The 61216-nt window shown below is 36.2% G+C and overlaps 1 protein-coding gene across 1 annotated transcript; it reads right to left on the reverse strand.

Annotated features, from left to right (window-relative positions):
• Positions 1-31529: 31529 nt before the first annotated feature.
• LOC150081065 (uncharacterized) lies at positions 31530-58875 on the reverse strand. Its single transcript, XM_090380904.1, has 2 exons — positions 58461-58875; positions 31530-32731 (listed from the first exon to the last, which is right to left on the reverse strand). The coding sequence occupies exons 1-2, from the start codon at positions 58873-58875 to the stop codon at positions 31530-31532; spliced, it is 1617 nt and encodes a 538-aa protein (XP_090237030.1).
• Between the last annotated feature and the right edge of the window lie 2341 nt (positions 58876-61216).

Genomic DNA, 61216 nt, shown 5'->3' on the forward strand with positions numbered 1-61216 from the left:
TTTTCATGTAATGTTCTGGTGGTGGTGGGTAGTCTAAATAAATTTAGGGAAGGTTTGAACAAATTACTGGAATGAATTGGCTAACGATTTTTATATATATATATATATATATTCTCCCCATCTGATATATATATATATATAATTACTACTGTAGGAGTATAATTGGTACTATATGGGTATTCAAAGAGTATTAAAACATTGACATAAAAGTGAGTGAGCCATAAGGCCAAAAGAACTTATAAAGACTAATATAGCCTGTGTTGGTTTACATTGGTATATCCTATAAATAAACATATAATTGGCAATAAAATAAAAATATAAAATAGAATAAAATAATGATATAGATAATTATTGATAATTGGATACACTGAATGGCACTTTTTCAAGGGCTAACACCATTCAATATATCTCACCAATAATTAGCAAGACTATCTGTTTCTGATTGTTATCTGCCTGTTGAAACTAGGTCCAAATTATAAACAAAGGCAATCTATGCTAAACTTTAAATTTAACAGCAAATAGGCAAGATAACAGCTAGCCCGACAGATAGCTTTGAAACAGATAATATAGAAAAAGAGTGCCAACCATAATTTTCACTTCAGTTGTGGTGTTTATTTTTTTTATACATGTGCAAAAGAAAGCTTATGCTAATATAAGGAGAAAGGAGGTAAGGATAAGTATAGTAATAGTACCTCAATTTCCCTCGATACGATATACTTAACCTTACCTCCTTTCTCCTTATGTTAGCATAAGCTTTCTTTTGCACATGTATAAATCCTTATCGATAGTGGCATCAGGAAGAGGGATAAACAGCCTAAGATTGAGGCAGTCTGGAGGGTGTATCCGTACGTAAATTTCAGCCCACTCATGAACTCCAATAATCTGCTTTTAATAATGAGCAAAAACTAATCAATACATCATTATCGAATTCAGCTGCCACTACCGATAACACACACCATCTGTTTACCGAAAATGCAGTAGCGGAAAACAAGTTTGCCCAGTATAAGTTTACCGAAGTTTCCCGTGGTTCTCTTGTTGGCTTTCGTTACCTTAGCTCATACTTAGATTCCAGGAAAGCTTTTGATACTGTTGAACATAAAAGACTGCTGTACAAATTGGAGCAATGTGGCATAAGGCCAAATTACTGCTATGGATAAACGGATGGTTGAGTGGGAGAAGCCAGAGAGTGGTAATCAATGGACATTGCTCTTTATGGACTGTTATCAGTGGAGTCCCCCAGGATTTGGTGTTGGGCCCATTGTTGTTTTCTATATTTATCAGTAATATTGATGAAGGCATACCAAGCTTAATGTCTAAGTTTGCAGATGATGCAAAGGTTGGCAGAGTGGTTAATGATGGTATGCTACTGCAACAGGATTTAGAAAGTTAGGAAGATGAGCTGAGAAATGGCAATTGAAGTTTAACATTGATAAATGCAAAGCATTGCATATGGGTAGCAGTAACCCCAGAGTAACGTACCAACTGTATGGTACACTTGGGTAGTGGAAAATGAAAAAGACCTTGAGGTAATTGTGCAGTTGGATATGAAGTTCTCTGAGCAAGGATGCCAGGATAGCTCATGGAGTTTTGTCAATGATATACAGGAATTTTGCTAGCAGGGATAAGGAGGATTATTCTACTGTATAAGGAAATGGTCAGGCCACATAGTACTGCATACAGGTCTGGACACCTAATTTTAGGAATGATGTGGAGCTGCTGGAATGAGTACAGAGGAAGGCAATGAGACTGGTGAAGGGAACAAAGAGGTACTCTTACCAAGAAAGGTTTCAGTTCTGCAAATTGCAATGTCTGGAGAAAAGGCACCTGCAAGGTGATCTGATGAGGTGTTTAAGGCTTTGAATGGATTGAGCAAGCTCAATGCTAATGGGATTCTTCCTCTTGCTCAGACCACACATTAGGGGACACAAATTCAAATTGGAGGAGGACAGTTGCAGAATAGATGTGCAGTAGTTTGCCTTTAGCCAGTGGGTGGTTGATTGCTGGAACAAACTTCTGTTTTTTTGGAAGTTGATAGCTTAAATGAATTCAAGGAATAACTAGACAAAATATTGGAGGGAATGAATAGCTGAAATGGGAGGTGTGTGTGTGTGTATGTGTTTTTTTTTTTTTTTTGCTGATGCTGTATACGCTTGATTTCTTGCATCATTTTCCACTGCTAATGTTTACTGTTCTGCATGAAGGTTGTGGCTCTGATTGGAAGATACAGGGATAGCTAAGTGGCAGGAGAGAGAGTGACTAATTAGAAACTATTTTATGAAAGTCACAAACACAAAAGATGTTAGAAACTATAGTACTAAGTACCATGCATATGTTGTACATTGAGATGACAGAAGATACTTATCATCATTAGACTTGAACTTTTTGAAAACTAATTTTTAGGAAATATATGTGAAGGAAGGTTGTTCTAAAAAACAAAGAGATAAATGAGGAAGAAAAAGAAACGTGGTTCTGTGAGTTTGGAGTTGGACAGTGAATTGGATACTGACTGGTTGCAGCACATATTCAGACTGGTTTGGAAGATGCCGAGAGAGAGAGAGAGAGATTAGAAGTCAGGGTAATCCCTAATAGAGATATGGGATCTTATCTAAGAAAATCTGAGTGTCATCAAGGATAAGCATTGGAGGAGTAGATTCTTTTTTGCAAGATATAAGACAGGACTAAGTTTTAGAACGATTAAAGTTAACTAAGTATTCTTTGCCCCACTGAAAAATTACCTAGAGATCGGCATTTAAGGACTTAGTGAAGGCTATTCAAGAAGCTGAAGCTCTTTTGTGCAGGACAACATTTCTCAAATTGGAAGGCAAAATGCGGTGTACTATCATCAGCAAAACTATGGATAGGATTTCCAGTCATTGGAAGAAGGCTATTAATATGCACGAAGAAAAGAGTAGGAGAAAAGACTGAACCTTGAGGAACATCAGCATTAATGGAGAAGTTAGAAGACAAAAGAACCATCTACCAATCACTAGCAGTGAGAGAAAAAACTGGATACATCATGGGGACTAAACCCTCTCATCTTTTCAGGTGGTAGATGACTTTCATCAACCGGTGAAATACCACCACTTTGCTTATTGGAGGCTTGAAGTGGTGAAACCCATGTTTAGTCTCTAGAGCAAAGATTCCGGCATCCCCCTCCCCCCCATACTTCTCCTTCAACCCATGCATGGTACTAAGTACTATAGGTTTTGATACCTTTCGTGTTTGGGGTTTTCATAAAGAAAAAAAAAAATCTACAGCTCGTATTGTAAAAATAAGTTATACAGGTTGAATCTGATACTTTTTGAGACTTCCTAATCAAAATCTTTGTGCTGTAGCCAGAGGCACATTAATAACATTTCAGGCCTTATAAGAGGCCTGAAATGTTATTAATGAATTTTTTTCTAAAAAAAAATATCTGTATACATGTCCCTAAAAAAGGGAACACAGAAAATATTTCAAATAATAATACTAAATGCACTAATCTGAAGCTATTTTCTATTTGAAAAATAACAAAATATTATTTATATATATATATATATTGTGTTCTAAGGTAACTGCTTACGTGCTATTAATTACAAAAGATATATAAATAATGCAAAAGAACCTAGGCTGGAAGCTGTCACAGTATAATACTTTGTTTGTTATCTAAATAACTCTTCCACACAGCCAAACAAACTTTCTTTTCCTTTGAGCTCAACTTTTCTCAAGATGAAAGTTACCTTCCTATAACTTTAATGTCCACAACTTTGGCTGGCTTCTGATTTCAAACTGTACTGACCCAGCTGGTAGAGAAGCTGAGGCTTCTGCCATCACTAATGCCTCTATATATTTCAGTTAATGCTAAATGCCTCTATATATATATTTCAGATCCAAACTTGCTGATTATGTCTTCTCTCATGGCCATTTTTAGTTCCATTATAATAGTTCCAAACATATGATTACTATTCCTTCATCACTGGGAACCTTTATTCCTTATTTGACCCCAAAAAGCTTTCATTCATTAAATTGGCTCGCTATATCTGCTTCTAGGCCAATTTGTCTTATATGGCAAATGGAATTTACTATAGCATCAGTATTAGAAAAATGATGCAAAAAAAGACAAACTTTTATCCACTAAATGAGGCTTCCAGACCCGTATGCAATACTAAAGATGCCACCTAACCAATGCCTACACACAGGAATGATTACTTCAGCTAGCAAACTTCCTGTACATCATTGACAGAACCACATGAGCTGTCCTAGCAACCTGTCTGCACTGCTAAGAAAACTTCAGGTTTGTACAATTACCAGGCATGTTTCTTTCACCACTACCTTTAGTGCAGTACCACCCAACCGGCATGTTATTGTGGGATTAGTGATTCCCACATACAGTACTTTGAAATTTTTAATGTTAAACCTCAACTGCCACTTCTCAGCCCATCTGACTAATTATTCTAGGTTTTGTTGCATCACCATACCTTGATTTCTGTCATTAACTACCCTGCCAACTTACATATATCTGCAAACTTTAACATTAAATATTGATATTGTTAATAAATACCAAAAACAATTAAGAACCCAGCATTGAATCCGGAGAGATTCCATTAATAACTACTCTCTGCCTTTTGCCACTCAACCAATCCCTTTATCCATAGTAGTAACTTGCCCTAATGTTAAACTTCCATATCCATTTTGCACCTGTATAAAATTTTTAACCCATCTGCCTAGTTTCTTAGCCTTTTTTTTTACAGTCACCTCTCTTCTAATTTTGCTTTGCCGCTGCACCTCTCTTATTCTAATTTAAAAAACTATAAATAGTGAGAAAATCCAACTTTGAAGAGGCCTTGATGTTAAATTTAAAGCCACATTCTGCACATTACAACTTGAAAATAAACAGCTGAAGCCAAAACAAAAATAATATTGTATTTTTTGAGGCCTAACTCCTCTATGGAGGCAAGTATCATACCCTAATTACCAATTTACCATCTTGACAACCTTAGCATCAGATAACTCAGACTTTTAATACCTACATCAGTATCATTAATAAATATTAAAAACAGTATGAGACCCCACTCCCAACATTTACCAACCTACTTTGAAACTAATAAATATGTACATGGCAGAAATAATTCAGCACCCCATCCAGAATTTTGTAATTATTTGACACTTGAGCGTGCAAGGCCTTCATAAATTCCAATCTGTATTTTTTGTTGTTAATCAAGGTGTCGAAGTCAGCATCTAATCTATTCAGAGATGGCAACATCTGTTTCAGAAGGAACCTGTCAGCTAATGCAAGCCTGTTTATTGTGAGCAGCTAATGTGGATGTCACTTTAAGGCATGGCTGGGGATCCTCCAGATATTGGGGGATGGTATCTGGCAAGTGAGCAGTTTGGCAGTGAAAACAATCCTCTTCTCCACGATCAAGGACTTCATTCTTCTGATCCCAAGCACTTATACCATGGAGGTAGTTGGGGGGGGGGGGGGAAGATACAACTTGGCATCAGCTCATTTCAAAAACCAGCATTCAGCAGTGTACAGGCATAGACCATGCAGATGAGAAACCGCTTGAGAATGCCAGGATCTCAAACAGGCAGCAATTGCTGCTTTGAAATCCACATGGGATTTTAGCACTGATTTGATCAATCTGGCTGTTAAATGATACGTGATGGTCAAATAAAACTCACAGATGAGTGTGGAGAGAATGTTAGGTACAACAACCCCTCTAAGCAAAACATTCAGTGACGTCAACACAACACAGGACTCAAGGAGTTCATTGCCTGGGCTGGATTCATTTGAAGGTTGAATCCTGCCAAATACAATTCAAGGTCTCTGAGTTATGACTATCTTATTTGAAAGTGTACTATGTCGTCACCTAATTTGACTTATGTCAGTGGTGTCAGGTTGTCTTATATTGCTTCCAGGGATGGCCTTCCAGCAGGCCATCCCTGCAAGCAATATAAGCAACACTAATAGGAGTAAAAAGGACACCGGATAAGGAGCCTCCCTGCAGCATTCCAGCAATGATGTTGCAAGAAAGGTTTAGTTAGATACTAATAAAATAAAAGGAACTGAATGCAGAAAGTAATTTTAATATTATATACTTGGATCTTAGAAAAGCTTTTGATACTGTTGCACATGGAAGACTACTGTACAAATTGAGCAGTATGGCATTAAGGGCAAGTTATTGCTATGGATAGAGGGATGGTTGAGTGGGAGAAGACAGAGTGGTTATCAATGGACACTATTCTTTATGGACTAATGTTATTGGTGGAGTCCCCAATGCTTTGGTATTGGCCACATTGTTGTTTTCTATATTTATTAATGATATTGATGAAGGTATATAAGGCTTAATGTCTATTAGTTTAACAGTTTGCAGATGATACAAAAGTTGTCATGGTTATTAATGACAGTAATCAAGATACACTATCACAACAAGATCTAGAAAAATTAGGCAGCATATGTGCTGAGAAATTACAGTTGAAGTTTAACGTTGACAAATGCAAGATACTGCATATGATAACAGTAATCCCAGTGTAGTGGAAAATGAAAAAGATCTGGGAGTAATTGTGCAGTCAGATATGAAGTTGTCTGAGAAGTATAAACAGGCTGCCAAGACAGCTCATGGGGTTTTTTCAATAATATACAGAAAATTTGCTAGTAGGGATAAGGAAATGATTCTCCCATTGTACAAGGCTGCAATTTGAGTACTGGATACAGTTCTGGGGGCCTCATTTTAGTAAGGATGTGGATCTGCTGGAGTAGAAGGGCAACCAGATTGGTAAAGGGAACATATGGGTGGTCTTACCAAGTACCAAGAAAGGCTTCAATTCTACAAATTACAGCATCTGGAGACTAGGCATCTTCGAGGTGATCTGAATGAGGTCTTTAAAAGTTTGAATGGATTGAGCAAGCTCAGTGCTAATGGCATTCTTCCTCTTGCACAGACTACACACATAAGGGTGCATAAATTCAAACTGAGGAAGGATGGTTGCAGGATAAATGTGCAAAAGTTTGCCTTCAGCCAGTGAGTGGCTGATTGTTGGAAGAGACTTCCACCTGTTTTTGTAGAAGTGGGTAGTTTGAATAAATTCAAGGAAAAACTAGACAAATTATTGGAGGAAATGGATAAGTGATGTGGAAAATGTTTTTGGTTTTTTTTTTTGTTTTTTTATTTGCCATTACTAAGGCTAATAAGGGAACAATATAATCATAGCTCCACACACATTACTGATGCTGCACAAACATTATAATTTTGCATTTTATTGAAGGTTTATTTTCAAAGATTTGATGTTAACTGTACAGGTGTACCCTTTTTGGGTGCTTTATATACTTGTCTTGCATTATTTGTGCTAAGTGCAGTAAATACAAATAAATCCATTCCAAAAAATTGTATGAATTTTTCACGACCTATACAATGGTAATGATGATCAATTTGTTGCTACGTAACTAAAATAATGAAGTTTGCTGACTCTCAAAGGAAACTGATTATATGATAGCATGTTATTATTTAAACATAATGAAAGTAGAATTGAAAATTTGCAATGATTTAAAGTCAGTAAAAAGAGATGTTTTTTCTTTGCAGAAAAATTTAAAAAATTAAACAGTTATATTAATGATTTCAAGGCAAGAAAGTGATATTCGGTGATAGCAAAAATTTTATTTTAGTATTCGCTGACAAGGCTTATTCAAAACATCTTGCAAAAAAGAATTTTTATATTTATTATACATCATAAAAGATCATCTTACAGTTGAGGCAAGAGACAGGTTTGCAGATCACCTTTATGCTCTTAGAGATAATGTGATGACTTGTTTACCCAGCGTAATTGATTTGAAAGTGGATGCATGGGCATTGACTCCATTTAGCACAAATGTGTGCAATGTGGATGTTGAATACCAATAGAAGAGTTTTGTGATGAGGAATGTAAAGCCAATTCAACCAAGGTTGAAATGCAACTTTCGTATAACAAGTGCCCTCTCTGTATCCACATTTGTAGAAGAAGATATTGTTGCTCTTGTTAGCTTTACCTCATGTCTGGAAGACAAGGAATTCGGTGCATTCAACAATCTCCTGTCCAGAATGCCTCTTTATCAACTTTCAAGTTTATAAAGAAGCAGGCACTCTGCCTACTTACCCTATTTTGTGATTTTAACTCATTTTATTCTTTATATATATATATATATATATATATTTTTATCACATTTAGTATACAGTAATCCTTCGATTAGTGCACTTAATGCATCTCGCAACAGTGGCGCGCTAATCGAACTTAATAACCTATGGAAAATAAAGTGGCTTAAGTGGCTCCATGACTTTTTTTATTTATTCTCAAAAATATACAGTACTTTATTTTTTTCAGCAAATTATAATTACAAGGCACAATAAAAATTAAACAAAATTAAAAGTTAAACAAAGGAAAATATTCTACTTTTTAAAAAAAAAATTAGTAAGTGTAGTAATTGTGTATTCTCCTTCCTCTTATCGTGCATCTATCGATAAGGAATTAAAGCCTCTTCCACTTTTCAGAAAATTTGACTGTTGCATTCTACATCAGAGTCAGCATCTATACATTGTTGCTTAAAATCTTCAATAGTGCAAAAAATCTCATCAAACTCCTTTCGAGTGACGTCTTTCTTGTGGGTAGGAGTTGCATCACCTTGACAATCATCAGCAGCTTTGTACACACGTTGGGTATCTAAATTTAGAAGATCACTATTGCTCAGTTCTTCGGAATGAATTTAATTAATTCTTGAACATTTTGGTTGTCTAACTCATTACAACCAAGGTCCTTTCTGATGTGAGTTATTTCTTCAACAACGTCTTCCATTTCTTTTGGAAAGTCTTTAAATTCATTTGCACAATGAGGAAGATGCTTCCACACAACTCTCATATTGCTTGATGTAAGTTCAAGCCATGACTGATGAATGTTTTCAATGGAATCTTTGATGCTATACTTTTTCTAGAATTCTATCAATGAAACTGCATTCTTTCCAGATGTTGCTTGAATTGCCTGTTTAAAAGTCCTTCTCAGGTAGTAAGCTTTAAAAGTGGCAAAAGGCCCTTGATCCATCGGTTGCAGCAAGGAAGTTGTATTAGTAAAACTATCACTTTGATATTTTCACACAAGGAATCAAAAGCAATGGGATGACCAGAAGCACTGTCCAAAATTAATAAAGCTTTAAAATCGAGATTATTTTTTCTGCAATAATTTTCAATTGTTGGGAAAAAAAATAACCTGTGAACCATTCTTCGAATAAGAGTTTTTATACATTCTTTCTTCTTAGATCGCCAAATTACAGGGAGCGATCCTTGATTTAAGCCTTTAAGAGCCCTAAGATTCTGTGTGCAATAAATGAGCATGGGCTTAAATTTTAAATCTCCCTCAGCATTATCCCCTAATAAAAGTGTAAGTCTATCGTTTGCAACTTTATAATGAGGTTGTGATTTTTCTGTTTTAACCAAGAAAGTCTTAGAAGGCATTCACTTCCAGAACAATCTGGTTTCATCAACATTAAATATTTGTTGATCATTGTTTGTTGTGGAGGAAGTAGGTTATAACCTACTTCCTCCACAATTTCCTCCAAAGTGTCTGGATATTTTTGAGCTGCCTCTTTACCTGTGATTTGAACATTATGCAAGCTGGTTCTTTTATAAACCTCTCAAACTATCCAGAACTCACACCGAATTCTTCATTGTCCCCTTTTTCATCTTCTGCATCCTTTTCTTTCAAAAACTAGAAGAGACTTGATGCTTTTGATTTAATAATATTGGTACTCAGTTGGATTCGTGTTTGGTTACAATCTTCAATCCAATTGGACAATAGTCACTCCATTTCAATCATTGTAAGGCTTCTATTTTGAGTTGTTTGCATACATTTGGAACTTAGCAAAACTTTACCCTTTTTCATTGTACTCATCTGCTTTGCCCAAAATTGCTCATATTGTTGACTCACGCATCCCATGGTCCTGTCTTATTTTTACTGCACTATTGCCGCGTTCATGCTTTTTTTATTATTTCTACTTTTTATTCTAAGGAAATAACTTTTTGACTCTTCTTTATATGATCACTTTTCACTTCACTATTTCTTTTGCTCATAGCTGAGGGTAAATTATGTTTTAGATAAACTTTAAGAAAAAACAAAACAAAAAAAAAAAAAAAAAAATGTACATGTACTGTTAGCAGTTGATACAGTTGTCTGACGTCTGCTAAATTAATTTAGCAGACAACTATACATACATAAGAAAACTCATGGTTTACAAAGAAAATATTTTCTTTCAGTTTTCTTTCAGATTGAAATTCATTTTAAATGTTGTCATAACTTTACTGATTTTAAAAACTCTGTCTCCACACTGCTGTTCATCATTGTCACAGAAGGGGAGCATGCTTGTTTGTTTGTTTAGGGATTTATTAAGTGCATCGGCAACTATGGCCACAGTGTGCAAGTGGAGCATGCGGAGCAGTAATAGAAATCGATCTTGTAGAAATAATTTTTCGAAAAACGGTTATGATCACAGGAGAAATTAAAGCAGTGACTAAATAAATGCTCGAAAAATATGGACTCGCATTATAGCTACCACATTAATCGAATTTTTGTACCGCACTAACTGATTTTTGGTATCAAAAAAATTTAGCGCATCAATCGAGGTTTTGTTATTTTTTTTTTTTTTTTTATGAGCATTAGCAACTAAGGCCATACTGCTCCGGGATATGCAGTGGTCATTCCCTGACCTTTCCGCATCCTCCGTATTTGGTGGTGACAGGCTCGAACCCCGGTCTAATCAAGAAGCGTATGCTGTGCACTGCTGCTCCTTCCCACCTGGCTACGGAGGCGCCCATCAATCGAGGGATTACTGTATTGTTTTATTTGTTCTTAATTGCTTTTAACTTATTTCAACTTATATTTTCACTTCTCTGCATATTTATTTCAATAAAATTTAGTCAGATGTGCAAGTAATTTTTACTTATAGTAAAGGTGGGCAGTGAATCAAAAAAAAAAAAAAAAAAAAAACAGTTGACACCACAGCTCTAGAGGATCATTGGTAGTAATATCATTTATATCAAGATGCCACACATGTGGTTCATACGTTTCCTTCTGGCGTTACCATAAGCAATGTTTACATGACAGCCAATATATTACCACTTAGTTTGATAATCAGTTATACAGTTTTGGTGGCAATGTATAGATTCAGTTATGTAAAATATATAACAATGACCATGTACTAAACCCTGCCAGTACTGTAATATAAATATATCAGGAATTTAAATTCAATTAATTATAAAATACAAGATAATGATCACTAAAATTTTACGAGGTGTGCACACACTTCGTGCTCTATTCAGTATATTTTTTAAACAAAGAAAATTTGAAATATAAAAAAACTTTGCACCTTGTAATATTTTATCTTTATTTGGGATTTTTAAATATTTATGGCAGCCGCAAGACAATACTGGCTTACCCAAGCTGAAATTGATGAACTCTGGAATTCAGATCTAGAAATTGATGACACTGAATCAAGTGATAGTGAAACAGACATAAAGGATATAGGTATGTCTGAAGAAAGTGATGATGAGTTGGCATATAATGATCAATCAGGAAAAAGACTGAAACTTGAAAAGGAAACCATAGCTGCTGATTTCAAATGGAAAGTAGGTAATTTCAAACCAATTATTTTTGATTTTGACAGTAGTCTTACTGGAATTATAACTGATGGTTTATCAAGTCAATCTAGAGAGATTGAAATTTTTAAAAGAATACTGGACAAAGAAATTGTTAGTTTTATAGCTGCAGAAACCAATCGGTATTTTCAACATTGTTCAAATGAGGATAACATTAGGGAGAAATCGAAACTGCACAAATGGTATGATACTACAGTTGAAGAATTGTATACATTTTTTGCATTAATAATGTTAACAGGCAATGTTGTCAAAAACAGACTGAAGGATTACTGGTCAGCAGATCCAGTGATCATAACACTGTTTTTTGGAAAATTATTTCCACAAGATCGATTTCTATTACTGCTCCGTATGCTCCACTTCTGTGACAATGATCATCAACAGTGTGGAGACAGAGTTTTTAAAATCAGTAAAGTTATGACAACATTTAAAATGAATTTCAAAAAACTGCTGAATCCATTTCAAAACCTGTGCATTGATGAGAGCATCATGATGTGGAAAGGAAGGGTGAAACTCAGGCAATATATTCCTTCAAGGAGCCATCGTATTGGAGTTAAATTATTTATGTTATGTGATTGTCAGACTGGATATATTCTTGATTTTATTATATATACAGGTTCTACCACAGAAATTCAACATTACAAAGGTTTGGGACTGTCAGGTTCTATCGTTATGACTCTTATGGAATCATACTTAGGAAAAGGGCATATCCTTTTTACCAGTGACTGGTATACTAGTCCAAACCTTTCCAAAACACTACATGATAAAACCACAGGCATTTGTGGGACTGTGAAGCCAAATAGCAAACATATGCCAAAATTCAAAAAGAACATGAAACTAGGTGATAAAAAAAGCCAATGCACTAAGGAAATTTTAGCTGTGAAATGGCAGGACAGGACAGAGGTTCACATGTTGTCAACAATTCATGAAGATGAAATGGCTGAAACAGATAAATTAGATCGTCACACTGGTAAAAAACAGAAGAAACCAGAATGTGTGATTGATTACAAAAAAAATATGGGCTTGGTAGACAAATCTGACTTGCAGATATCCCTCATACAAAGCAAAAGGAAGACCTTAAAATGGTATAAGAAATTTTTTTTTTATCTATTAGATATGTCGGCATACAATTCTTATATAATTTATAAACAATTAGGAGAGGGGAAAAAACTACAGTTGTCAGATTTTCGTTTGACACTCATAAAACAAATTATAGAGGAATTTGGGCAGGAGAGAAAACAGTCAAAAGGAGGGAGACGTTCTTCTGACAGTGACAATCCCTGTAGATTGACAGCAAGACATTTTCCAAAACCTATACCTGCCACAGAAAGGAAAAAGAATGCACAAAAAATTTGCCATGTATGCAAGACAACTTCCAGACGTAAAAAAGTGAGAAAAGACTCACGCTATGAATGTACTGAATGTGGAGTTGGTTTATGCCTTTTTCCATGCTTTGAAGAGTACCATACTTTGAAATATTATTAAATTTCATACACATAAAACCCAAAGAAAATTAATAATTTTCTGTGTCCAAAAGCAGTCCATATGTTGAATAATGCAGCTTCAATGACAACATAAAATGATGGAGACAGTAATGAACCCTAATGAAAATTTGAAGCCAAGGTCAAAGTGGCAACCACCATATTCAATACAGAGAAGCTACACAAAAATATGAAAAATAGCCTAATGTATAAAGCAGGGGCGTATTCAGGGATGGGTAGAGGGAGCATGTGTTCCCCTTAACCAAAATTTTGAAATTAAAGAAGCAGAATGCAGGAGGCATTCTAAAAAAACTCAAAAGCCTGGTCACCGTGCCCCCCCTTGCAATGATACCTAGATACACCACTGGTATAAGAGTCATCCAGAATGAAACTCTGTGATATGACAGAAAAAAATGGCTAGCAAAGTAGTGTACTGAACAAAGGAGTTGCAGTGGTGTGGTAAGAAAATATTTTCCCATTCTTCAAGTCATATACCTTCAGGGAAATACAAGGTACAGTTCAAAAAATCAAGTCAGAAATAAGTTATTTGAGTTTGCTAGCCCATTTGTCAATCTTTGTTCAAGGTCCTATATACAGAACCTTAAACACAGATTGACAAATTCATTAAGGGTAACCTTAATATAAGTATTTTATATTAAGTGTTTATCTGAATGTCTTACAGCTTAGTTTTTCTATAAGCTATAAGACAGGTAGAAAAGTGTATGCTACAAACAATATTTATAGTTTTAAAACCCTAAGATTCACAATCTGATGGTTATATAAAGGTAATGTGAACAGATTTGTGATCTTTTAATTTAATAAATTATCATTTTAATAAAACCATATTTATGGCTTTATTAAAATGATAATTGGGCGATATGGAGTTGGAAAAATTTTTAACAATAAGTTTATTGTATAAAGCTTTTACATTGTAAATACCAAAGTAATTTACTTATGCAGAGAAGCAATGCTAAGATATGAGAAAACAAAAATTGAGTCCACTACTTTTGTTATAAACTGGCTGGTGTGCTGATTTTATATCCAAGCAAGTACTGATTGGAGGAATGTCTTTGAGTTCCCTTGTATACGAAGTACTGAAATTTTGTATGAAATTGGAACAGTTGAGAACCAGCAGTGGCCATTAAATGGAAAAGATGCAAGTCCTTTAGAAAGTATTTTTCTAATGAATACGGGTATAGATTAGCTATAATGTAGTTAAGCAAGGCTGCCTACCCATAGAAATATCTTTGATTTGTAGATATAGCAATGTTCTATTAAAAAAACAGTTGTGGAAAATACACAAGCTGATAATAATAGTATTTCAGTAGGTTAAGTTACAGTTTATAACCTGTTTGGGTTTTATTGGCACATTAGGAACTAAGGCTGTAATGTGGCAAAAACAGGTCACAGATAATATAACAGTTAACAGATTTCAGTGACCTAACAAATTAGATCATAATACTAATGGACACAAAGGTCTCCATAGCCCAGTGGTCTGGAGCAGGAATAAAGTAACACACGCTTTTTGAGTAGACTGGGGTTCAAACCCTTGATTGCTAAATACAGTCAATCTGCCAACCTGCACTGGACCAGCATGGCAAATTATGGTCCATTTCCTTCAACATGAATTGTTGAGGAGGCTTCCATCCTGCAGTGGGTTGATAATGGCTGCAGTTTTTTTTTTACTAGTGGACACACTTCAAAAAGCAAAGGTTTGTACTATACATATGATATACTGTTATGAAAAAGCATATCGATAACAGGTATATTATTAACAATTCTGCAGTTAATAATTGTAACAATTCTTAAAAATACTAGATAACGTCGCTGTTATCTAGTGTTTTTAAGACTTTAAAAAGCTTTTTCCTGGGATTTTGGCATTGCTGTCTCTACATGATGTTACAAATCTCAATCCTGTCAGGGACTAGTGCAATTTAGGAATTAAATATATAAAGGATATTTTTATTTATTATTATTATTATTCATTTAAAATATTTTAGCAGTATTGTTGTGTTTATAATGATACTGAAGATGTTAACATACATTTAAATGTAGCACTAGACTGTAGTTAATTTTTTGGTGTTTTAAAATAGAAGGCTGTACAAATTAATGCATAGTTGTTATATAATTAAAGTTTTCTTAACAATTTTTTAAGTTGATTTCTGATAAGCCAAAAGTTAAGATATTTGTGATTACCATAAGTTACCATAATTAGAATGCAAATGTGGCTATTTGCTAATAATAGCAGTGAACAGAGAATTGATCCACATTTAATAAGCCTCTATAGGGGTACTGTATACATAATAAAATATTCCTTATCAAAATAAGAATAAAAGAATACTAAAAAACATTGACGTACAGAGTTTTTATTGTTTACATAACTTTCAAATTCTACAAAATTCAAAACACGGGACGCACACAATATTGGGAAACTCGCCCTGTTCAAAGGGTTAATGTTAACAGCTCTAGCTGGTCTCCCATTTCAAATTGTATTAAACTAGTTGCTAAGAAAGTTCAGTTATTCCTACACAATCCATACCACTCACCTAACAAGGAGTTATTAACAAGTGAGTGATTACGGGGATTAGAACGGGTTTGGGTTAGGATTTTAAAAAGTAGTAATTAAATTTTTGTTATATCTTGTCATTTATTTTCTGTAATATTTTGTAAATTTAATCCTCATCTTTAAGTTTGAATGGTAGCTTAATATCTATAATACTTTAACTTGAATTAGTTATTTTCTTCTAATATTTTAATATAGCATTAGTTGAGACATATGATGCAAGAAAGCAAGCTTATACAGCATCAGCCAAAAAAAAAAAAAAAAACCTTCCCATTTCACCCATCCAGTCACTCCAAATGTGTCTAGTTCAGCCTTAAATTTATTTAAACTATCAACTTCCACAACAACAGATGGAAGTCTGTTCCAGCAATCAACTACCTGCTGGCTGAAGTCAAACTTCCGCACATCTATTCTACAACTGTCTTTCCTCAATTTGAATCTATGCTTCCCCCCCCCCAGGTTCTTAATCTCAGCAAGCAGAAGTGTCCCATTAGCACGGAGCCTGCTCAAACCATTCAAGGCGTTATACACCTCGATCAGATCACCTTGCATGTGCCTAGTCTCCAGATGCTGCAACTTGAACTTAAGCCTTTCTTGGTAAGCACACCCCTTTGTTCCTCTCACCAATCTTGTTTTCCTTCTCTGTACTCATTCTAGCAACTCTACCCTTCCTAAAATAAGGTCTCCAGACCTGTACACAGTACTCAAGGTGTGGCCTAACCATTGCCTTATACAAAGGGATAACACCTCCTTGTCTCTGCTAGCAAAATTCCTATATATATCATTGACAAAACTCCATTACCTGCTCTGGCAGCCCGTCTGCACTGCTCAGAGAACTTCATATCTGACTGCACAATTACCCCCAGGTCTTTTTCATTCTCCATCTCCCTGAGTGTAGTACCACACAGTTGATACGTTGCGCTTGGGTTACTGCTACCCATGTGCAGTACTTTGCATTTGTCAATGTTAAACTTCAGCTGCCACTTTTCAGCCCATCTGTCTAACTTTTATAGATCCTGTTGCAGTAGCATACTATCTTTACCTGCCAACTTTTGTATCATCTGCCAACTTACAGAAATTAATGCTGTATTTACAATAATCACTTAAATCATTTACTTAATTACATAAAAATTATATAAATTACTATATTAATTAATATTGTTATATTAAGTTTAATTCTTAACTTAATAATGTTTGATAAAAGGACAAGTCCATAACTGCAGTGGTTTTGTCACTTGGTGTAATTTGGAGAGGTCTGGGCTTGAGTCCTACCTTAGAACAGAATAATTTCTAAACAACTCTTCAATTAGAATTGTAGTTAGTCACTCTCAGGGACTAAGGCCTCCCCTGAGTTAATCGAGGTTTATCGGTGTGCACAACCTGCAATATTTTATGCATTTCACATTTTATGCAAAAAATAAGTAATAATAAACAGAAATTCATTAAATTTTTAAATATTCCAAATTTAACAGTGAAACCATAGTTTTACTACTTTGCTTGCAAAAAAACACAGAGAAAAACTGTTATCACAAGAAGGCAAAGGGATCAAAACAATTCAAAAAGATGGAGTCTGTCGTAAATCCAGATTTGGCAATACCAAAGAAGAAAGGAACAAATCCAATCAAACCCTTAAGTACTGGGTCCAGAAAAGTCTTGATAGCCCACTTGATGTTGCTGAGCTGATGAATTGAATAGGTACTTGGGGGAAATGGTGCAAAGGAAGCTGAGCAGTGCAAAACTAACAATATTGAAATTACAAGAAATTGTTAATTAAAAAAACTTTCAATCCCACAAGGTTGATGGCATATACTCAGTAATTCTGAGAGTGCATCCAACCATTAATATGAATCACAAGGAAGTTATTAGATTCAGAGTAAATTCCTTTGGATTGGGGAAGTACCAATATACTGGCAATCCATAACAATAGTTCTGAGAGAAACGTTTACAACTACAGACTGGTCAGTTTGACTTCAGTAGTAAAGAAAATCACTGAGGCAATAAATGAGGACGTGGGTTTAAAATAAGTATATTTAATGGCAGCCATTAAATGAACTTAACTTCATGAATTAAACTTGATTGTACGACCATTATGACCTTTTGCAACTTTTTTGTGATAACTTTCTATTCTTTATAAATGATATGGGGTTAGCAAAAGTTTGTGATCTGTGGCTTTTCGCCTTAAGTATGTGTGAAATGTTGCAGCATAAAATCATGACATAACATGTCATACATATGCAGCTGTGCATGCAGCTTTCAAATGCCTGTATAAAATGGATCTGGATCACAAACATTCATCACAAAGAACATATGTTTGTTGCATTAGCATTAGTAGAGGCATATGATACAAGAAAGCAAGCTTATGCAGCATCAGCCAAAAAAAAAAAAAAAACCCTTCCACTTCACCCCTCCGTTTGTTCGAAATACCTGTCCAGCTGATCCTTAAATTTATTTAGGCTATCAAAACTTCCACAACAAGGGATGGAAGTCTGTTCCACCAACCAACTACCCGCTGACTAAAGGCAAATTTCCGCACATCTATCCTACATCTGTCTTTCCTCAATTTGAATTTATGCCCTCTCAAGTGATTATTCTGAGCAAGATGCAGTATTCCATCAGCATTGAGCATGCTCAAACCATTCAAGGCTTTGTACACCTCTATCAGATCACCTCGCCAGTGCCTAGTCTCCAGACACTGTAATTTGCAAAACTTAAGCCTTTCTTCGTAAGAGCAAACCTTCGTTCTGTTCACTAACCTTGTTGCCCTTCTCTGTACTCGTTCCAGCAGCTCTACATCCTTCTTGAAATGAGGCCTCCAGACCTGTATACAGTACTCAAGGTGGGGCCTGACCATTGCCTTATACAAGGGAATAATCACCTCCCTATCCCTGCTAGAAAAATTCCTGTATATCATTGATAAGACACCATGAGCTTCTCTTGCAGCCCGTCTGCACTACTCAGAGAACTTCATATCTGCCTGCACAATAACCCCCAGGTCCTTTTCATTCTCTACCACTGTCAATGTAGTACCACAGAGTTGATACGTTGCTCTGGGGTTGCTGTTTCCCATATGTAGTACTTTACATTTGTCAATGTTAAACTTCATTTGCCACCTCTCAAGCCCATCTGCTCAACCTTTCCAGATCCTGTTGCAGCAGCGTAGCATCAGTAGCATCCTTAACAGCCCTGCCAACCTTTGTATCGTCTGCAAACTTGGACATTAAGCTTGATATACCATCATAAAATCTGCAATTCAGAACCACTTTATATTCAGATCCCTAAACCTGGTTGCCCTCTACTAGCAAAGTTGAGGGTGACTCTACTGTTCAATCTGATAATGCTTTGAAGGATCAGTTAGGGCAAACATACTACCTAGAAACACATCAAGATGTCAAACTACAACTGGAGGACTTTAAAGTAACTTAATATGAAAAAAACAGGCAAAGAAACAACTACTTAATAAGCTAGATGAAAATAATCATTACAGATGTCCACAAAAGAGCTTTTTTAATAAGTTGGTGAACAGCATTATAACAATTAATGGTCTTAATTAACATTATTTTTTATTTTTCTTTTGGAAACACCAAACACAGTATTAAAGCTTACAGTACTTAGCCATGAACAGGCTGAATGCTCAGAAAACAGAAGCTACTTGTTGACATTATACTTGAATTTCTGTAGATTTCAGTTTTCAGGAAATATATATGAAAGAAGATTGTTCCAGAAAACAAAGTATAAAGGATTGTATGACCATTGGTGCTATGAGACAGAGTGGAGAGACTTCTTAAACTGACTGCTCACTTTTGAATGAAATCATGCAATTTGAGAGGAATTCTATGGGCACTACCCCAGTGTGAACAATAATTCCAGAGTAAGACAGATCTGAAGTTTGTACTGAGTGAGAAGTTGTTTAAAAGAAAAGCAATGCCTAGACCAAACACCTGGTTTTTTTTGATGCACAAGAAGAAATATTTGCGATGTCATTATGCCATGAGAGAGAGATTAGAAGTCGGGACAATACATAATAGAGATATGTGATCTTGCCTTGAAATCTCAGTGTCATGAAAGATGAAAATAACAGCAGAAGATATTTTTTGCAAGAAATAAGACTGGACAGAGTTTTAGAAGTATAGAAGTTAACTACGTTTTCTTCGCAACACTAGTGAATTATCTGATCAGCATCTGAGGAATTGGTAGTGCATATTCAGAAATTTGAGGCTATTTTTCTCAAAATGGAATGTGGAATGAATAGTGTACTCTCATCAGAAAACTTATGGATAGAATTTCTAGTCAGTAAAAGGTCATAGTGACAGTGTTTTTGTCTGGCAGCATCAGAGGTTCCCCCTAAACTGCACAGTGAAAGGTCAATGATATAGAAGAGGAAAAGAATGGGAGAATAAACTGAGCTTTGGGGAATACTAGCATTAGTGGAGAAGTTAAAAGACAAAGTGCCACCTACCATCACCCACAGTGAGTGGCCAAAAGGAACACTGCCAACCCAGTTGCAAAAAAAAAAAAAAATGGTTGGCAGACCATAAGATGGGTGCTTATTTAGAAGCCCTTTATGCCAAACACATCATATCACGTCTGTAAATTTTTAATGTAGGGCAGCACCCAAATGAAAGTCCACATATGCCTTATAACTCTACGTTGAGAACAGTACTTGTAATGCCAGTCAGTGTGTTTGTGAAGTAAGCATAGATTCTGATTAAAGAGGCCTGTGCACTCTGGATTCATTATTAACATCGAATTACTGTTGCACAGAGCAAAATGGATACAGAATAAATTATGACAAGTTTAATAATAGGAAAAATACATACATATATTAGATTAGATACTAATCTAATATGTATCTAATTTGATCTAATCTAATCTAATATGAATCTATATTAAATTAGATTAGATTAGATACTAATATATGTAGTATTTTTCCTATTATTAAACTAGTCATAATTTATTCTGTATCTGTTTCGCTCTGTGCAACAGTAATTCGATATTAATAAGCATAGGTTCTATTGAGATATTGTTTGACTGGCCACTTTACAACCACCGACAGGCAAGCAATTTTTCTTAACAGCCACCAAAATTGTCTTCCTTATATTCCTTTTCTTATCATTTTTTAACAACTAGGACAATAAAATAGCAACAAAAATTAAATAAATAACAAAAAATTAAATTAAACTCAAAAAAGAAAACTGCTGCTTCCTGATCCTTGACATTGCCACAAGGGGCAAGCCATACGTCAATATGTCACTTACTGATTGTAGAACAATCAAAATAACATAAAAACAAAATTGCTACATACCACTAGGGTTTAGCAAGCAGCAGTAGTGGTTGTATTGCCAAGGAGACCCCCCCCCTCAAAAATAAAAAACAAAACAGAAGGCAAGAGAGCCATAGATCACATGATGCCAATCAAGTAAGAATGAATCCAAGAATGGTTAAAACTATCACTAGTTGTAGATTTGAATTTGAAGGCTCTACATAGATTAGTTCACTGGATTCTATCTCTTTTGTAAGGGTTCAAAAGTATAATTTTAGCTAAGTATCCACTTATGTTGTGATTGACGTTGCTCAGATTATGCACCTAAAATTCATATAGGGAGAAAGACAGTTGTAGAATAGATGTGTGGAAATTTGCCTTTAGTCAGCAGGTGGTTGATTGCTAGAACAAGCTTCCAATGGATGGGCTTTTCGTAACCAAGATGCCAGTAATTCCATTGGGGTACACAAATAACATACTTACTCAAGCTGATGATGAACTTAATTATGTAAAGCAGCAATACTCTTATAAGATCTGGATTCTTCATCAAATCCATCACAGTGACATCAGATCCTATTTCCAATGATTTTCCTTTTTCTAGAAAAGGAAAATCACTAGAAATCTAAGGGTGAGCAGAATAAGGTTGTGGGTCAAACTTCCATTAAAAATTAGATTTATTAGCAGATAAACAAGTCTTCTAGCAGAAATATGAGAAAAGATAAAATAATTAATAATACTAAATTCCTTGCAGTAATTTAAATGGTAATGAATTGATAGCATACCATGACAACAGGAATGAACCTACATCTAAGGTTACTAAAACTAGAATTGGTTTCCAAGGCTTGCAGAGGGCTAACCAATAGAGAGAGAGAGAGAGAGAGAGAGAGAGAGAGGGAGGGAGGGAGGGAGGGAGGGAGGGAGAGAGAGAGAGAGAGAGAGAGAGAGAGAGAGAGAGAGAGAGATTTGTACATTCTGTGAAATCAAGCAACATCAAAACAGTAACTAATTATAAGCAGATTATTTTAACTAGGATTTTATCATAGAGATCTAAGTTATTCTGAATCAGCATAGCCTTGTCTGTATTGTTAACCATCCTTTCTTTAAATCATCAGTTAACTTTGGTGGCTTTTCTCTGAATACCCTGATTGATATCACTATGGAAAACCAGAAACAAGAAGACCCCAATGCTAACCCAAGAGACTCCACTGACTACATCAATTCACTGTGAAAAATACCCATTACAGAGAAATGTCACTACAATGTGTTCTCATGCAGGCAAACAATATATATTCATTATAATGAAATTTTGTTTAGTGTAATGGGATGAAAAAAAAAATTCGGAAAAATAAGTTACATATTACAAAATAATTATAATGAAACTTACTTTCATCCCATTATTCAGTTTTATATTTTTATTCAATGCAGTTTTATATTTTTAAATTAAAAATTTGATCATTTGAAAAAATTTTGTTTTATTGAAATAAAACTTTTATTTTATTGAAAATAAAGTGTTATTTTCAACAAAACAAAACTTTTATTAATTTTAACTGGAAATAAAATAAAAGAAAGTTAAGTTTCTTCTATATTTAAACTTTCTAAACCATGATACACACAACTATCAGATGATATGCAAAACTACAAAAAAAAAAAAAAAATTTCAATGCTGGCATATCATCTACTAGCACATTCCACTAAAGATTAACCCTACATAAACAATTGAAAATTACTCAACTAAGACTTGTGGATGGCAGATAAATTAAAAGCCAGTAATTAATCTAAACCAGATAATTAACTGTTCAATTAGGAAATTATTACAGCATTACCAGATGCTAAACAGCAAAGATCAAAAAGTGTACACCATATTGTTTAAAGATTTTGTTTTTACAAATGTTTTTATAATGATTACCACTTTTTTTTTTTTTTTTGTAGAATTATGAATTTTTATTGCACTAAGCTGATAGTTTCATTACAAAGATATTCACTGAAATGAAACATTTTTGGTTAAGGTAAAGAAAGCTAAAACGAGAACGACGAAAAACGTCAGATAACTTATGCGGAAAATTAGTTTTCAGACACCGGACTCTCTAGCACTGCTCGCTCGGTAAACAGACAGTAGGTGTTATCGATCTGGAGCCGAAATCGAGAAGGATATATTAATTGACAGGTAGGTGTCGCAAACGATGAAATGATTGGTGGTGGGCGTGACGGACGACAAGCTACTGTGTAGTCATTGGTTGGCATTATTGTGTATTTATGAGGAAAGAACGGTGCATAATAGTTTTGTGATGAACAATAAACAGGTAATAGCAGTGATGAATCTTTTAAAGATGGAAGAAATTTGTAAGGAAAATAAAACATTGGTTCATTTTTTGATGAAAACTAAATAAAAGTTTTGTTCCGTTCATTTTTATGTTCTTCATTATGTTTTTACTCTATTTTATTGATTTAAGTTTGGTTACGAAAAAAGGAAAAGGTTTCTTTATTTTTCATTATATTTCGTAACCTGACCTTTTTCACCATTAGGGCATATTATCGAACAAGAAAATAAAAATACAGTCATAAAAAAAATTTTTATGAATGTATTTCTAAATATGACTGATTCTAAAGAAGGATAAGTTACCCCCTCCGCTTCGGGAGGGGTTCAAGCTCCCATGGGATTCAAGTGGAGGTAACCTGATCTTTTTTCACCATTATGGAAAGCATTCATTAGGACATATGTGATTAGGGAAAGTTACCGTTAGTGCTTCCGAGTGCTACTAAACCAGTGTTATCGTGTGTTGTATTCGCACACCAATCAGCACATCGTTTGCCACGCCTACCTGTCAATCAATATATTGTTCTCGACTTTGCTCCAGACCGATAACACCCACTGTCTGTTTCCCGATACGGCACTCTAGTGCCGTATCGGGAAACTAATTTTCCGCTTAAGTTATCAGACTTTTCTCGTCGTTCTCGTGTTGGCTTTCCTTACCTTCGCCACATTTTTATATAAACATACATAATAAATTGGCAGGGGATGTAAACCAATTATACCGAATATTTCATTACTCTGGCATTCACTGTACTGACATTTTACTGTGATTACCATCCTCTGTCTCCTTTCACTTAGCCTGCCCCCGGGTTTATACAGTAGTATCTCATGAGAAGCCGAATCAAAAGCTTTACTAAAATCTAGATGAACAATATCAACACCGTTTCTAGCATCTAAATGCTTTATGACTTTATCATAATCTTAAATTAGATTTGCCAGATTAGTACTGCTAAATAATTGTTAGATAAGAGTAACATAAACATTTTCAAATTACAAAATTTATCCTTTTATCAGTACAGTCGGTCCTCGTATAACACGTGTTTGCATTACACGAATTCGATCATACACGATTTATAAATAGGGGAACGTTATCTTATATAACACGAACCGAATTCGCTTATACACGATTCGCCTTTGTGTTTACAAGAAATGGCAGTCTAACGCGGAATCACCCCAACTGAGCGCAACACGATAGGAATGAAGAAGATTCTGAAAATGTATTTATATGTTTTATATCAGTGAAGGGGAAACACATTTCACCATAATAACGTAAAAACCAACACAATTCCAGCTATCGATATAATCGCAAATGCAATTAGATGCAGTTTACTACCAGTTTATAACAGGTTCCACTAGCAGAAACGCAACTGCAAATTGTTTTTATTGTTTTATGGTAGTAACCTCCAAAAATGTGCTTTAGTAAAATGCAAGGTGTTAATTAATAGTGTATCTCGGCCTTTAGGGTGTTATTTATTCAGTTGCTACACGCGCGCAGCTTTGTTTATGTGTATCAAGCGTGCCTCCTCGTTTTGTAATTGTGCTTTATTCCCTAAAAATAGTAAAATACTTAAAAGGTGTGAAAAGGAAGCGTCCTGGCTAAGACACTGCAGATTCAGAGAGAAAAAAAAAAAGCAATATCGATAAACAGAGGCGGACTGGATCAAAAATTCTTACCCGGGAAAATTTATAGTGGCCTCATACTACGGTTTATGGCCAAATCACACCGGCCTCCGGCCCACCGTGGTTTCCCCCGTAAGGCTTATGGCCAGTCCGCTTCTGTCGATAGAGAAAAAATATGAAATTGTGAAACGCTTTGAGCGAAATGAAAGACCATGTGATATTGCACGTGCTACAGACCTAAATTCGGCAACGCCGAGAATTACAAAGAACACGGAGAAAATAAAAACAACTTTCATAGCGGGAACAACTCAAAGTGTAATTAAAATCCATTAGATTAAGACACACAGAATTGGAAGAGATGGAACGGCTGTCATCTCTTTGGATAGAAAATCAGACAAAAAGCAAGTTTGCTTACGATAGAAGCAAAAGCATTAGCAATATTTTATTACGATTTACGTATTATAATTTATACAGTACTTACATATTATAAAATACGTAAGTATTTTATTACGACTATTTTATTTAATATAATAATTTTTTTACGAATAAAATACGTATTTTATTCGTAAAAAATACTAAAAATACTTTATTATAATATAATATTTTTATTACGTATTTTAATCGTTATAAAATACTTACGTATTTTATAACGATTAAAATTACCCGATTATTTATTGTGTTTGGTAATGTTTTGGTTCCAAATGTGTGTTCAATCTTGGGTGGTCGGCACCTAACCCTACTTTTCCCATAGGGCCTGTTGTTTATATTGCACGATTTTGCATTGCACGAGGATTTCTAGGAACGCAACTATCGTGCTATACGAGGACAGACTGTACTTACACTACCAAAGTTATTCTGGTTATAATATATTTGTCTGGTGTTTATGTACAGCTTCTTTGTTCATAAATAAAAATCTAATCATGTGAAATGTAGTATACTGGGACCTGTAGTACATAAAATCAAACTGAGAGAGAGAGAGAGAGTGTGTGCGTGCGTGCGCGCTGAAATGGGCGATTTTTTGTGTTTTCCAGAATACAGGCAAGCCCCGTATAACACGGTACTTTTACAACACAGTTTTCTAACACGATTGATAAATTGCAGCATTCCTCGCACAACACACTTCTTATATAATACGGTTTCGCTCTAACACGGTTTGAGAATTACAGGAAATCTCGCATAACACGATATTGCCTATAATAACATATTGCCTTCATGATATTTTTCTAAAGCACATTTCTGGAGGTCACTACAATAAAAACAATTTGCAATTTCTGGTTTATTGGTCTTTTCTATAATTATAAACGAAGAGAAACTCGATCTTCTTGCATTTGCTATAGTACCAATAGCTGGAATTTTGTGGGTTTTCACATTATTATGGCGAAATGTGTTCCCTTCCATGAAATATTCAATCAAATAAGAAACATAAATAAATTTTCAGAAACTCATTACTCCGTATCACACTTGTGTGTATTGTGTTTGTTGCAACTTGTGCGTGCCGTGTTCTTTGTTATTAATTACTTATCATTTTTATTGTTTTAAATTTTACAACCAAAAAAAGTCAGTGAACAGAAATATCAATTAGTTAGTATGTACATATTACTATGTACGTAAGCGTAAATTTATTTTTATTTTGCTAACTGTAAAATTTTCTTCTGAATTTCATGTATCATATAACTTTATTAATTGGTAAGGTAATAAAGTTAAATTTGTGCTTTATATCTTTAAAGCAGGGATCCACCTTTTGTTTGGAGATCCCTGGGTTAGGTTCTGTGCTATTGAACTTGTGCTTGTTTGAGACCATAAAAAATTGTGATTTCGAAGCATGCAGTTTGTGACTTTTAAAGAGAGCAGAATGTACCGAAATCTAGATGCTGCAGAAGAGGTTGTGCTTAGCAGCGATCAAGAGGAAGAAAATTAAATGAATGGACATTATCTGACATATAAGCATCACAGTTTGTAAGGTAAGACATTTGTTCAGTTATTACTATTTAAATTACTACCATTATAAAAATAAAGTTAAAATATTAAATTATTACTACTATAAAAATTAAGTTTCTGATATTTTTAAAAAAAAAATGGTGTATTTTGTTAGCTTTTAGAATGTAACCCCCCCCCCTTTTTGTACTGGTTTTTAGTCCCGTATAACATGGTTTTGCATTACATGAGATTTTGTAGGAACCAAACTACCGTGTTATACGAGGGTTACCGGTACATATCAAATTGTGATATATACATGCGAAAGAGAAAGTGAAGTGAAAGAGACAGAAGACACAAATTAACAAAGATAACATACATTAACATTTCTATTATAAAGATCTATCCAGAGGTAGTAGTAGTGGCACGTGATGCAAGAAAGCAAGTGTATGAACTTATGCAGCATCAGCCAAAAAAAAAAAAAAAAAAAAAAACCCACACCATTCCCTCCAAATGCCTGTCCAGTTCCTCCTTAAATTTATTTAACCTATCAACTTCCACAACGACAGATGGAAGTTTGTTCCAGCAATTAACCACCCGCTGGCTAAAGGCAAATTTCCGCACATCTATTCTACATCTGTCCTTTCTTAATTTGAACTTATGTCCCCGTAGGTTGGTAATCTGAACAAATGGAAGGATCCCATCAGAATTCAGCGTGCTCAACCCATTCAAGGCCTTATAGACCTCAATCAGATCACCGCGCAGGTGCCTAGTCTCCAGCCACTGCAATTTGCAGAACTTAAGCCTCTCTTGGTAAGAGGATCCCTTCATTCCCCTCACCAATCATGTTGCTCTTCTCTGTACACGCTCAAGCAAATCTACATCCTTCCTAAAATGAGGCCTCCAGACCTCATTTTAGGTCTGGAGGCCTAAGGTAATGAACTATCTTTTTCTATAATTTCAAGATGTGAAATGATGACCAAACTTTGTAACCCATTGGATTTTAACCCTTTCAGTAGTGAGTTTGCAAGATACGATTGGGTATCAGCTTTCTGATAACAGCACACTCTGCAGAGTAAATTACCTTGTGGAATATTTTGCAGTTTTGTAAAAATGAAAACTTTGCACATAAATGCTTTTAAATATTAATTTGTTCTTATTTTGATTTGTCTGTCCAACATTAGTGAAATTAGTGCCAAAAAAATCATAAACAGGATGAAAAATTAGTAAAAAAAAAAAAAACCTTAAAAATTCGTGATTACATTTTTTCTTCCCTTTTACATGATCTCCTCTATATCCGTTTATATATCATTTGCTTTAATTTCAACCACTTCTTGATATCAATTTCATCTTTTGCCAGCCCAAATCAGATAACTGAAGTTAACAGGTCCAGTCTTCCTCCACTGATTTTTAAAAGTTAATTCTTCACTACCACCTTTTATTAATTGTGTGTACTATTTTACTTGGCAACACATATAAGAAACAGTGTCGAGTACTAGAAGACTCCAAGAGAATTTGTACACATAAATAAACATAATTTTTGAAATTACCTTGAAAGCACAAATATCAATGAATAAATATTTATGAAAAACATAAACATACATACATACATAATCCTTAAAGGGTTAAAGTAATACCTTAACTGATAGAAAGAAACCACAATCTTTAATACATCCCCAAACAGAAAATCACATCTAATCATCTCATTTCAAAATTGAAACCAGTTTGATTAATAACCTGTTTTTAACTTAGTTCTACATTTCCCAAACCATTAACAGCAAATTGTTTCATCTTTAAATTAATTATGTGGTTGTTTGTTTGTTATTTGGTTTTTAGGAGCATTAGCAACTAAGGCCATATTGTCCGGGATATGCGGTGGTCGTTCCCTGACCTTTCCGCATCCTCCGTATTTGGTGGTGACGGGCTCGAACCCCGGTCTAATCAAGAAGTGTGTGCTGCGCACTGCTGCTCCTTCCCACCTGGCTATGGAGGCGCCACTTAATTATGTGGTAACTGTACTTTCTTAGCATACGTGAGAAGCATGTTTACATACTGCTTATAATATACTGATTGTTTTTTTTTGCTAAAATGCACATTTATTTTATTTTAATTTAACCAACATATATACTCTAAACAAAACTCTAACTGAAGCTAAACTTACCTCTAAACTTACTGCTTGGTTTAATGCCAAAAAAATTGAGAAATTAAAAGCTAAGAACTTAAAACACCCATGAAGTTGATTGGAAAAATAAGCCAGTTATAAAATTAAGCAGGTGCTCAAAGACATGTCTGTGTAGTCTTTCATGTTATAATAGGTTATACATAATAATCAACAGATATAACATTTATCAGAATATTAAATCAAGAAAACTGAGAAGCTGTTTATACTGGAAGTATGTCATCATCTATATTCAGAACAGAAACCACTCCTGGTATGCAAGTGTACTATCATAACACAACATTTAATTATTTTAAAGTTAATTTAAAAACATGTTACAGACCAAGTTCTCAACTCACTGCCACAATGCAAAACATAACCCACAAATTAATAGAGCAGATGTTGTTTTGGTCACAAATTTGTATTTAAAGCTAAGGATTTTTGAATCACTTGTTATTTCTTGATAGAGAAATATTCTGAAACAAACCTTTTAAACATCTGATTACCAACCAAATTTTCAAGCATATGGAATTTTAACCAAGTCTCTTCCAGCCCATGGGTAATATCTATACTAGGAAATTACCCTGAATATTTAAATGAATGTCTCCATTTATTTAGCCATAGTTAGCATGAGGATGGGAATAGGAAAGCTGTCTATTCAAGCTCGCTCGCTCTCTCCTCCCCCTCTCTCTCAAACACTGTATTTGAACAAGTATGTTTCAAGACAGTTAAAATTGGGAAAAATTACTGAGCTCTAAAACATATTCTCAGAAAAGCATATCCTTCTCTGTCATCGTGTGCCAAAAAGATTGTCTGTTCTTCAGTTTTTATGTGAAGTAAAAATTAAACTACTGAAATTAATCACTCTTCTACCACAGAAAATTAATAATGCTAAAACAATTATGCTTTCAAGTAACTACTAGTATATGAAAAAAAAATGTATATATATAGTCTGTCCCCAACATACGTAAGAGATATGTTCCAGGACTTCTTACGTAAGTCGAGTTTTACGTAATTCGGGAATAACTAATAAAACGTTGCTACTATATCCCTGATATGACAAAATTACAGAAACCACATAATATCCTCAGAAGAATGAAGAAAAAAATAGTTATATACACTAACAACTAAAAACTTTATCTGGGGATAGCAGTGAAGTAGTATCGCTTCCACTTATTCTCTTAGGCAGCACCATGATAACAGTCAAAATGAAATTTTCTGTCAAGAACTTCACAGAGTTAAGTTACAAGAGATGCTGTCACACCTTATGACACACAAATGAAGCACACACTACACGATGATGGTTTGATGCAAAGTCTGAAAATGATTGGACAATGTGAATTTCAACTTTACAATAACCTGACGTGTAACAAATATCACATCACATACAAAATGGAAACAAAAGCTCCCACTTCACTCTCTAACAAAACAGAACTGACTCTACAATCCAGAAAGAAAGGAAGGAAGGAAAGGATGTAGAGATGAAGGGCTAGAGTGTAATTGTCTGAAGAAATAGCCGATGGAACACAGTGCACATGGCTTGAACATTGTGGGGTTTCTCTGAAGTGCTTCGATGTAGTTCACCTGTCTCAAACACGTTGTCAAATATTTCTTTAGAATTTTTAAAGCAGAAAGTGAAATGTTAACTTTATACTTATTGTTCCTTCATTCGACTTCCCTCTTAAAAATTATACAGAAAGTATCTTTACGATTTTACCAAAAAAATCTACCTAAGTCTGAAGTTACATAACTCGGGGCTTATTGTAAGTCGGGGACTAACTGTGTGTGTGTGTGTGTGTGTGTGTGTGTGTGTGTGTGTGTGTGTGTGTGTGTGTGTGTGTGTGTGTGTGTGTGTGTGTGTGTTATTTTTTTTAATATGAAAGGTAATATTAATTTCCCATGATAGATGAATGATTTATTTGACTAATTTAAATTTCAGCTAATTATACCATGTAGGTTCCTTTTTCCTTCTTTTTTTCTAATTTGACGTGATGTGAAGTAACTTCCAGTTAAAGTTATTAAAGTGCAAAAAAATCAAATGCAGGATCTGATTTACTAACATGCCATTTGGACTGGGCACATAGGCTCACTAATTCAAAAACAAGGATAAACTGGAATAATGCAGAAATCTGACAGAATCCACTAATCAATATCAAAATAAAAATGTTGTGTTTACATGTTTTTATTGTGTTTGGCTTTTATAATCACATTTTGCATTTTTTCAAACTTTTGAAGAAGAAATCGCAGTGAATGCATTTTTTAAATTCTGCTCAAGTCCAAATCAAAAATTTTGAATTAATCCTCACTGTCTTTCTTTCTTCTTCTTTAACATGACACCTCACACACCCATCATTTACCCTACTACCTACTTAAGTCCAGTGCAATAATGCATGTGAATATCTAACAGCCACCTTCCATTCAATATTATGTGATACAAGTGGGAAAGAAGAGTCCATTTTCCTTCATAAATATACACCATACATATAACAAAGTAACCCACTGACTATTAAAGTTTAAAAAAAAAAAAAAAAAAAAACACTGTGATAAGATGAGAAATTTTAAATATATGTTTTAGTGTGATCCTGATTTTCCATCAGCTAACAAGTTACTTGATATTTCTTCAGACACACTGGAAAATTCAACTATTTTTGAATTATCATCAGTACAATTAAAGTTTTGAAAAACTGAAATGGATGAGGATGAATTTACAGCATTGCTGAGGTCATTTGCAACGATGTGAAAGGATGTATGCTGGAGAAGATAATATTCTTCTCTGAATTTACTACCACATGTTTTACACTCATAGGGATATGTCTTTTTGTGAAGTTCTACATGTTCTTTAAAAGACCTACGATATTTGTATCGAAGTCCACACACCTCACACACATAAGGCGTGTCCTCAGAATGGACCATCTGGTGAGTTTTCAGATGTCGATGACTTCGAAATGAAGCACCACATGTTGAACAAAGAAATGGAGTCTCGCCAGTATGTATTCGCTCATGTTCAGTGAGAGATTTCACACGTGCAAATTTTGCCCCACACACTGTGCACTCATAAGGTTTTTCATTTGTATGGGTTCTCTTATGTGTATTGAGATCATGTTGCTGGGTATATCCATTTCCACAAGTGTTACAAACATATGGTCTTTCATTTGTATGGATTCGTAAATGTCTAGCAAGATGGGGTTGCTGCCTAAACTTTTTCCCACACATCTTGCATTCATAAGGTCTTTCATCTGAGTGGATTCTGTAATGTGCTTTAAGACTGTACGAATATTTAAAAGTATTCCCACACACTGCACAACCATAAGGTCGATCATCTGAATGGATCCGCTGATGGGCACTAAGCTGTTGAGTTTGAGTAAATCTTTTACCACATGTTGTACACAGGTATGGTCTTTCTTTTGTATGGATTCTTGTATGGACTCTAAGATCATGTGCAGTGACAAAGATTTTATCACATACTGAACACTTGAAGAAACGTTCCTCTAAATGAGCTTTCTGGTGCGATCTCAAATAGCTTTCACGTTTAAATTTTCTTCCACAGGTCTCACAAGAAAATTTCAATTCATCAAAATGAGTTTTCATATGCTCAGCTAAAGTTGATGGCAATTCAAAAACTTTCCCACAATTGAAACAGTTATATTTTAATGATTCACTATTGTTAGATACATTACTAAGATCTGGCTTCTCACTTACTGCACTCGAATTTTGCATAGATAGATTTTCAACTGAAAATTCTTCATGTCGCTCAAAAGCATTATGTTCTCCTGCTAAAAGAAAACAGAGACAAGTTAAAATTAGGTAACATTTCAATATGACGGATACAAGCAGTATACAAAAATATTTCACTCTTACATTTTTCAAAAATATTCAAAAATTATCCCAAAGGGAATGTTATAAGCATATTATATGCAAAATTAAAATGACATTAACATTTAAACATACCTTTAATGCAAAAATGATTCGTTGTCACCTTTTCAGACTATAGCAGTATTTAATTCAAATAAAATATACATTTTTAAATAGGCCTAATGACTCTAATGAGTACAATGAACAATTATACAGAGAAATAGTGGGCCAGTAAATCAGTGTCTTATAATGGGGGATTTTAACTTCTCAAACTGGAACTTGTGGGTTGGTCACTTGCACACTAGCAAGGCTTTTATGGATTTATTGAATGTTGTTTTCTACAGTAGCAGCATGTTAGAGAGGCAACAAGAGGAAGTAACACTCTTGATCTGATTATCAGCAGTGACTATTCATGCATTAAGAATTTTCAGATAAAGGAAGCACTAGGAGGCAGTGATCACAGTGTACTGATGTGGAATTTACTTCAAGATGTACCTACCACCAGGAGTAAAGGGAAGGGTTTTTGCTTTTGTAAAGGTGACTATAGTGGTCTCAGAGATTTTTTAGGTTCTATACAATGGGACCAACTAATGATGTTACCAACAGCAAATTCTAAATGGGAAGCATTCAAGGAAGTAATTTTGGAAGTTACTAGGCTTTTTGTTCCAACTAAGAAATACTGCTCTAGGTTTAGGCCTAAATGGATGTCAGAAGCACTAATGAGACTCGTGGCAGAGAAGTAAAATGCATGGAATGCACATAAATTTTCAGGTGACACAGAAGCCTATGGTAGATACAAACTAGTCTGTAATAAAATCACAAAGGAGGTTAGGCAAGTGAAGACAGATTATGAAAATTCTTTGGCAAAGGATGCAACAAAAAACAGCAAAGACTTCTTTACTTATATAAACTCTAAAAGAAAGAGGGTGAATCAGATTGGTCCACTTGATATCAATGGTTTGACTGTAGATGATCATTCTCAGATAGCTGCTGAACTAAATGAGTATTTTGCATCTACATTCACACATGAGGAGTTATTCAAGGAGGAAAGGGCTAGATGTTTATCAAACTCTAAGAGAAAGTTAAATGACTTTTAATATCTGAGAGCAAAGTGGAGAAGAAATTGTTGAAGTTGTTGTTGTTGGAGGTTTTATGGTGCAACGGCAGCTAAAGGCCATTATGCGCCAAACAATGGTAGGAATTCTTGAAGTTAACATAAGAAAGGCACCTGGGGTAGATGAGATCTATCCAGTTATATTACAGGAGGTGGCAAAAGAAGTAAGCAAACAATTAGCCATAATTACAAGAGCATCCTTGGACTCGCCTGATCTGATTGAGGTGTATGCTGATGGGATTCTTCCTCTTGCTCAAATTACAAACCTGAGGGGGCATAGATTCAAACTGAGGAAAGAGTTGTAGAATAGATGTGCAGAAGTTTGCCTTTAGCCAGCGGGTAGTTAATTGCTGGAACAAACTTCCATCTGTTGTTGTTGTGGAAGTTGATAGCTTAAATAAATTCAAGGCAGAAATAGACAAACATTTGGAACGAATGGATCAGTGAAATGGGAAGTTTTTTTGTGGCTGGTGCTGTATAAACTTGCTTTCTTGCATCACGTGCCTCTACTAATGCTAATATTGTTCTGCACCAGCTTTGATGTTCTGAAAGGTGGATGCATAGAAGGCAGAAGCAGATTGTAGCAAATGATTCTGCAAGTGCATTAGAAACTTCTGCAGCTGTAGATAAGTCTTTCCCTTTCCAATGAAGTATTAGAGGGGGCAGATAAGCAAATTCATTCAGTGCCTATATTCTTTTCCAGATGAGGCGCATGTCAGTGTCTTTTGTGTTGAGGCAAAAAGCAATCCATGAGTCTCGTTTCGCTTTCCGTCTAATTTGCCTTGCTTTTGCTTTAAGCCTTTTATAAGCAATGAAGTTACTAGTGGTGTGAATCTTACGGAAATTATCCCAAGCTCGGTTTTTTCCCTGTTTGGCAATGAAGAAATCTGTATTCCACCAGTGATTTCGGTGATTGCTATATGTCTTGGATTTTGGAATGTCACCACAGTCAGAATCTGATTGGTGATGTAAGTATTTACATCATCAATAGGTTCTTTTTGAACAAAGTCTACCTAGAAGTATTTGAGCAGAACAGCCATTCCAGTTCACCTTTTTAAACTTCCAAGTGGATCATTGAACAGGATTTGGAGTTATTCCTGTTTGTAAGGAGCAAATAATCGGAAAGTGATCACTGTTAAAAGGATCGGTTAATACATACCATGTCAAGATTGGAAAGATGGATGGTGAGCAAATTGACAAGTCAATTTCAGAAGTAGATCCTGTAGACAGATGGATGTAGGTAGGAGATCCAGAGTTCAGGAAATTCAGATCATTATTATTCATAAATTCCTCAATCAACTTGCCTCATCTGTCCATTGTAGCTCGTCCCAACAATGGATGGTGTCCAATAAAGTCACCAAAAAGACAAATTGGAGTTGGGAGTTGTGTAATGAGGTAGTCAAGTTCTGAATGTCAAGTCAAGTGGTAGAGATGGTGTAATATAAATGGAAACAATGGTAACTGAAATACCAACTGCAATCCAAGCTGCCACAGCTTCTAGGGTGGCTCTTAATTGGATCGGCCTGGATGGTATGTTAGAATTTACAAGAATAGCTACTCCTCCACAAGCAGGAGACTCTGGAGTCCTATCTTGTCTATACATCACATAATTTGAGAATTTCGGTGAAACTTGGGATAACCAGAATGTTTCCTGTATGCATATACCTATGGGATTGAATTGAGAAAATTAACTCCCTTAAGTCATCAGAATGGCTGCTTAGTCCATTGTATGATGTTAGGCATTATTTTGGTTTGGTTGAGCACGATTCATCTGATTTTTGTATGCAAGGGTATTTTTTCCAATCTTTTTTTGGGAATAAAGGGGCGTCCGGTTTCCATAGTGTCATTGGCATGGAATTCTAGGATAGGTTCTTCATAATCTGGGTATATATCCACTCCCACAGTGTTGGTGGGTGATTCAGTTTCTTACAGTCTTTAGTAGGTTTCAATTTTTCTGTGTCATTCGAGACTGTCAGAGTATCAGTTGGGATACTAATTGGGGTGTTGGTGGCATTGCTGGTTTTAGTTTTAGAATTATCTTTTCCAGAGGTGGATAAAGTTGCTTTAACCCAATTAGCCAGCGAGACATTGGGTGGTATTGACACATCTGTTTGAACTGCAGTTGTATGAAAACTTCGGGTGCGAGAGGCATAAGATGGTCTAGGCATGGTCAACATTATTTGTCTGCATGCCTCAGAATATGACTTTATGTTCTACTTTGTATTTTTGGATTTACCTACCTGTCTTGAACATTTCAGATAATTTAAAAAAGGCAGGGTGACTGCCTATGCAGTTAGGGCAAATGGGAACTGCGGCTGTGTATGATCTTTTGATCCACAAAATAGAACAGATGGCCATATTTCTGACATTTAAAACAGTCAAGATTCAGGATTTGGGGCAAATTCGGCAGTTTCAATATCCAGCTTTTACTGAGGACGGCAAATCAGGAGTACTAAAAGTTAAAATGATGGAATGAGCTGGAATGAGATTTCCATCTTTTTTTATCATTATTCTTTTAACACTGATTACCTTTTGATTGCCCAGTTCTTGAACTAATTCCTCCTCAGAATTGTAATTAAGTTCCATTCTGTGATGACGCCTTTTCATGAATTTAAGGTATTGTGGGGGAGTAGCAGATAATGGCAACCAACCAAATGTCATTGTCTTTAATAGCCACTCCGAATGTTTGGAGGTGGCTGTTTCAATCAGGAGATCCTGGATTATAGTCACTTCACCATTTTTGGTGATCCAGCAATAGATTCCAGATGTCTTTGAATCATAAATGGCAATGACATGCCCACAGGCTGGTGGAACAGAAAGTTATCACCAGAAAATTAGGAATATCTGGACACTGTGCTTCTGTTCGAAGCCTTTTAGGATGACTATTGTTGTTATCATGACAGAATTCTTGTCTTCAGCTTGAAGGCTCTAAAGGTGGAAAATTGTTAGAATCCATGATAGCACCTTTTGGCTTTAAGGGTGGAAAATTGTTAGAATCCATGATAGCACCTTTTGGCCCTGGGGATTTATCTATACTGCTCAAGTTACGGGTCCTGCTATGGGGAGGCAGAAGCAGTGCCATGATGAAGTAGTACTAGTGGCATGTGAAGTGGTACTAGTGGCTAGTAGCATCAGCCAAAAAAAAAAAAAATTACAAAACAATTCTCTCTAAATGTTTGTCCAGTTCCTCCTTAAATTTATTTAACCTATCAACTCCCACAACGACAGATGGAAGTTTGTGTTTCAGCAATTAACCACCCGCTGATTAAAGGCAAATTTCCGCACATCTGTTCTACATCCGTCTTTCCTCGATTTAAATTTATGCCCCCCTAAGGTTCATAATCTGAACAAGTGGAAGAATCCCATCAGAATTCAGCGTGCTCAAACCATTCAAGGCTTTTTACACATCAATCAGATCAACTCACAGGTGCCTAGTCTCCAGCCGCTACAATTTGCAGAAGTTAAGCCTCTCTTGGTCAAAGGATCCCTTCATTCCCCTCACCAATCTTGTTGCCCTTCTCAGTACATGCTCAAGCAAATCTACATCCTTCCTAAAATGAGGCCTCCAGACCTGTATGCAGTACTCAAGGCGTGGCCTGACCTGACCATTGCCTTATATAGAGGGACAATCACCTCCTTTTCCCTGCTAGCAAAATTCCTGTATATCATTGACAAAACCCCATGACCTGCTCTGGCAGCCTGTCTGCATTGCTCAAAAAACTTCATATCTCACTGCACAATTACTCCCAGGTCTTTTTCATTTTCTACCACCTAAAGTGTAGTACCACACAGTTGGTACGTTTCTCTGGGTTTACTTCTACCCATATGCAGTACTTTGTGTTTGTCAATGTTAAACTTCAGTTGCCACTTCTCAGCCCATCTGCCCAAATTTTCTAGATCCTGTTGCAGTAGCACACTGCCATTACTGTCATTAACAACCCTGCCAACCTTTGTATCATCTGCAAACTTTGACACTAAGCCTGATATACCTTCATCAATATCATTGATAGATATACAAAACAACAGTGGACCCAACACCGAACCATGTGGGACTCCACTAATAACATTAGTCAAGGAAGAGCAGCAGCAATTGATTACCACCCCGTCTTCTCCCACCCAACCATCCTTTTATCCATTGTAGCAACTTACCCTTAATACCATTGTGCTCCAATTTGTACAGTAGTCTTCCATGCGCAACAGTGTCAAAAGCTTTCCTGAAATCCAAGTATATGATATCAAAATTATTTTTTGCATCCAGTTCCTTTGTAAATAGGGGTAGAATTTTTTTCAGCCTGGTCTGTACTTGTTAACAGGAGAGACTGCTTCTACAGGGATGGAATACACTTAAATAGAAAGGGTGGAAGAATATTTGCTGATGCTATCGAGGCAGTGTTAGGTGGGTCGGAAAACTGCTAGATTGGGGGATACAAGGACTAATAGATTAATAGTAGCCACTGGCAGAGTTGAAAGTGATTCTTGCACTGCTTCTATTGGAATGAGCAGCAGCTTGGAAAATAAGATGCAGGATATTTCAGAGACTGCTGGGAGTCATTGGGGTACAAGTAAACATATGGGTTGTGTTAGGGTAGCTAAAAAAAGAATAGGTGCATGTATGCTTGCGTGTACACCAATGCTAGGAGTTTGGTAAATAAATTTGATGAATTTGAGGTATTGCTCAAAGCATCAAAGGCGGATATTGTTGGGATATCAGAAACGTGGTGTCACACAGATATAAGTAATGCAGAACTGGAATTTGGGGAGTACAACATCTACAGAAAGGATAGACAGGATAGGAAGGGAGGAGGGGTTATGCTATTAGTTAAGAAACACATAAAATCCAAGGAAGCGAAGCCAGTCGACATCGCTGGACAATGCAGTGTCGAGTCAGTTTGGTGTGACATAAGCATTGGGAGATCAAAATTGAGAGTAGGAGTGTGCTATAGGCCTAATGACTCTGATGAGTACAGTAATACCCTGAAGTTACGCGATAGGTGGGTCCGACGAAAATCGCTTAAGTCGAACTCGTGTAAGTCGGGGTACAACTTTGCATATAAATACATATAAATTTTGTTTAATTGGGACCAAGGACTAACAAAAACACTAGTTTAGAAGAAAAATATTAATAAAATTGCAGTTCTTTATACATATTAATACAAAATATGTATTAAAAAAATAAATGACTTACGTAAAAAAGTTATTTTGATGTCGATGGCTTCATAAAATCTAACAAATTCGTCTGATGACACAGCACCTTCTTTTTTTCACGCATAATTTCTTCGTAGCAAGCTAATAATTTTTTTATTCCTTGCTTTGTAGCTATAACGCGTTCTTCGTTGGAGTCTGTTTTCTAAAATTTTTAAGCCCGTTTCAACTGAGCTGAGACCTTCTGTCAAGTTTGCAATTGTCACGTGCTTTTCGCCGTTGCCTCATTTAGGCCTTTATCACGTGCAATATCACATGGTCTTTCATTTCGCACAAAGCGTTTCACAATTTCATATTTTTTTCTCTATTGACAGAGGCGGACTGGCCATAAGCCTTACCGGGGAAACCCCGGTGGGTCGGTGTGATTTTGGCCATAACATAGTGTGAGGCCACTAAATTTTCCGTGGTAAGAATTTTTGACCCAGTCCGCCTCTGTTTTTTTTTTTTTTTTATGAGAACCCCAAACACGAAAGGTATCAAAACCTATAGTACTTAGTACCATGCATGGGTTGAAGGAGAAGTATGGGGAGAGGGGGATGCCGGAAACTTTGCTCTAGAGACTAAACATGGGTTTCGCCACTTCAAGCCTCCAATAAGCAAAGTGGTGTTTCACCGGTTGATGAAAGTCACTACCACCTGATTTATCGATATTGCTTTTCTTTTTCTCTCTGAATCTGCAGTGTCTTCACCAGTATGCTTCCTTTTCACACCTTTTAAGTATTTTACTCATTTTTAGGGAATAAAGCACAATTACAAAACGAGGAGGCACGCTTGATATGCATAAACAAAGCTGCGCCCATGTAGCAACTGAAAAAACAACACCATAAAGGCAGAGCTACACTATTAACACCTCACATTTCTAGGGGTTGCTACTATAAAACAATAAAAATCCAGTTGCGTTTCTGCTAGTGGAATCTATTATAAACTGGTAGTAAACTCGATCTAACTGCATACCAATAGCTGGAATTGTGTTGGTTTTTACGTTATTATGGTGAAATGTGTTTCCCCTTCACTGATATAAAAAACATAAATATATTTTCAGAATCTTTTCTTCATTCCTATCGTGTTGCGTTCGGTTGGGGTGATTCTGCATTCGACTGCCATTTCTTGTTAACACAAAGGCAAATCGTGCATAAGCAAATTCGGTTCGTGTTATATTATAAGATATCGTTACCATATTTATAAATAGTGTATGATCGAATTCGTGTAGTGTAAACACGTGTTATACGAGGACTGAGTGTATATGGCTCGACCGACGCGATCCATTTCTCTCGTGAAAACGATGTAATTTCCGACAAAAGTTGAGCACGAATTCGAACGCACACATATAAATATGACAGGTGGAATACAAATTCTTGTATATGTGTGCAGTTCATGTGCAGCAAAGTTGAATTTTGTTCATCTTTCGCTCTCCCTCTCCGCCATCGCACCGTATATCGATAACATATGAAAAACGACCTTGAAGATAGTGGGCGGCAGTGTTGCCAAACGAAAAAATCAAGAACCGCGTAACTCCGAGTTCCCGTAAGTCGGGGTATTATTGTATAATAAGAAACTGTACAGGGAAATAGAGTGGGCCAGTAAATTAGAGAGTCTTATAATGGGGGATTTTAATTTCCCAGATATTGACTGGAATTTGTGGGTTGGTCACTCACACACTAGCAAGGCTTTTGTGGATTTATTGGATGATTGTTTTCTAAATCAGCATGTTCGGGAAGCAAATAGAGGGAGCAATACTCTTGATTTGATTATCAGTAGTGATTCTTCATGCATTAAGAATCTGCAGATACAGGAACCACTATGTGGCAGTGATCACAGTGTGCTGAAGTGGGATTTACTCAAGGAAGTAACTACCATCAGGGGTAAAGAGAAGGGTTATTGCTTTCGTAAAGGCGACTACGATGGTCTGAGACAGTATTTAAATTCTATACAGTGGGTCAACTGATGATGTTATCAACAGTAAATTCAAAATGGGAAGCATTCAAAGAACTTATCTTGGAAGCTACGAGGCTTTACATACCAACTAAGAAATATTGTTCAAGGTTCAGGCCTAAATGGATGCCAGATGAACTAATGAGACATATGGCAGAGAATAAAAATGCATGGGATACATATAAATTAACATGTGACACAGAAGCCTCTGATAGATATAAGTTGATCTGTAACCAAGTTACAAAGGAGGTTAGGCAGGCGAAGGCAGATTACAAGAAATCTTTGGCAAGGGATGCAAAGAAAAACAGCAAGGAGTTCTTTACTTATGTAAACTCTAGAAGGAAGGGAATGAATCAGATTGGTCCACTTGATATCGATGGTTCAACTGTTCATGATCCTGCTCAGGTAGCTAACAAACTAAATGAATATTTTGCATCTACATTGACACATGAGGAGTTATTCAGGAAGGGAAATGCCATAGATGAAGTAAACACTGGCAGTGAGCTAGATGATCTTGTAATAATTGAGAGTAAAGTGGAGGAGAAATTGTTGAAGATAAATACAAGAAAGGCACCTGGGGTGGATGGGATCTATCCAGTTATATTAAAGGAGGCAGCAAAGGAAGTAAGCAAACCCTTAGCCATAATTATGAGAGCTTCCTTGGACACAGAGGAGGTACCCATGGACTGGAGATGTGCAAATGTGACCCAATTCAGAAAGGAGGATCAAAGGACAACACAAATAATTATGGACTTGTGAGTTTAACTTCTGTTCCAGGAAAATTAATGGAAGCACTGGTTAAAGAAGCACTGCAGGATCATCTTGACAAGAATTCAGTTACAGCTCAGACACAGCATGGTTTTGTTAAGGGAAGGTCTTGCCTGACCAATTTGATTGGATACTATGATGTAGTCACAAACGAATTGGATGCAGGGAATAACTTTGATATTATATATTTGGATCTTAGAAACGCTTTTGATACTGTTGAACATGGAAGACAGCTGCACAAATTGGAGCAGTGTGGCACTGGTGGCAAATTGTTGCTATGGATAAAGGGATGGTTGAGTGGCAGAAGACAGAGAGTGATAATTAATGGACACTGCTCATCGTGGACTAATGTTATTAGTGGAGTCCCTCAGGGTTCAGTGTTGGGTCCATTGTTGTTTTCTGTATTTATAAATAATATTGATGATGGTATATCAAGCTTAATGTCCGAGTTTGCACACGATACAAAGGTTGGCAGGGTTGTTAAGGACGCTACTGAAGCTATGCTGCTGCAACAGGATCTCGAAAAGTTGAGCAGATGGGCTGAGAGGTGGCAAATGAAGTTTAACATTGACAAATGAAAAGTACTACATAAGGGTAACAGCAACCCCAGAGCAACGTATCAACTCTGTATCAACTCTGTAACAACACTTACAGTGGCAGAGAATGAAAAGGACCTGGGGGTAATTGCGCAGGCAGATATGAAGTTCTCTGACCAGTGCAGATGGGCTGCAAGAGTAGCTCATGGTGTCTTATCAATGATATACAGGAATTTTTCTAGCAGGGATAGGGAGGTGATTATTCCTTTGTATAAGGCAATGGTCAGGCCACACCTTTGAGTACTGTATACAGGTCTTAAGGCCTCATTTCAAGAAGAATGTAGAGCTGCTGGAACGAGTACAGAGAAGGGCAACAAGGTTAGTGAACAGAACGAAGGGTTGCTCTTACGAAGAAAGGCTTAAGTTTTGCGAATTACAGTGTCTGGAGACTAGGCACTGGTCAGGTGATCTGATAGAGGTGTATAAAGCCTTGAATGGTTTGAGCATGCGCAATGCTGATGCGAGTCTTCCTCTTGCTCAGAATAATCACCTGAGAGAGCATAAATTCAAATTGAGGAAAGACAGATGTAGAATAGATGTGCGGAAATTTGCCTTTAGCCAGCGGGTAGTTGGTTGTGGAACAGACTTCCATCCCTTGTTGTGGAAGTTGATAGTCTAAATAAATTTAAGGCTCAGCTGGACAGGTATTTCGAACAAACGGAGGGGTGAAGTGGAAGGGTTGTTTTTTTTGACTGATGCTGCATAAGCTTGCTTTCTTTTTTTTTTTTTTTTTTTTTTTTATGAGACCCCCCAAACACGAGAGGTATTAGAACCTATAGTACTTAGTACCGTGCTTGGGTTGGAGTATGAGAAGACGAAAGAAGATATTTGTTGACATTGGACTTGAACTTCTGTAGATTGTAATATTCAGGAAGTACGTATAAAGGAAGGTTGTTCCAGAAAACGGCAGTAGAATGAATAAACGAGAAAGATGAAAAGTTGGTTCTGTGGGTTTGAAGTTGGACAGTAAATGGATGTTGGCTGGTGGTGGCACGTGTTTGGACTGTTTTGAAAGAGAGAGTGGGAATTATAGAAGCCAATTCAGAAGAACAGTGCCCATGGAAGTATCTGTAGAAGAGGCATTCAGCAGAAACAGTACGTCTATGAGAAAGCGAGTAGAGAGACTCTGTTAGAGATGAATCATTAATTAACCTAACTGCCCTCTTCTGAATGGAATCTAGAAGCCTGAGAGAAGTTTTGGGGGCACCACCCCAGATGTGGGAACAATATTCCATGGCAGGGCGGATTTGCGATTTGCAGAGAGTGAACAGCTGTTTGGAAAAAAAGTAACGCTGAGAGCGAAAGAGAAAACCAAGTTTTTTAGATGCAGAGGAAGCAATATTTGTAATGTGCTTGTGCCAAAAGAGATAAGAAGTCAGGGTAATCCCCATAAGAGATATATCATTTTGCCTAGAAATCGTAGTGTCACTAAAGATAAGCATAGGCGCAGAAGAATCCTTTTTGTGAGATATAAGACAAGACTGAGTTTTAGAAGGGTTGAAATCAACTAAGTTGTCTTTGCCCCACTGGAGAATTACCTGAAGATCGGCAATTAAGGAATTGGTAGCAGATTTTCGAGAAGTTCAAGCTGATTGAGCAGGACAAGGTTTCTCAAAATGGAAAGTGGAATGCAATGTGCTATCATCGGCAAAACTATGGATAGGATTTCCAGTCAATGGAAGATGGTCATTAATATACAAGAGGAAAAGAGTGAGGGAAAGAACTGAACCTTGGGGGACACCGGCATTAGTGGAGAAGTTAGAAGACAGAGAGCCATCTACTACCACACCATCAGTAAGCGATCAGAGAGAAAACTGGATAACCAATTACTAAAAACAGTTGGCAAACCATAAGATGGAAGCTTGTTTAGAAGACCTTTATGCCAAACACGATCAAAAGCCGTTGAGATGTCAAGGGCAACTACTTGTGTTTCACCAAACCTTTCCATTGAATTAGTCCATAAATGTGTAACATAAGCCAGAATATCACCAGTGGATCGACGGAATCCATACTGGCAATCGTTGATCAGACAGAAGGTTTCTAGGTAGTTTAAGAGTTGGCGGTTAATTGATTTCTCCATTACTTTAGAAAGAGTAGAAGTAATTGCAATGGGGCGATAATTGGATGGGAGGGATTTGTCACCCTTTTTAGGGACTGGCTGGATATGAGCAAATTTAAAAGCAGAAGGAAAAACACCTTTGGAATAAGAGAGTGAAAAAAGGCAGCAAAGAATAGGAGTAAGTTCAGGAGCACAGGTTTTGAGAACAAGTGGAGAAATACCATTAGGACCTGGAGCTTTCTTAGCATCAAGATTCATCAAAATCCTTCTGATATCCTTTTGACGGAAGACCACAGGAGGCATTGAATGAAGCGTGTTGCGAATGGTGGGGGGTGTTTTACCAAGATCATCAATACATGAGCTGGAAGAAAAATGGGATGCTAGCAGGTCAGCTTTATCCTTGGCTGAAGTGACAATAGAACCATCTGGTTTGGACAGAGGTGGGAGCAGAGATGGGCAAAAGTTGCGGCCAATAGTTTTAGCAAGAGACCAGAATGCTCGGCTACCATTAGGGCAAGAAGCAAGTTTTCTACTCTTAGCCTGTTCAAACTCTAGTTTGGACTGATTAATAACCGGTTTACAATTGTTGCGAGCTTTGGTGTAGGCAGAAAATGAAACTGAAGAATTAGAAACAAGCCAATTACGATATGCAACATTCTTCTCTTAAACAGCCTTAGCACATTTATTGGAAAACCAAGGTTTAGATAAAGGACGAGATTTTAAAGTGGAGTGTGGGATAAAGGATTCCATTCCTGCAAGAATAATTTCACTGACACGATCTGAGCAAAAAACGTTGACATCAGAAGTTTTGAAACAGTAATCCGACCAAGGAAAAGAAGAAAAGAAGTCTCGCAGGTCATCCCATTTTGCATTCTTGTAATGCCAAACAACACGAGGTTGGGAATAGCCATGAGATAAAGGTTCCATTGGAGAAGAGACAATCACCAAGTTGTGATTTGAAGTGCCTAAAGGACCTCTCACTTCGACCGTGTACTTAGAAGGGTTGTTTGTCAGAAAAAGATCAAGCGTATTGGCTGTATGATTAGGATTGTCCGGTATTCTTGTAGGTAAATGAACAATCTTGCATCATATGCTTCTACTAATGCTAATATAACCACATCATAATATCCAATCAAATTTGTCAGACAAGACTTTCTCTTAAAAAACCCATACTGTGTCTGAATTATTGCTGCAGCCTTGTCTAGATGATCCTGCAATGTATCTTTAACCAGTGACTCCATTATTTTACCCGCAACAGAAATTAAACCAACTGGTCTGTAATTACTCGTGTCACCCTTCGATCCCCCTTTGTGAATTGGCGATACATCTCCAGTCTGTGGGGACCTCCGCTGAGTCCAAGGATGCTGTCATAATTATGTCTAAGGTTTGCTTACTTCCTTTGCCGCTTCCTTTAATATAACTGGATAGATCCCATCCACCCCAGATGCCTTTCTGATGTTTAACTTCAACAATTTCTCCTCCACTTTGCTCTCAGTTATTACAAAAGCATTAAGCACCCTGTTACAAATTGATAATCTTCTGGAATTTTCAAACCTTAATAACTCCTCATGTGTGAATGTAGATGAAAAATACTCATTCAGTTTGTTTGCTTTCTGAGCAGGATCATCAACAGTCGAACCATCGACATCAAGTTGACCAATCAGATTCATCCCCTTCCTATTAGAGTTTATATAAGTAAAGAAATCCTTGCTGTTTTTCTTGGCATCCTTTGCCAAAGATTTCTCGTAATCTGCCTTCACCTGCCTAATAGATGATATCAAATAATTTTGATATCATCTATTAGGATTTCAGGAAAGCTTTTGACACTGTTGCGCATGAAAGACTATTGTACAAATTGGAGCAGAATGGTATTAAGGGTAGGTTGCTACAATGGATAAAAGGATGGTTGAGTGGGAGAAGACAGAGGGTGGAAATCAATGGGTGTTGCTCTTCGTGGACTAATGTTATTAGTGGAGTCCCACAGGTTCGGTGTTGGGTCCACTGTTGTTTTGTATATTTATCAATGATATTGATGAAGGTATATCAGGCTTAATGTCAAAGTTTGCAGATGATACAAAGGTTGGCAGGGTTGTTAATGACAGTAATGACAGTGTGCTACTGCAACAGGATCTAGATAATTTGGGCAGATGGGCTAAAAATTGGCAACTGAAGTTTAACCTTGACAAATGCAAAGTACTGCATATGGGTAGAAGTAACCCAAGAGAAACGTACCATCTGTGTGGTACTACACTTAAGGTGGTAGAAAATGAAAAAGACCTGGGAGTAATTGTGCAGGCGGATATGAAGTTTTCTGAGCAATGCAGACAGGCTGCCAGGGCAGGTCATGGGGTTTTGTCAATGATATATAGGAATTTTGCTAGCAGGGAAAAGGAGGTGATTATCCCTCTGTATAATGCAATGGTCAGGCCACGCCTTGAGTACTGCGTACAGGTCTGGAGGCCTCATTTTAGGAAGGATGTAGAGCTGCTGGAACAAGTACAGAGAAGGGCAATGAGGGGAACAAAGGGTTGCTCTTATCAAGAAAGGCTTAAGTTCTGCAAATTGCAGTGTCTGGAGGCTAGGCACCTGTGAGGTGATCTGACTGAGGTGTACAAAGCCTTGAATGGTTTGAGCAAGCTCAGTGTTGACAAGATTCTTCCTCTTGCTCATATTCCAGATCTGAGGGGGCATAAATTCAAATTGAGGGAACACAGTTGTAGATTGCTGGAACAAACTTCCATTTGTTATTGTGGAATACCCTAAATAAATTCAAGAAAAAACTGGACAAACTTTTGGAGTGAATGGATGAGTGAAAGGTGTTTTTTTGGCTGATGCCTGTATAAACTTGCTTTCTTGCATCATATGCCTCTACTAATGCTAATTCTATACCACCATTTCCTTCAAATCCCAAGAATTAGCTTCTTTATCCTAGAAATTCCCAGGATAAAGAAGGCAGCATACAAAAAGAAACCCTAATACCAAGTATTTCTCCTTTTGGTCTCCAGAACAGCCTAGATTCATCACAGCACCAAATCAATAAGGTGTCAAAATATGTCGCAAGAACTCAATTTCTTCCTACAGTTGTTGCAAATTGGGTGGTTGCAGATTTCTACTCCCAAAAGCTTGTTCCACCTGATCCTGCAGATATACAACTATATTGAGATCTGGTTACTTTGGGGGTGGGAGGCACCAAAATAGTTTGAATTCATTCTTGAATCATAAATGGGGATATGATCCTACAGCTGTGACATAATGCATTATCCTGTTGGAAAAACTCATACACAGATCAACACACTGCAGCCATGAAGAGATGTACCTGGTTGGAAAAAAATTGCAAATAACCTGCAGCATCCAAATGTTGCAATTGTGCAAGATAGCATCCATATCATATGCATACATATAGGTGCATACATAGCATTAAAATGTTGCACCTATCAAAGGGCCTAATGTGCACCACAAAAACACTCCCCATAATCACCACCACCACGACCAGCCTGCATTGTTCACACCTGGCAAGACAGGTCCATGTACTCATGCTGTTTTTGCCATATTCTGGTCCTCCCATCAACATGAAACAGCAGGAACCAGGATTCATCAGACCAGCCACATTCATTTTTCCAATTTTCTCTACCCAGTGTTGTCTTCCTGAGTCTGGTGTAATCTTACCTTCTTGTTTTTTGCCAGTAAGAGCAGAATTCAGTTTGAGTGTCAGCTGCTAACCCATCCATATAAGGTACAAGCTTTGCATTCTGAAATGCCTATTACTGAAAATTACTATTACTGGTTAATATTGCTGTACTGGTTTTTTTTTTTTTTTTTTTATCACACTGAATGTACATTGTCATTGTTGGACTGTTTCTGACCACAGGATCACTGTTCACTAGAACGGTTTGATTATTGAACCAATTGTGTACACCCAAGACACAGTCATAATAAAACTTCAGCAGAGTGGAATTGCAGTTTCCAAAGTACTCCTATTGGTGTGTCTAGTATCAACTACTATTCCACATTAAAAGTCACTTAAAACTTTCGTCTTGACTATTCTCCCGCTGAGTTGCATACATACAACATCTCAATGTATCTTTATATCTGCTTTATACTGCATGGCCAAATGGTGCTGTTACTGAAGGAGTGCTCCATTTCATGAAGAGGATAGGTATAAAGTGGTCAGTTTATAGCATTATAAAAATATCATAATCCTAAATCTAATTTATTTATTATTTATTTTTTTATTTTAACCTAGGCAAGCACTTTTATCACAACTCCACATTACAAAAATTTAACATTCAGTTTTTTCTCTAGTTCAACTATATACATTATAAAAATAAAATATGATAATCGTCAAACAAATTATTTTTTAAATTTATAACCTAAATGAACACATCATGAAACTCCAGTTTTAGAAAATTATAATACAGCCATGAATAGAGATGTTTTATTTGAATTTTTTTTCAGTTAGTACAGCTATATGCACTATTAACAGCCGAATGGACACACTAGAAGTACAACTGGTATCAGTTTGAATTATAAGCTAAAGAGAGATGAATCAAGGAGCATGTCCTAGAACCAATTTTAGTTTTTCAAGAACAGCAATGGATCTGATCACCTTTGCTTTAAAATGCTACCTTTAAATTTGATTGTTCTTATGCTTATTTATTTGTAAATGCTAAATACCTGATTATCAGCAAATGTCCTATACAAGTTTCCTGCCTTGAAAACAAAAAATCAACTATATGCATCCAAAAAGCAAATATGTTACCTGTTCCAGCATTTATAATACATGGAAAATCTTGCACATATATCTTCTTAAACACTACAGTGACATTCTTATGGCATCATACAGAAAGAGCCTGTTAAACCAGATATGTCTTTGCACTAAACATACAAAAACTACAGTTTAATATTACAACGTATCTAATACAGAGTTAAACTTATGCCAATGGCAAAATCCTACCATACTGTTAGGTTAATCACAGTAGATTGGTAGGGAGGCTCACTTGATATGGTTGTTGAAGATCACACAGATGCCTTTCAGGCTTGGGGGATAAAGAATTTAAATTTTTACCTCTTAACTTATGCTCTGTGATATGTAACATATCATTTCAGACTGCACATATTTTATGAAGCATAGACAATTTACCAACTAAAAATTAAGCTTAAATTTGTAGAAAAAAGTTTTAAAATTTCTAAATTTACCACTGAAGCCACTTTTTCTGCAATTTTTTGTGAAGACTTAGAAAAACTACATTAGGGCAATTAACAGAGTAAAGGATTAACAGATTAAAGATGAATTTTCTCAGTTGTAAATCCACAGAGCTGATAGCTACACTTATAATTTAAGTAGAAAATCTATGTTATTTCAAATTTCTCCTTGAAACTAGATGTTAAAATTTGAAGTAACACTATATAACTACAGTTATTCTACTTTGTAATGCTTAAGTTTTCTTGCTCTTACAGAAATCATTTCCATGTTTTATGTGTATATATATGTGGGGGAGATGAAGCATTTCTAACATACCATGTTCTCCTTAGAATACCTGATTATTAACTTTATTAAAATGAAGGAAATTCCAAATTTATAAGTTAAAATTAAGTTGTGATTCAAAGAACTCAGATGTTTAAGATGTGATTCAAAGAACTCAGTAAAATGTTTTTACTCTAAACTAAAAATAATTTTTTATTACTTTCATTTATTTTAAAATTTACCTTACAAAATAAAAATATTTTTGGAAGTTAACTTCCAAAAAATACTTTACGAACATGATTGGTTTCATAAAATCTTTTTTGAACCTGAGGGGCATAACTCAAATTGTGGACAGACAGTTGTAGAACAGATGTTCAGAAATTTACCTTCAGCCAGCGGGTAGATGATTGCTGGAACAAACTTCCATCTGTTGTTGTGGAAGTTGATAGCTTAAATAAATTCAAGGAAGAAAAAGGAAGAACAGACAAAATTTTGGAGAGAATGGATGAGTGAAATGGGAATTTTTTTTATTATTTTTTTATTATTTGGCTGATGCTGTATAAGCCTGCTTTCTTGCATCATATGCCTCTACTAATGTTAATGCTAACTACTACTGCAATGGCAGTTTTAACAATTAGGGAAAAAACAATTTCAATACATACAATACTAAGCAATACATACATACTAAGCTCATTAAACACCAATAATAAATGTACTCAATTCTCAACTTTTCCTGCAGATTAGAGTAATCTGAAAGTGACACTGAATTTTAAAAATATGGAGAAAATGACTTAAAATTCCTGACAGTAAGTTAGAACTAGATTCTGCAATTTTCTGATTAAAATATTATTACAGACAACTTTTAAAATAAAGCAACTTTTTTTTCCCAAATCAAAGTGGTGCTGTTTGTCATTGCATAGATTTTTATATTGCACAATATAATGATCTTCATTAGCTTAATGTAAATCATTAACGTGTACATTATAAAAAAAATTGTAATTAGTTACAATTACACTAATTTTAATGCACTCATATTTTAACAATCTATGCAATGAAAACACAAGGATGTCTAGTTCTTACCCTTGTGCTCCTTTGAGTGGGAGCTGAATTCAATGATGATAGGCTGCCACCATGTCTAGGCCTGTTTGTTGCCACATTAATTTTCGCCATGCATTATTGTGCTAGCAACTCCAGAGAATAATAAACTGTAACATTATATTTGTCTGCTAATTTTCCTCCTTCTTGTTGCTTTAATTTTCTTTCTTGTCACTGTAAATATCAAATTACATTAAAAGCAGTCTGTTATTCTACAAAAGCCTGCTTTGCATTTTGACAAGTTATTTTTAGAGTTTGTTACAGGTTATTTCTGTTGTCATACACATATTAACACATTTGAAACTCTTTTGCTTTACAGGTAAAACTAGCATTTTTTTTAAAAATAGTCAGACCAAATCATTAGGTAACAGTTTAGTTACAGCTACCATAATTACAACACAATGAATGCTGCACCAATTTATCTTTACCAAATGAATTATTAACAGGTTTGGTAAATACTGGCAAGTTATCACTGTTAATTTGTAATTAACCAGATACTGTCAGTTGCACAACAATAATTATTACAAAAATAATGTCAGTCATACTATAATAGGAGAGAGAAAAAAAAAAGCTCAGTGAAAGAAGGGATTATTACATGAAGATAAATAACTTCTTTAATAATTTATTTAAGCAGCAAGGAGAACCAATGGATTATCATACACCAGCAATCAGAAAAAATCATAAATGTCCACTGTAATTATTAAAACAGAGCCGTCAAGTTTATTCTTTATCAAAAAAAAAAAAAAAAAAAAAAAAAATGGTACACTGGAGGATTGAAATTCTACCTATACAAATATTCCAATTTTAGTGAATTACTTTCAAGTGGATAGAAAGTTATTGTAATCAGAAGAAATAGAGCTCAAATTCTACACACATTACAAAAGTAGAACATCATAATTTAAAATAAGTCTGATAACTAAATCTAGTAATGCAGAAAATTCACTTTAAGCGAAAGTGAACAGCCACTGGTCTTAAATGTTTTAATTTATATTTTCTACTTCAAACATTAGTTTTAACTACAAAATAATATGCAGTTATTTGATCCTTAATGCATTTTACTCAGGGTTCAAAAATGGAATATTTTATATTCAAAAATAATATGTGCAGTTTGGTTGTTTTTTTTTTTTTAGGAGCATTAGCAACTAAGGTCATATTGCTCCGGGGATATGCAGTGGTCATTCCCTGACCTTTCCGCATCCTCCATATTTGGTGATCACGGGCTCAATCCCCGGTCTAATCAAGAAGTGTGTGCTACGCACTGCTGCTCCTGCCCACCTGGCTACCGAGGCGCCAATATGTGCAGTAGGTGGTTAAGTTAATGAGTAAACACGACATTATCAATGCACATGATGAATCAGAGTGGTATTCCAGCATTCATTCCAAGTCCTGATTTTGACTCTGTCAAAGCTGACAAAGTTCTTTGGTGGTAATTAAAGTTTTATGAACACAAACAGCTTGAGAATTTGATAGATGCACATTAATACAGGTATCAGATTCATTTTTTAAATTATTCATGTAACATTTGTTCATCATGGAACAAGTAAATACATGAGTTGTGTCAGGGTAACTAAAAGTAAGACAGGAAGATGCATGTACACCAATACTAGGAGTACAGTAAATAAATCTAATGAATTTGAGGTGCTGGTGAAGACATCAAAGGCAGATATTCTTGGGATATCAGAGACGTGGTGTCACACAGAGATAAAGAATGCAGAATTGGAATTTGGGAAGTACAATATGCACAGGAACGACAGACAGGGTAGAAGGGGAGGAGGGTGATGCTGTTAGTTACAAAACACAAAATCAGAGGAAGTGTATCCATTTGACATGGGTGGACAGTGCAGTGTTCAGTCAGTGTGGTGTCAGTCATACTATAATAATTCAGTGCTTATGTCAATAAGCACTGGGAAAGCAAAGTTGAGAGTAGGAATGTGTTATAGGCATAATGACTCTTATGAGCACAATGAACAACTGTACAGAGAAATAGAGTAGGCCAGTAAAAACGAATGCATTGTAATGGAGGAATTTAACTTCCTAGACATTGTCTGGAACTTGTGGGTTGGTCTCACACACTAGGAAGACTTTTGTGGATTTATTGGATGATTGTTTTCTACAGCAACGTGTTCGAGAGGGAACCAGAGGGAGTAATACTCTCGATCTGATTATCAGCAGTGATTATTCATGCATTAAGAATCTGCAGATAAAGGAGCCACTTGTTGGCACTGATCACAGTGTACTGATTTGGGATTTACTCAAAGAGGTAACTACCATCAGGAGTAAAGGGAAGGGTTTTTGCTTTTGTAAAGGTGACTAGAGTGGTCTCACACAGTTTTTAAATTCTATACAGTGGGACCAACTGATGATGTTACCAACAGCAAATTCAAAATGGGAAGCATTCAAGGAATTAATCTTTGAAGCTACTAGGCTTTTTATACCAACTAAGAAATACTGTTCAAGGTTTAGGCCTAAATGGATGTCAGATGAACTAATGAGACTCGCGGCAGAAAAGAAAAATGGATGGGATGCGCATAAATTATCAGGAGACACATATGCCTATGGTGGATATATGAGGAGATATCAAAAAGTTTGTACCCTGACCTACATAAAACATCAGTAGGAAGATGCCGTTTTTAATATAAGTTGTCTACATATTCAATAACCAACATGAGAAATTTCATTCTTGTAGGTGATCGCACACCAGAGGAGGAGCCCAGAATCTGTGGAAGGACACTATGGTTGACAAAGTGGAGTGTCAAGTAGTGATCAAGTTCCTGCATTTGCAGGGCAAGAAAGCTAAGAAAATTGACGAAGAAATGAAAACTATGTATGGGCAGAATTTTCCATTCTATGACACTAAAAAAGTGGAAATGGGAGTTCCCGTTTGGTCATACAAGTGTCTTTGACGAACCAAGAGAAGGAAGGCCATCAACATCCACAGACAGTGATATGATTGCAAAGGTTGAGCAGCTGGTGCTGAGTGACAGACATGTGACAATTCATTTCATCGCAAATGCTGTGGGAATTAGTTATGAGTCTGCCCACAGCATTTTACACGCCCATCCGCACATGTCTAAGGTCTTCTCACGATGGGTTCCAAGATAGTTGACACCTTTGCAGAAGCAATGTAGAATGCAGTGTTCTTGCCAACTGTTGGATTTGTGTAATGCAGATGTTGAGAACTTTTCTGAACGGCTGGTGACGAATGCTGGATGTACAATGAAGAAACCATTGCATCCACGCAATGGTTTCTTCATTGTCATCAATGAAGTGGAATCGTAGTTTCAGGCAAAAAGTGCAGACTTCTATGATCAAGGCATTAAATAACTGATCCATAGATGGAAGAAATGTGTTACTATACATGGAGAGTACATAGAAAAGGATTAAAGTTCCTGTGAAGTTTCACCTTTCTAGGACTTATTTCTAGGTAAAGGTTCGAACTTTATGATATCCCCTCATAAGATAGTCTGTAATCAAGTGACAAAGGAGGTTAGACAAGCAAAGGCAGATTATAAGAAACCTTTGGCAAAGGATGCAAAGAAAAACAGTAAAGACTTCTTCACTTATGTAAACTCTAGAAGGAAGGGGATGGATCAGATTGGTCGACTTGATATCGATGGTTCGATTGTTGATGATTCTGCTCAGGTAGCTGACAAACTAAATGAGAATTTTGCATCTACATTCACACATGAGGTTATTCAGGGAGGGGAATGCCAAAGGTTTATCAAACTCTGGCAGGGAGCTAAATAATTTTGTAATAACTGGGAGCAAAGTGGAGGCGAAATTGTTGAATTTAAACATAAGGCACCTTAGGTGGATGGGATCTATCAAGTTATATTAAAGGAGGCAGCAAAGTAAGTAAGCAGGCCTGTAGCCATGATTATGAGGGCATCTTTGGACTTATGGGAGGTCCCCACTGACTGGAGATGTGCAAATGTTTCCCCAATTCATAAATGGGGATAGAAAGGTGACATGAATAATTACAGACTTATTAGTTTAACTTCTGTTCTGGAATAAATAATAGAGTAACTGGTTAAAGAAGCACTGAAGGATCATCAAGACAAATCGGTTTGTTAAGGGGAAGTCTTGTCTGACCAATTTGTTTGGATACTGTGATTAGTGTCTGGAGACTAGGCACCTACAAGGTGATCTGATTGAGGTGTATAAAGCCTTGAATGGTTTGAGCATGCTCAATGCAGATGGGATTCTTCCTCTTCCTCAGAATAATCACCTGAGAGGGCATAAATTCAAATTGAGGAAAGACAGTTGTAGGATAGATGTGTGGAAGTTTGCCTTTAGCCACTGTATGGTTGATTGCTGGAACAAACTCCCGTCTGTTGTAGAAGTTGATAGCTTAAATAGATTCAAGGCAGATTCTAGACAAACATTTGGAGCAAGTGGATGGGTGAAATTAGAAGATTTGTTTTGTTTTGTTTTTTATTTTGGCTGATGCTATATAAGCTGGCTTTCTTGCATCACGTGCCTTTACTAATGCTAATGATGTAGTCACAAAGGAACTGGATGCAAAAAATATTTTTGATATCATATTTGTAAATGCCTGATTATCAGCAAATGTCCTATACAAGTTTCCTGCCTTGAAAACAAAAAATCAACTATATGCATCCAAAAAGCAAATATGTTACCTATTCCAGCATTTATAATACATGGAAAATCTTGCACATATATCTTCTTAAACACTACAGTGACATTCTTATGGCATCATACAGAAAGAGCCTGTTAAACTAGATATGTCTTTGCACTAAACATATGCTTTTACTTGGATTTTAGGAAATCTTTTGATACTGTTGCACATGGAAGATTACTGTAAAAGTTGGAGCAGTACTGCATTAAGGGCAAGTTGCTACAATGGATAAAATGATGGTTGAGTGGGAGAAGACAAAATGGTTATCAATGGACACTGCTCTTCATGCACTAATGTTATTAGTGGAGTTCCCCAAGGGTCCGTGTCGGGCCCATTATTGTTTTCTGTATTTATTAATGATATTGATGAAGGTACATCATACGATGTGAAGGTTGGTAGGGTTCTAATGACAAGAGGTATGCTACTGCAACAGGATCTAGAAAAGTTGAGCACATGAGCTGAGAGGTGGCAACTGAAGGTTAACATTGATAAATGCAAAGTACTGTATATGGGTAGCAGTAACCCCAGAGTAACATACCAACTATGTGGTACTACACTCAGGGTACAACAGTAGCTCATGGAGGCTTGTCAATGATATATAGGAATTTTGCTAACAGGTATAAGGAGGTGATTATCCCCTTGTATAAGGCAATGGTCAGGCCACACCTTGAGTGGCCTGACCATTGTCTTATACAAGGCAACGGTCCTAACAAGTTGCCTTATACAAGACCATTCCTAAAATGAGGCCTCCAGACCGTATACAGGTCTGGAGGCCTCATTTTAGGAAAGATGTTGAGCTACTAGAATGAGTACAGAGAAGGGCAATGAGATTAGTGAGTGGAACAAAGGATTGCTGTTATGAAGAAAGGCTTAAGTTCGCAAACTGCAGCGGCTGGGGACTAAGCACCTGTGAGGTGATCTGAGTGAGGTGTATCAGGCCTCAAATGGTTTGAGCAAGCTCAATGCTGATGGAATTCTTCCTCTTGCTTAGATTCTGCACCTGTATGGGCATAAATTCAAATTTAGGAAAGACAGTTATAAAATAGATGTGCAGAAATTTGCCTTTAGCCAGCGGGTCGTTGATTGCTGTTGATTCCCTCTGTCATTGTGGAAGTTGAAAGTTTAAATAAATTCAAGACTGAACTAGACAAACTTTTGGTTTTTTTTTTTTTTTTTTTTGGCTGATGCTATATAATCTTGTTTTCTTCCATCATATGCATCTACTAATGCTAATGCTAGAACTTAAACAAGTGAATGAATCATCAGTTTTGAAGTTGAAGGGCAGACAATGTGAAGATTATCTTCAACCTCTTGAAACTTTGCAAACCAATCAAGAATATAGCATCATTCCTCAATCTAACATTTGGAAGAATATAGCATCATTCCTCATCTAACATTTCACAGGTTTATGTTGCACTTTTCTCTAATTTGAATCAAAATTTGCTGAAAATTCACTGTTCAGTAAAATCACTCATTTTAAAATGCAACAAAACACAAACACCTTCTATTCAAGGCACTCTAATTTAGACTGACTGCAGATAAATGGGCAATTTATCTGCATTTACCTCCCACTACCCCCTAGTGACTGCAAAGACAGCATATAAGAGTTATTACTGTGCAACTCCTAAAATGTTGGAACGAGTACAGAGAAGGGCAACAAGATTAGCGAATGGAACAAAGGGTTGCTCTTAAAAAGAAAGGCTTAAGTTTTGCAAATTAGTGTCTGGAGACTAGGCACCTGCGAAGTGATCTTTATACACCTGTGAGGTGTATAAAGACTTGAATGGTTTGAGCATGCTCAATGCTGATGGAATTCTTCCTCAGAATAATCTGAGAATAATCTCAGAATAATCTGAGAACCTGAGAAGGCATAAATTCAAATTGAGGAAAGACGGTTGTAGGATAGATGTGCAGAAGTTTGCCTTTTGCCAGCTGGTGGTTGATTGCTGGAACAAACTTCCATCTGTTGTTGTAGAAGTTGATAGCTTAAATAGATTCAAGGCAGAACTTGACGCACATTTGGAGCGAGTGGATGAGTGAAATAAGGGTTTTTTTTTTTTTTTGGCTGATGCTATATAAGCTTGCTTTCTTGCATCATGTGCCTTTGCTAATGCTAATTTATGCATTACTATGTCTGGATGAGTTGCTGAACATAGTGCAACAAGTTTTAACTCAATACAATGCTGGCACTTAAAGCTGCCAGTCCCTGAACTTTCTGATCAGATCTTGGAAACTTATTGTAATGGGCATAAGGGACCATAGTTATATCACTATTTCATTAATGTACCACTATAAAGGCTCACAGAATGGCATATACTTTTGTCGGTAAGGCAGAAAAATAACTCTACAGCTTCTTCCTACTATTAACTACTAATATACAGCTTTTCCAGTACGGCTGAATTAATCACAATATGCATTATGGGTTCTGGCCGATAAGTGTAGCTTCGCCATTGTATCATAACTTGAGCATTGCATTTTTTTTTATTTATATTTCATTTTTATTGATATTTATTTTCTTTATTTATATTTGCTTTTTTATTGATATTTTTAACTATACGTAATATGTATATACAGCCTTCACTGAACTGAAAGTATTCAAAGTCGAGGGCGTCAGAGCTGCAAAACAAGGAAGAACTACTCCTCACAATGGAGTACGTCACTTATCACTTACCAAATTATTATGAAAAAAAATAAAAAATCAACAAAAATTTAACTTCAATGAATTGTAACAGCTCTATTGAATGTATATAAACCAAAAGCATATTAACTCAATTACTATACCTTCATCTTCGACACCTCTGCAAGAACTGCTATACGAAATCTGCAAGGATGTGTCTGGAATAAAGCTGTCACAATCAGTTTTTATTTCCTCCTCAGAATCATCTTCGTGCAGTTCTGTTTTAATGAAATCACTAATACATGGCATTAATGTATCTTCTTCATCTGCAGATATTTTGCTTTCTTCTGGAATTTCTGTTTTTATCGGAAAATTATTAAATGTCATTACGTTACTAAGTGTAGGAACGATAATCTCATAGTTCACATCATCGGAAGTTTTACTTTCAATCAAAGCATCATTGCAATTGATACCAGGATAATTTTCATGCGAAGTATCCTCGATTACGTCCTCAATTTCTATTTTAATTCTAGAAGCAAAATTTTCGGCATTGTTCGCACACATTTTATCCAGCTCCATTTTTTTATTTTTTAATCGATAAACAAGTGTCAAATTTCACTAGTCACATTATTAGCAATAATCTTCCTCGGATAATCGCATGAGATCCAAACAGACTAAGTTCTGCATTGCAAATGAATCAAGCAATATTTCTATTGCTAGAACTAACTAATTGACCAACAAAACAAAAATCGAAAGGACGGGACTCATCACTCCCACAATACCAACAGGGCGTACTTTTTTTTCCCGACAGGAGGCACGATAGCGTTATTACATAGAAGAGTGGTTTCACTTAATAAAAATATCACCAAAATGTCCCTATTGGAGCTTTAATTTTATTTTCATTTTTAAGCTATACTGGTTCGGTTGGAACAATGAAACTGAAAAATCATAATTTTTCGAAGATTTCTGGGAAACTAATTTAATAAATACTAGCAAAATCCATGAATCATTCAAGAAAAGTGGTCGCTTTTGATCATAACGGTAATTGTTGACTGAAGTTGACTTTACTGTTTCTTTAATTATCCTGGCGTTGATTTTGTCTTGAAGTCACGATATTCGGAACTAATCACACATTTCGACTTGTCACGATTTCTGTGAATACTACAAAAATATGTTCAAATACATAAAGACTGATAACCGAGAGGTCTTTGAATTAGGATCACCTACTCGGTACCTGGTTGAGCCACCTTTAGTATGCAGCACTGTTTGGATGCAGAGCAACATGGACTCCAAGAGCTTTTGGAAGGTGTTTCACACACAAGTACAATAACTGCTAATGCTAATGCTAATGATATCCAACGTAAACTGTGACAGAGCAGTTTACGGGTATCCGGTGCTACAGGATTCAGGCGCCGTTCCATGTCCCAAGACGTGCTGCATATTGTCATTTAGGAGGATATCAGGTGAAAATAATGTCACAAGAGGACGGATAACAAGCTTGCACTGTTCATCGAACCAGTCCAATGCCCTGGGACACAGACAGTTGTACTGTTAAAAGATGCTTTGGTGCAGATAGGTCCATCTTCGTCCTATTGCAGACATTATATCATAGTGTTCATTCGGTTTTTTTTTTTTTAATTTACAAAAAAAAAACGGTATAATATTTTTATTGATAATAATACTGCAGTATTTGTATTAACAAAAACGCGGCATAGAGATGTAAGATAAACCGGTTTTTAAAAGAACTACCGTATCATATTAGGGACACCAAAAAACTACCTTTATGCCCATGTGTATTATGTTCATAAATTGCATGTTCCTAGTCGATTTGCCTGATAGTTCCTAGTGGACAGCTGATTGAGTTCTAGACAGAAATACAGTAGGCTCAGGGCATCTCCTTGAAAGATTCCTCTCCTGATGGGGATCAGTCTGGTAGTGATGTTCTAGCCCTTAATAGTGGTACTCCATTTCGCCTTGATTGCTTCTAGGAAGTTTTTCACTGTCGAATTGACTTTGAAGATCCTCAGCGCTTCTATTAGCCAGCTATGAGGCACGGAGTAAAAGGCATTGGGATAATCAGTGGAGGCCATGTACAGGTTGCGCCGCTTTTTGTAGGCTTGCTCTATAACTGAAACATCTATGGTTAATTGCTCCTTGCATCATTTGCTCATCTGCTGGCATCCTTTCTGCTGTTCGGCCATTATGTTCTGGCTCTCCAAGTGGTCTGATATCTTTTTGGTTATGCAGGTGGTCAGGATCTTGTACATCGTTGAGAGACCAGTAATTAGCTTGTATTTCTCCAAGTATCTTGTATCTTCTAGGAGGTCTTTAGGCTTCAGGTATGATATTCCTTGACTGAGAAACTTTGAGATTTTCTCTACGTGCTTTATTATTCGGGTTAACTGTTCTGCTAGTTGCTTATGTGTGCAAGTGAGCTTATTGTACAAGTAGTTGTGGACATTATCTATTCTTGGATCTCGCGAGTTGTGGGAGGTCCTGATCAACAGTTTTACTTCTTTTCCATCTCTCTTACATCCTTGGGTTTCTTCCGTTCTAGTTTTATCCGGGGGCTTGGCTGTTATGTCTTACTTCACTGTTCCATGTGTTGCCCCAAAAGTCCTCGATCGTTTTCTGCTTGGGTGGTCTCTTACCAGCTCTCCTGTCCTCAGATTCCTGTAGAAGGTTCTTTGGTCTTCATCGAAGATTCGGTTGTTTATATTCCTCTGGAAGCTTTCTTTGTATTGGCGTAGTCTCTTGCTGAGTTCAAGGAAGTTCTGCTTCATTGTATTCAAGTATTCTCCTATTCTCTGATGTTTGGTCTCGTGTTTGCTGTGAACGCCGTCTCTCTTGAGGATGCTCTTCACAATTTCTTGCTCCTATTACCACATTGGCACTGGTTAAATTGGTCTACCTTGACTGT

Source organism: Mastigoproctus giganteus, chromosome 9 (assembly GCF_048544385.1).
Source record: "Mastigoproctus giganteus isolate SK-2022 chromosome 9, ASM4854438v1, whole genome shotgun sequence".
In the NCBI taxonomy this organism is placed as follows: domain Eukaryota; kingdom Metazoa; phylum Arthropoda; class Arachnida; order Uropygi; family Thelyphonidae; genus Mastigoproctus; species Mastigoproctus giganteus.

Excerpts from the sequence above, each read along its gene's own strand:
- LOC150081065 (XM_090380904.1), bottom strand. The coding sequence starts at position 58,875 with ATGGAGCTGGATAAAATGTGTGCGAACAATGCCGAAAATTTTGCTTCT. Across the intron at positions 32,732-58,460 it reads CAGAGGTGTCGAAGATGAAG|CAGGAGAACATAATGCTTTT; the intron begins GTATAGTAATTG and ends GTTTTCTTTTAG.